At 34.1% G+C, this 72,089-nt stretch overlaps 2 protein-coding genes and 1 long non-coding RNA gene across 8 annotated transcripts; all 3 read right to left on the bottom strand.

Moving 5' to 3' along the window:
* Nucleotides 1-31,502: 31,502 nt before the first annotated feature.
* On the bottom strand, nt 31,503-39,729 carry LOC123553236 (peptidyl-prolyl cis-trans isomerase-like). Its single transcript, XM_053542064.1, has 8 exons — nt 39,654-39,729; nt 37,064-37,179; nt 36,156-36,344; nt 35,677-35,739; nt 35,083-35,233; nt 34,261-34,317; nt 33,352-33,487; nt 31,503-32,003 (listed from the first exon to the last, which is right to left on the bottom strand). The coding sequence occupies exons 1-8, from the start codon at nt 39,727-39,729 to the stop codon at nt 31,886-31,888; spliced, it is 906 nt and encodes a 301-aa protein (XP_053398039.1). The 3' UTR covers nt 31,503-31,885.
* A 3,162-nt stretch (nt 39,730-42,891) lies between these two features.
* Nucleotides 42,892-46,220, bottom strand: LOC128556730 (uncharacterized). Its single transcript, XR_008370799.1, has 2 exons — nt 46,001-46,220; nt 42,892-43,466 (listed from the first exon to the last, which is right to left on the bottom strand). It is a non-coding gene; the product is annotated as an uncharacterized LOC128556730 (long non-coding RNA).
* Nucleotides 46,221-52,113: 5,893 nt separating this feature from the next.
* LOC123551086 (inhibitor of apoptosis protein-like) lies at nt 52,114-71,373 on the bottom strand. Of its 6 annotated transcripts, none has more exons than XM_053540577.1 (6): nt 71,229-71,373; nt 61,516-61,738; nt 59,654-59,847; nt 59,376-59,493; nt 57,638-57,760; nt 52,114-53,981 (listed from the first exon to the last, which is right to left on the bottom strand). In XM_053540577.1, the coding sequence occupies exons 2-6, from the start codon at nt 61,712-61,714 to the stop codon at nt 53,755-53,757; spliced, it is 861 nt and encodes a 286-aa protein (XP_053396552.1). In that variant the 5' UTR covers nt 61,715-61,738; nt 71,229-71,373; the 3' UTR covers nt 52,114-53,754. The 6 variants fall into 6 exon arrangements, with proteins under 6 accessions (XP_053396552.1, XP_053396553.1, XP_053396554.1 ...); XM_053540578.1 differs by having other exon boundaries at nt 71,113-71,249; XM_053540579.1 differs by lacking the exon at nt 71,229-71,373 and adding an exon at nt 70,388-70,572 and having other exon boundaries at nt 59,376-59,490.
* Between the last annotated feature and the right edge of the window lie 716 nt (nt 71,374-72,089).

Here is a 72,089-nt window from a genome sequence, read left to right as displayed (position 1 = left end):
CATTTTAATTTCTTTTAAAAAGCACAGAAACTATTTCATTTTATTGGAAAATGAAAGTTGGTATGTAGAAATTCGAAATAAATCGCAGTATATGTACAATTATTTTTCTATGAAGTATGAAGAAAGTTAAAAAGACCTGGGGGGTCATTCTGTCGATTCATTGAAATTTCAACATAATACACATACATTTCTTTAAGTTCCAAAGACCTTCTGTAAATTTAGACCTGCCAATCTTCATTATTTAGTGTCTTGCAGAAGTCTATGCACTGGCTATGAAAAAAATTGCCAACTCACTTTCCCTTAGTAATGGACCTTTAAGCGGGCTGGCCATTTAAACTGAAGAGATAGGCGGCGTAGAAAGTTATATGTCAGAAATTTATTTGAAACAAGGACTGCCAAGTTGAACTTGGATGAATTAAGTAATAAGAGAATGATGCAGTGTTATCACTGATAACGTTATTGAGATTTTACAAAACGGAAAATGTTGAAGACAGTAGGAACTATACGTACGAATGCCATTCAATATATTGGTACAATCAATGCTACTAATTCTTTGCTTCTTAAATAAATTCTGAAATTACATGTATATCTATTGTTTAATCTCCGATTGCTACAGCTGCATTAGAACTTTTTTTACATTTCCTTAATGTTTTCTGTTGCCTAGCCACCAAGGAATGCATGTAAAACTTGCTGCGTGTCATTCAAGAGCTCCTATGGGGCTCAATGCAATTTTGATGAAATTGCTTTTCATATTGAAACTTCAATCCTTCTTATAAGTGAATTAAAGGTCACAGACAAAGTGATTAAATTTTCTTTGAAAGTTTATACCCTTTTATCTGAAAATATTCTTTCATTTGTAGCCAAAGCCAAAATAATGCCGAACATTGTATATCATTGAGCTATAAGAAATAATATTATTTTAAAGGATATCACGGCTGCTAAACCCTAGCTCAACCACCAAAAGGTGGTGATAAGGCTGTCGTCATTTCCTTGGTGCAGCTTTCACCGGTTTCAAATTCTAAACTAAACTTTTTGTTTCTACGGAACAGTGCTAGTAAAACTTATTTCCCGATGTATTATTTTAAATTTTATGCACGTTAAAATGTAATATGTTATAACATCCACCAGAAAAGGAAATCCTTAATACAAAGACATTATAACTCTATACTTCACTGAATGTATTATGATTATCATAGTGCACACTTAGCGATTTTCCAGCCATAGATATTGTCTTTAAAGACGAACAATTGCCTATATATAACTGAGGTTGGGTGGAAAGAGGAGAGATCGCTAACATATATAGCAGTAATTACAGGTTGTGTTTCTCTAACGAAAATATTCATAACAAATAAGCAGCAGAAATGCAATTTTCCTAGTGGGCGTAACTTATGATTATGATACTGATGTGGTGTACTTGGTTGTAAATTTTACAGGAAGCTGGCTATTACATTATAATTGTTTTCAAACACATAATAAGATGTGTAAAACCAAGGATTAAAGTCAATCAGAAATAGCTGTCTCCAAAAACATTTTTTTTCTCAGAAATAACAGTAGATAAAGAAACAAATGCCAATCTGAGCTAATAGATATACTGATGTCTATTGTCAGTTAGGGGAAGACCATTTCTGTTCTGTTTGTTTTCGTTTTGTCCAAATATTTTCAGGGAAAATATGTTTAGTTTTAGCTTGGTGGACCGCAACTGTCCCTCCCCTTCCCAGTTTGATATCGCTTCTACGCCAATAGAAGTTGCATAACCGTGATCAGTCAGATGCTACATGATTTATAAAATTTACACAATAATCCGAATCATTCCTGATAGTTTGGAAAAATAAATACCTTTCGGACGGCAGATTGAAGTCTTTGATGCATTGCAAAGTAATCTTAATGTCGGTAAACAAAACTGAGTGTACTTTATTTCCACAATGTGCCAGACAGGAATCACGTTTACCTCTAAATGAAGATTAAACAGTATGATTTATGCAAAAATGATAAAAATATGTTATCGTAGACAAATGCACGTCACCATTCCGCTGATCTTGCATACTGTTTAAAATACATTATCTTAATGATATTGTTATAAGATAGGTTATAACACTGTCTCTACTCAATCGCAGGTTAAATTAATGTTAATAAATATTGCATGATAAAAAAGTGTAGCATTTTTTTCTTATCCGAATCCTATCAGATATATATTCATGCCATTGAGCCTGATTACCATATACAAAGTACAAACATTTTTAAATACATTTTTAAATGACACATTTTTGTGAGGAATTCAGTACATTAAAAGTAGATACGATTTCAGTTGTTGAGGCTGATGTTAGCAATGGAGTCCTTTGTTCCAACAAGCAGGTAGGTATATCAGTAAAATTCTGAACGAGCTTAAACTTAAATTGTACCAAATATTAATTATACTGATGCCTTCTAGTTTATATTATTTCTACACGATGAATGATGTAGCTAAAATATCGATCTGTGTAAAGAAGGCTGACTAAAAAATGTAAAGAAGACTGGATAAAGAAATAAATTTCATTTAAACACTTACAAAATTCAGGTTGCATATAACTTATAAACAAGAATGTTTCAAACATGACACAAATTTATACCATCCTTTATCTTCTGCTCACATTTCCTTTGAATAACTTAAAAAATTCTGTTCATCTATGACAATAATTATAAATCGTTTGAATTCGCGAATAATGCCAAAAGCAAGATACAGAAATCATATTAATCATGGCATGTTTTAGATATTTTGCTTACATATTTCTTAAATAATTCCAAAATGTTACAATTTTCTGTCTAAAGGCAAAACATTATTAAGGCAAAGTAGGAGACATACGATGCACTGGACCTTGCACATCAAAAAGCATCTTACTACATTTCTGTATACTAACAAATCTGTCTGTCAACCGATTAATTTTCCCAGTATTTTGTTGAAGAAGCCCTATTTTGTTTTGATCTAGCTGTCCACACGTGGACGACTACAGGGTAATAGTTCTGTTTCGGTCAAGTTTTAAAAACGTTTATTCTAGAGCATCTTTCCACAAAGTCCGTATTGAACATTATTTTAAAGAACAAGGACATTTTTGAGACTTACCTTTACTTTAGGCAATTGTCTCACGGCAAATTTGCATTTTATGCTAGAAACTTTTTCGTAACGACTTACTAGTATATGTTCATGCCTTTTATGTGTAATATACTTTATGTCTCTATTAAGTCTTCTATAACAATTTCAATGTCTAATAGATGGGCATAGACAATGTTTTATTTCGATTTTATACATCTTGTTTCTTTCAGATTTTGTATAATTGAATGATGGAGTAGCTTTCTGTCATAAATGGCAGGAGCTTTGTACTATTTACTGCCTAAAATCTAGAATTATTATCTTGCTAGACAAAATGAATACTCCAAGCTCACTTTCAGTAGACAATCGTATGTTACAATCTAATAATACATTATTAGTGTCATCTCAGTCTCGAGTGTTCAAAGTTATAAACCAACAGATAAATATAGCTTCATCAACTTTAATATACCCCGGTGATGTTTCGAAATAAATTGCGCACCACTGTTATTTTCAAAGAGCAATAACTTAAAAACGAAATTGAATAAATTATTGAATTATTTGAAGTTGTTATTATATATTATTTTTATGCCACGGTATTATAAGCCAAATTATAAGTGTTTTGCAATTATAGATGGTTTATATTCCATATGGACCGGACTATTACCAAAAGTGTTTGAATGTATAGTCAACCACCATGCAACAATCGTAGATGTTACAATCTGTCTTCCTTCCTGAAATGTTAGTATTTCTTACGTTCGGAGCAATCTAGAATTATATAAGTTGAGTTTGTTTTGTTATGTTTTAGTTCCTTGGACACCGTTCTAAGTAAAAATATTTTTGAACGTACTCTAGTCTGTCCCACCTAATTTTGGACCTCAACTTTGGACTGATATGAATAAATGGAACGGGATCAACAGGATCAAAGAACATTAAAGATGTTTTTGTGAATTAAAAAAGGTCACCCTCGAGAATTTCAAGGATTATTGCAACAATCGTCTTGTTCTCCCGTGTGACTGAATTTCATTTTCTCTATGGAAATTCGCTGTTGTTTATTTATGGCCGCCATTGACAAATATTCTCTATTTTGGAGATTTTAGGGAAATTTAACGTGTTATTCCTCGGGGACGTTTCACACTTATTTTTGTGTACACTAAGCTATTTTTCCTCACACTTAGCTTTTTTTCCTCCCGTGAAAACAGCTTGAGTTTGAAACAGAATGTACAATTTAGTCTACGAACGAAATCTGGAAAAATGCAAAAATGAAAAATAGAAAAGAACTTACTTTGCATGAAAGAATCCTGCCACTAAGAATTCACTGCTATAAATTCCTTTAATCATAATTCCATTTATCTTTAAATCCTTCCAATCGATGTCCATTTCAATGCACAAGTTTCAAAGTCAGAAGTTTACACAAAAATCCATCGTCCGAAAAATGATCCAGTCAATCAGCGGCAGTGTTTCGAAGAATTTCAGGTAAATAACTGAACTATGCATATGTCAATTTATTTAGTATTATTATTGAAGCTAACTGAGTCCCAAATTTATAGAGGGACAATTAAATTAGCTGTCGACTGTGCCGGTCTGGCTATGTGGATAAAATTTAAGTCAAAGGCGGGGATGGTTCAGGTTGCTTTAAAATTGAGCCCACACCTAAATATGAGACAAAAAAGTTAAATTGTTACCTTTATTACATATCAATATAAATATAATGCTGATTTAAACAAAAAAAGCAAAACGGGGACTTTTCTGTCACCGACATAAACAAATAACCTTCACGTTACCGGTTACGGAAGGTGCGTTATATTGATTTATTCGAAAGCTTGACTTCTTACCTGTAATGTGTAGATGATTAATTGTTAGTTAGAATACCCGAAATTATTAAGCCTTTAAGGACTGTCAAAGATCAACAAAAGATATACGTTGGCTCACAGTTAATTCATGTTTACACTGACTCACATAATATAACTGGACAAATAAATGTCACATAGAAAGTTCAAGAATAATACAAAATATTCTGTATTAATAGTTGTATCTCACAGAAATTCCTTTTGAAAAATATAAACATTTATGACATGTACAGATCATTTCAAACCCTAAGTTTCGAAGATTTTTTAAAATTTAACCAAAAATTATTGTAGTCGCATAAAATAGCCATCATGACCTGAATTATGTCGGTGTGACGTAAAACCAAGCGAAAAAACAACAACACAAAAAACAACAAATGCTGTTAAAAGCATTTGGTCAACATATGTTATGAAGCTCCATGAGCTTCCGTATGATGTATGCAATGAAAATCCATTTGGCATGCATATACATGACCGCACTGATATTCTGTGTCTATTTTGCATTAGTAAAAATGAGTTTATTTTTTAAATGAAATGGGTAGATGTATTTAATAGGCAGTGAGGTATAATTTTTTACCTAGATCTAACGGTCACTAAAATAGTGAGCACATAGGTAACAGAAAGCACCAGCCAGTACACAAACATGTATTCATGCTGGTGTTATCATCCAAACCTTCAATACGATTGTAAACAACAGTAACCCATAACGAAAATGAGTTAAATGGATTGAGCGCATCTCTGCTGTTCCCACCTCTGTTATCTATGGCTGAAACAATTATACGCACTTGACTTGACTTGTATTTATTTTATGTCAATGCTAGCGAATAAGTACAAACACATTTTCAGGAAAAAAGCTGAAAACCTGAAACGGAAGTAACTGCTTAATTTCAAGTGAAATGTTAATTCAGGTGCCTTCCGTGCAAGTAAATCCTACACGTTTTGGACAAAGGTTGTTTTAATTTTCCATGTCTGCTATTTGACAATAAATAGATCAGACGTCGCCATCTGTGAGGAAACCCCCAATTGACGTTTGTATGGACGCCGCCATCTTGGAATGGACGTCACGTAATTTTACAACGCAAGTCTATGGGAAAAAATATAAAGTCTTGATTTTAACTTCATTTTACATTTTTCCAAAACGATGCCATTTTTAACAATTTTACTTACATATAATAATATATACGTATAAATAAACTATCGGAAGTCCGAAATTAGGTGGGACAGACTTTAGATATTAAAATGATCGGAATTAGAAGTTCCATTTACCGGCTCATTGAATAAATTGTACAGTCAGTACAATTTAGTTAAAACATGAAATAAAATAAAATGTTAAATCAAAATTTATGAACACTATATCTTACACTTGTGAAAGGTTTCGTCTGGTATTCACTCGGGGTAAGATAGTTTGATCTCAATCTCGTTCAGTAACAAGCAGCAGACAAATACAGAGAAATTAACAATAGAAGTGCTAACACCATTGACATATCTTACATACTAGCGTTTAACATGCTAACAGCAGTAAATCAGTATGCATCAATTATTATAACATTTTTTATGTATTTCACTAATCGTTCAACAGCAACCTAAAGATAAGATTTTAATATTTGTAAAAATAAGATTCGTGCATAATCGGGCATTACTAAATTACTTAGAACATTAATTCCTTGCTGATTTTAAGTGTAACTAACGGAAGAATATTTTACTAAATATACACGTAGCTTTTTCTGTCACCTATCTATATCATATTTTGCTAATTTATATATAACATAACTGAAAAACTACCCAAACCGATATTTACGTCCAGAGTGCAAAATATTCATCTGTTATCATTCACAGATAACTTTACGACTTTTTACATAACAAGGAGTACAAAAACAGATACATTTACGGTGTACACTTGAAATAGCTCTCAGAGCTGTCATTGTACAAATATGATTGATGTAATGCAGGAAACGTATAAATATACTACAACACGCACTGCCAGACTGTTTGAAGTTACCTGAATGTATGACATATATATTTTTGATAGTAAATAATATAGAGCAGTTGGATGTTTTTATTGACAACTACGTCGATTCTTAAGACAAACGTTTGCCACCACATGTGAATTGAATCCCATTCTTCATATCCAGTTTAACAGTTTGAAACTTATTCAGTGATTATCCGGAGATTCAAGAGAACGTGCAAATAAGGTAAAGTGTTGCTTGGTCATTTACTCCGATGTTACTACAAAACTTATTAGTAGAGTAATCATCCCCATAATTACACTTTAATAAATTCTTATCTCAATTTACATTCTATGATTAGGCGTAAAAATATGGTTGTTTCCGGTATCCCGACCTACCCTAAATTTTTGGCCCGACCCTAAATGTTTTTATGGCCTTGGAGAATTTGTTTTTCAACATTTTGACAAAAAGTTGCAAAACTGCACTTTTTATGCTTTAAACATGGCCAGTGATGTTAGAGAACAACTTACTAATGCTCTAAAGGCATAACCCCCTCATTTGTATTCATTTTTTGACACAAAAATAATTTCCGAAAGGTCTCCCTTATTAAAAAAGAATTCCAAAAAAAAAAAATTTCCGACCTACCTACCATAATTTTTTTGAGCATGTTACCGGAAACAAAGAATTTTTTTTAGGCCTTAATATGAGTTTCAAATAGATTGCTAATCTGTTTGAAAAACGATGACGTACGAAGTTTCAAAGTACCACTTTGTGCTCATGTGAGCTAAAATATTCTACTTTTAATTTTCCAGACCGCATAATTATATGAAAACTACTAACATCATTATTATTTCCGAATAAGAATATGAATACTGAACCCAATTCAACGACGTAGAGCAGTTATTATTTGTCTCATTATCTCAAACAACTGTCTACAGTTTGACGTACTTGTCAAGCAAATAACTCGTATTTATTTCATTGTATTCATAGTTCTGCGCAATATATTACTTTAACTAAGTTATGACTGTCTGTAAATAATACTAAAATTAATGAATGATGTCTGTGTTTCGCTTAACGATGTGTTTTATACTGTCATTGAGTATGTCTCATATAATGCTCCTAAACCGACTATGTCATATTTGAAAGCTTTATTAAGTTCAAACAGTTCAGCAAAATTATTACTCCAGACTAATGTAAGTGCATCACCATCCATCGCTTATGGTTACGAGTTAATGGTATGATTTTATCAAAATTAATGTAAGTGTAATTTTTGTGTATATTTTGAAATACTTTGCTTTATCTTATTGACTGATATCAAAATACTGTCGCATCTAAATACAAATTGAAACAAATATTTAATTCAAGTACATATAAAAACGTACTTCAAAAGTGTTTAATACATAATTTCACTTACAATTTTTCATGAATTTGAAATGTTTTCTTAAATAGGTACTTGAAGTATTTATACTATAACATAATTTAATTTAGTGAACAACTTAATGGTTAGCAGATCTCAGTCAGGTAAGGGAAATAAATATTACTGCAATGCTAAACAGAAAGTCTGATGAGTTGCAGGCATACGTTATTGTTTGCATTCACTTGACTCTTTATAATTCATTTATTAATAATTGTCATTTTTCTTTTTGTTATTGTGTAACTTTAAGCAAAGGATAGTTTTGACTTATAAACATAAATTCTACAACTAATAGGAGTTCTCTTTCTGTCGTAGCGTAGTACATAATAAATCAAAATTTCACAAGATATTTGAAATCATGTTGTTTTTTCAATAACCGTAATACACTGAATGTCAAACTGACAGGAACCAGGCAAATAACAATCATTAGTTTCAAATAAGCTTAGCCTTCTACTTAATACTTCATGCCTTAATAGTGTAACGTTTCATGTTGTAAATGTATATTTATGCACAAAAAAGGGTTTAAAGTTAACCTGACCAATTATCGAATTACATTTGTATTTTGGAGGATTCTGTTCCAGTACTTTCTTGTTAACCGCAAGTAACTGTCAACCTCTAAACATAAATCAGAGGTGGTGGACAAATGATTTCAGACACAGTGTCTTTTATCAGTCATCAGTGAGAACATACATCTTGCCCAGAGATCGAAATCACAACTCTGCGATCACAAACAATCTGTTTTAAAAATATCATATAGAAAGTTTATTAGATAACACATTTCCTTTGGATACATTGAAATTTATTTTATAATCTAAACATAAGATTTATTGCAACAGCGCATCCGAAATGCTAGCGTTCAGAAATGTCGTAATGAAGCAAAAATAGATAGTACAAAAAGCTGTAATCATTGTACACCAACTAAAAAATCGTTTATTGTATAGGTTTTATTACTTTTTGTCATCAGCTAACTGCCAAACGAAAATATTTTCAACAAGGCTTATTTGTAACATATCCATTTCCAGAAATCATAAATATCACAAGTCCACTTTACGGAATACAGTGTCACTGTGTGTGCACAGTAACAATATACGAGTCACGAAAACAGACTGCGATAAAAATAGATGAATGACATAAAATCTTTATAAGATCTACAAAGTATATAGTTTGCAAATTGCATCCCTGATATTAAGGACATTAGTTATTGAAATTTGCATCGTTTCATCAAATTTTAAAACAAAGGCAGAAAACTAATCCTTATGAACTGGCATTTATATTCCTATAGCTTCTTCTGTTGACAAGACTTATGTTCTTGTTTATTATTATTATAGTGATAACAACACCAGATAGATCTGCGATCATGAAAGAAGAATATCCACGTATTACTAACAAGAACGCAGCCTCCAAAAACAAATACTACAAGAATGTATACAATTATAAACGATTAACAGGTACACATAAAAACATAGACAATGAAATTATACCACAGACATAAAAAATGATACATATAACGGAACACCATGGAGCACCGCTTTGGAAAGTTCACCTTAGTAAGCTCATTGATAACGATAAACATTTGCTGTCATTAAATGCCAAACTCTTCACAGACAGTATATAATTTCTGAATGTTTAACGCTTGTAAAATGACATTAGTATTTCCTTATTTCCTGATACTTTCCTAAGCTGCACCCCGTCGAAAATAACGCACTTCACGATATTAAAACTACACTCATTAAAACTACGAAGAAAGATTATCATTGTTGTGACAAGAAGCAAGAGAGTAACAAATCTTAGAAGTTGACATTACTGTTACATACTTTTTATCAAGACAAGCAATATTTATGTCTGAATATAAATGGCAAAATTGTACCAATGATATCTCTGTTCAGCTTTGGTTTTTTAGTGTGTCTCTCTCTTGCAATGATCATTAACCGATATTGTCTGGTTACGTATCACTATAACAGCCAATCAAGACATCACTGTATATCGTATTCGTCTGGATTTGTTTGAGATTATAATATTGACCATAATTTGACATGACTTATGTTATATTACTAATTTTGAGACCATTTGATTTCTCATTTGCTTAGGTACTAAAATACTAATGCACCTGAATTGTATGTGATCGAAAAGAACAGCTAATCTTGTACATATACTACAAATACCTGTACACATAAATCGCGTGTTTAATGCATATGACATTATTGACAATATTTCAATACCAAATCATCGTGGAGTTTGTTTTATGAAGTACAATATACAACCGAGCAACAGCTCAGGGTATTGCTCCAAATAATTAACTATATTCGTTCACAGTTCATTGTAATGAGCGTAAGTTTGCATGATATGGGACATGCACAGTTAAATAATTCGAACAGGGGGGGGGGGGGGATTACAAAGGTAATCCATGTGTGAGTGAGGAAAGATAAAGTAAATAAAACTTATCGTATTATTACAAAAAAAAGATGGAAATAAAGTGTTATGTTTTTCCAATAAAAGCATAAGTAGTTTTAGGAAGGATCATTTAGACTCTTTAACATAAAAATGAAAATATGCGGACTCACTTTGACCGTGTTTTCATGAGAAGTAATAAAATGTGCAACATCCTTCACGCCCCCTATCGACGGCTTAAGTTTTATCATATCATACAGATACATGATCTCAATGGACTAGAACATATGAACAAACTACGTAAGTGCATCACGAACCTTAACAGCCGCCAAGCAGAACTTTGCTGTTGTAAGTGTTATTGTTATTAAACCTTATATGAAAACCCTTCAGAAGCATAGAACGCAATTAAGCGAGCTGATAGTTGACTAACTTTGACTGCCTCAATCTTTGACAGGTTATTAAATGTGCAGTAGCCTTTCCCCAAAACGTTCCCCAACATCGGCGTTGGCGGTATGCTACTATACAGCGCATTAGTTGTGCAATGAAAACAAACTTTTATCTTAGACTTGACAGTAATGCTATATGAAGCCATAAAATTGGCTTATCACGTTTTTGTATTGGAAACAATCCCATCCAACTTATCTTTCGTGACAATAATCATAAGTAATGAATATTTATCATCAATCAGATTACACCTATATTCCCTACAAGTTTGTTGTTCGTTTAAACCAATAGCTACATTTGATCAGAGGTGAAGATATCCAGATATGTAGATCTATATAACTCGTGGCTGGGGATTCTGACTTAATGGTTTACTCATCAAGAGAATTACAATATATAAGCTCCTCATATCGGACCATGAATTGTATATCAATAAAAGCAACTCGTATAAAAAGTTGCTCCTCTTCGTTCAAAATCATTTGTTTGTCAGATACAAAGAGAGAAAATACAAATTTGACAGGTAAACTTATAATTAATGTCTTCTTGTTCATTTAATATTTTTGTCATTATATATTTGAAATTTTATTAAATGCCTGTATGTATGTAAAGTTACCCGCAAGACCAAACCATCAGTGTCAGCGAATACGCTCTAGTTCCAGTTCCGAATGCTCCCTGAGCATCTAATAGCCTTCTGTACTCCTATTTAGATTTTGCGACCATTTATATTTTGATCACATTTGATGTAGTCTTCATTATAATCTATTTAAAGCATATGGCTGTGATAATTTTCTAAAAGAAGTTATCACGCAATTGTCGAACGGAAATACTTTTATTTCCGCATAATCGGTCTTAATCATTTTGATCAGCTATGTTTCAATATCGTTCACATTAAAACAGCTATATAAAGAAACACTTTATAACACTTTATGTGCAATGCTTTTGTCTGTGTTGCATACTTCTCATTTAACCAATCGCTGCACTAAGTGGATTTTCCTGTTATAGCTGACGTTAGCACTTATATGTTTCTGTAGCATCTGCCGAGAAATTTGCGCATGATGCAATACTTAAACATGAAATGACGAATTCGACTTCCTGAAAATACATTCATCACGGCTTATCTTTTCACAGATTTTATTATCTAAATCACAAGTATACTTAACGAACTTTTTAACGTTCCTTCGATATCTTTGTCAATATCTTTCATATCACAATAGCTCATTTCTTTAAATTTCTCACATATTTAGACCAGTATGTTGAAAAAGTTATGTAAAAAATTCAGAAATCGATTCATGCTGCGATATTATTTTATCTATTTTTTGGCATTAACCGAATTTTTAAAAGTCACAAACTTAAATGTCTACAGTTAACGAACGAGTGAAAGGCAAGAAAATGTTGACAAAAACTTCTTTATTCTGTCATATCATAACTTTAATGTAAAAAATCACATAACTTGAAAATATAAACGTTAAATAAACATATGAGTGCTATTAAAATAATATTTTGTTAGATTTTACCATTTATACTTTGATTCTCTATAGAACGAAGTTTTAAACTTTGGTACTGGAGCCGGCAGAACTTTCTGAGGTCGGATGACGCTCTTCGAATTGTTGTGATATATTCGTTCAGCTGCACAAAGAGACCACCTACAGCTAAAATATAAAAACTCTTCAACTTATGTTTCCTAAAACGAACAAGGCAAATTTAAAATGAACATCAAAGAACTGTGACCCACTTCTGTGACTGTTCAAATATGATAGAGTCGTTAAAGAAAATGCCAACAAAGGGACGTCTTCACCATATACTCTATGTATATCAATTTACTTGACAATGTCCAATTTAAAAAATATCTTACTCAATACACAAATGACTCTTAGGTGATCTAAATGTGTTTTTTAATAATTCCGATACATCAAGAATATGTTTACAAAACAGCGTGACCACTGTTTAATATATTTAGTGGCTTATTTAAAAATCTACTAGTCAGAAAACGGTGGTTGAATTTCAAAATGATTCCAATGAAAGTTTCTTTTGATAACCCTTTACAAAGGTGTCCAAGTCGTAAAATACTCGTGTCTGCCAGGGATGATCTAATTACTCCACAATGACTATTTGTGTAACTTGAAAACATATATGTGATAGAAACATTGAACATCTTCTTGATAGAAGCCGTTGATTGCTAGCAGAAAAATTGCACACACGATATTTCCTTGGATTACGTTTCGAAGGCCGAGAATCGAATGTGTAAGTTGAGAAATGAAATCACAATGATGAAAACATGAAATCCCGAAAAAGCAATGATGAAAACGCGAAATAATAATGCGTTTTAACCATCGTGGTTTCGACTTTTATCATCGTGTTTTCGACCTTCGACTTTCGCCTTGTGGTTTCGACTTCTCAACGCAGTATCGACATTTACCATTGTGGCGTCAACATGATTATCGTTGCTTTGGATCCCAATGTTTGTGTTTTCACCACAACAGTTTCAATTTTTGACTGCAATCTTTTCACATTCGCAGTATCATCTTTCAGCCTTCATCGTAATTTCGACTATCGTCACAATACAATATTAAAAGTCACACGATGGCGATGATGCAAACTTATATCGTGTTTCTATCATCGTGGCTTCGTAACTTTCACAATTGTAGTTTCAAATCTAAAAATCGTAATTTCGACTTTCATCATCGTGTTTTTCGACATTTGTCATCGCATCGCAGTGATTTCGATTTTGCAGTGTGGAGTTTAGGAATAAAAATCTCGACATCGTAATGACTCTGTTAGGGTTAGAAAACGACACTTATAAAGAACATAGACTTCGGTAGAAAAGTAGTTACTGCATGAAATCCTCTGCTTTTTCCTTTCTGAACACTGATTTACTGAGTTATGGATTTCAAACGACAGTTTGATGAAATAATAAGCTGTTTTTCTTACGAACGACTCTAAAGTATGGCTCTATGACGAGAAATAAACAGTACATATACCATTTTAAGGATAATACACTTCACCATTTGATATATAGCCGATGCGGAAAACGTCAAAGTAAATTAATGTATGGTCATATTTGTTATCTACGTATTAATAATTCTTTCGTTTTTACTTTGTGCGAATTTAAGTGCTAAATACGAGTTAACGGAATGTAATTTAAGTTTGTTTGTTTTGGGTTTAACGCCGTTTTTCAACAGTATTTCAGTTACGTAATGGCGGGCAGTTAACCTAACCATTGTTTCTGGATTTTTACCAATACAAACCTGTTCCGGTTCTCCGCAAGTAACTGCCAACTTCCCCACATGAATCAGAGGCGAAGGACGAGTGATTTCAATGTATTTTATCATATCGCGGTGTAGAACATTCGCCCCGCCCGGGGATCGAACTTACGACCCGGTGATCCGTAGATCTACACTCTCCGTGTTAAATTAAGCGGATAGGCCATTTTAGCTGAAAAGATAGGCGGCGTAGAAAGTTATAATTATGACAGAAGCTTATTTGAAATAAGGACTGCCAACTTGGATGAATTAACTAATAAGTGAATGATGCAGTGTATGCACTCCGTTTACGACAACACATTTAACGTTACAGCAAGTAAGTTTCATTAGGCTTATCACTGATAACGTAATGCGATTTTATCAAACGGAAGGACCGCCTCGGTAGCCTAGAGGTAGAGCGTCCGCATTGAGTGCGGGAGGTCGTGGGTTCGATCCCCGGCCGCGTCATACCAAAGACGTAAAAAATGGTACTAGTAGCTTCCTCGCTTGGCGCTCAGCATTAAGAGGATAGTGCTAGGACTGGTCAGCCCGGTGTCAGTATAATGTGACTGGGTAGGGTATCATGCCACGTGTCTACGGCATGATATTCTAGTGAGGCAGCACTATAAAGTTGGGCATTGTGCTCACTGCTACAAGTAGACACCGTCGTTTATATGACTGAAATTTTGTTTGAAAAAGACGTTAAACCCGAACAGACACACACACACACACACACACACCAAACGGAAGACGTTGAAGACAGTAGGAACTTTACCGTAAACGTGCGAATGCCATTCAATATATTGGTCAAATCAGCGCTACTAATTCTTTGCTTCTTAAATAAATTCGGAAATTATATGTATATCCATTTTGCTTCAGCTGCAGTAGGACTTTTATAACGTTTCCTTAAAGGTTTCTGTTGCCTAGCAATCAAGGAATGCTTGTAAAACATGCTGCGTGTTATTCCAGAGCTCTTACGGGGCCCAATGCAATTTTGATGAAATTGCTTTTCATATTGAGACGTCAAACCTTCTTACAAGTGAATTACAGGTCACAGACAAAATGATTAAATATGCTTTGAAAATTTATACCCTTTTATCTGAAAATATTCTTTCTTTTATAGCCAAAATAATGCCGAACAGTGTATATTATTGAGCTATTAGAAATAATAAACCCTAGCTCCACCACCAAAAGGTGGTGATAAGTCTGTCGGGTTTTCCGTGGTGCAGCTTTCACCAGTTTCAAATTCTAAACGAAACTTGTTGTTTCTACGGAACAGTGCTAGTAAAACTTTATTCCCGATGTATTATTTTAAATTTTAAGCCTGTTAAAATGTAATTTGTTATAACATCAACCAGAAAAGGAAATCCTTAATACAAACACACTATAACTCTATACTGTATAATTTCTTCACTTTATGTATTATCGTAGTGCACATTTAGCGAATTTCCAGTCATAGGTATTGTCTTTAAAGACAAACAATTGCCTATATATACATGTAGCTGAGGTTGGGTGGAAAGAGAAGTGATCGCTAACATATTTAGCAGTAATAACAGATTGTGCTTCTCTAACGATAATATTCATAACAAATTAGCAGCAGAAATGCAATTTTTCTAGTGGGCGTAATTTATGATTATGATACTGATGTGGGGTACTTGGTCATAAATTTTACAGAAAGCTGGCTATTACATTATAATTGTTTGTTTTCTTTTTGTCCAGGAAAATATGGTTAGGTTTAGCTTGGCGGAGTGCCATTGCCCCTCCCCCCTCCAACTTTGATATCGCTTCTACTCCAATGGATAGCCATAAGTTGCATAGCCGTGATCAGTCAGATGCTACAAGCTTTATAAAATTTACACAATTATCCGAATCATTCCTGATAGTTTGGAACAATAAAATGCTTTTCGGGCGACAGATTGAAGTCTTTGATGCATTGCAAAGTAATCTTAATATAGTTAAACAAAACTGAGTGTACTTTATTTCCACAATGTGCCAGACAGGAATCACATTTACCTCTAAATGAAGATTAAACAGTACGATTTATGTCCAAATGATATTAGGGGAAAGCAGGAGTCAAACGATGCATTAGACCTTGCACATAAGCATCTCCACTACATTTTTCCGCATGCATCTCCGTTACAATTTTCAGCATAACAAACCTTCCGTCAACCGTTACGTTTTCCAGTGTCCTGTTGAAGAAGGCCTATTTTGTTTTAGCTGGTTGTCCACATGTGGACGACTTCAGGATAATAAATCTGTTTCGAACTTCCATAAAAATGTCCATTCTAGAGCAACGTTACACAAAGTCCGTACTGAATATTATTTTAAGGAACAAGGACATTTTTGAGACCTACATTTACTTTAGGCATTTGTCTTACGGCAAATTCGCATCTAATGCTAGAAACTATCATGTGCTACATTTTTCGTGACGACTTGCTGGTTATATTTACATAGGCGTAGGAGCAGGGGGGGGGGGGCCAGCGGGGGCCAGGCCCCCCCCCAAAGCTAGGAGAGGGGGGGCCAAAGTATAGTTTGGCCCCCCGAATATTTTGAAAAAGAGATATAAATTGCAGTCTAATATAACATTTACTTAGCATCATATAATTCTTTTCAACCTGATTTCTGATTTGCATTTGGCCTTCCCTTGTATTCTGACTAAAAATATCTATTTCCGTAGTGTGAGTACTGAAATCTGTACGCGCCACGCCAAGAATTGTTTACATTTTATAAAAATAATATATCATTGAGCGCAATCAACTACAGTTCCGGTTTGAGCATCTGCAAAATTAATGTAGGCCTAACTATTAAGCCTGTTTACACATGTAAACGTTATGTATTTTTTTGTTTTTCATTGTCCATTCAAGGGAAATGATATTTCCACAACTTTATACCACAATTAGACAAATGCAGTGCTAATTGATTGTATGTCCAGGGCTTCAACAGAAGAAAGTAAGAAAAAATGGCACACTTAATTAGAACAATACATAATATGATTGATTAAGACCGTTCAGTGCCTAGTCGTATGTGTATCATCAGAATAACTCAATGATTGCTAAAACATAAAGGTTTGAGGGGTCTATGGCCCAATTAATCCCTGTACAAGGCTTTGAGTCTTTGTCACGAATAATGTACCGAGGATACATTGCCGCTAACACCCCCCCCCCCCCCCTCCTCAAACCGCCGGTCGAAAAGGTTTGGCCCCCCCAAAGTTAAACTCGCTCCTACGCCCATGATTTAGGCCTTTTATGTGTAATATACGTTATGTCTCTATTTAGTCTTATTTAACTATTTCAATGTCTAATAGATGGGTATAGACAATGATTTATTTCGATTTTATACACCTTGTTTCTTTCAGAGTCTGTATAATTGAATGATGGAGTAGCTTTCTGTCATAAATGGCTGGTGCTTTGTTCTATTTACTGCCGAAAATCTCGAGTTATTATCTTGCTAGACGAAATGACTACTCCAAGCTCACTTTCAATAGACAATCGTATGTGACAACTTAATAATACATGATTAGTGTCAACTTAGTCTCGAGTGTTCAAAGTTATAAACCAACAAAAAATAGCTGCATCAATTTTAATATACCCTGGTGACTTTTCGAAATAAATTGCATACCACTGCTATTTTCAAAGAGCAATAACTTCAAAACGAAATTGAATAAATTATTAAATTATTTAAAATGGTTATTACAAGAAGAGTGGTTCATTACTAAACTGATATTATTGTGGTATGACATTGAGACCTATCAAACTCATTTTAATCAACTGGAATAAAACGAATATTGAATTTTATGCCAGTGATAGTATAAATGTTCGACAATAGATGGTCTATATTCCATGATGGCCGGACTATTGAAACACCAAAAGTGTTTGAATGTATAGTCAGTCATCATGCAACAATGGTAGATTTTATAATGTGTCTTCCTTCCTGAAATATTAGTATTTCTTACGTTCGGAGCAATCTGGAATTATATACTTGTAAGCTGATTTTGTTTGTTATGTTTTAGTTCATTTGACTCGTTCTAAATTGAAAGACTTTTGGACGTCCTAAATATTAAAATGATAGGAATTAGATGTTCCATTAACCACGTCATTGAATAAATTGTACAAAGTCTGTATAATTTAGTTAAAACATGAAATAAAATAAAATGATACATCAAAATATATTGAATTTATTAACACTATAGCTTACAGTTGCGTCTGGTATTCACCCGGGGTAAGATATTTTGATCTCAATCTCGTTCAGTTAGAGGCAACAAACAGATACAGATAAGTTTACAAGTCTGGAAATTTAAAAGTCGAATATTTTATCTAACATTTCCAGACCGCACAATTATATGACAAGTACTAATATCATATTCTTTCGGAATAAAGATATAAAGACTGAACTCATTTCAACGACGTAGAACATTTATTATTCTTCTCATTATCTCAAACAACTGCCTGCAGTTTGACGTACTTGTGAAGCAAATAACTCGTATTTATTTCATTGTATTCATAGTTGTGTGCAATATACTACTTTAACTAAGTTATGAATGTCTGATAATGATACTAAAATTAATGAATGATGTCTGTGTTCCGTTTTATGATGTGTTTTATACTGTCATTGAGTATGTCTCATATAATGCTCATAAACAGACTATGTCAGATTTGAAGCTTCATTAATTTCAAGCATTCTAGTAAAATGATTACTCCAGACTTTCATAAACGCATCATCATCTGCAACCGTTCATGGTAACGAGTTAATGGTATGATATTTTAAATGTAATTTTTGTTTAGCTTTTTTATGTACTTCGCTTTATCCTTTAGATTTATATCAAACTACTTTCGCATCTAAATACAAATTGAAACAAATATTTAATTCAAGTACATACAAAAACGTATTTCAAAAGTGTTTAATATATACTTTCACTTATAATTTTTCAGGAATTTAAATGATTGTGTTTTCTTTAATAGGTACTTTATGTATTTATACTATAACAAAATTTAATTTAGTGAACAATTGAAAGTCATTCAGGATTTTTAGATTTCCATACCATGCATATCAGTACAATTGCAAAGAAATTGTTATGGAATATTTACATTTATATTAATATAACTATATGAACTCTGTCAAAACTGCGGCTTGTATTTTACAAGTAATTACGAACAGGCAGTAAACAATACGTATTAGACCTTTTGTATTGCATATTTAAGGACTACTTTCATTAATGGTCCATAGTTCGATGACATATGTCAATTTGCACTAACATTATATTAAATGATAAAAAAGCATTTAAACAAATCCATCTGAGGCAAACCAATTGAAGTTCCTTTCTGCCAGGAGCGTATACACCGATACTAAAAGAAAGGCAAAAAGAGAATTTTATTTCATTCAGAAAAGCAAGCTTTCAGATTTAAGTAACTGAAACCTACGCAGATTTTTGAAATATATTGAAGCGTAAAGAATAAAGGCATGCCAGATTCTGCTAATATTAGCCTAAATGAGTTTGTCTGAACATTTTAAAATGTTACCTAATCCTCCCTAAGATAATGAGAATATTGGTCGTGCGAAGAACTTACGCATATATGTACTCGGTTGTCCATTTCCTCTGAAGAGGTACCCAAAGTATGTCGCTTCATTGAGATCTACAATGTCTCATGATGTCATAATATATCTATGATACATTTATTAGGAAAACATGATCAATTATACCAACGAAGAATGCACCGACAGTATACGGGATGAAAATTATAGTCCTGCTGTGTTCTTAATTGCATACTTGTAATTCAGGTATTAGTTGTAAGGTCAATACCGATATTTATTTCTCTCTTTTTTTAGATCATGATAACTTTATGTTGTAAATTTCATAAAATAAAGGGGCTTTCTTGGCAGAAAAGTTAAGGTTGCTGACTTTGAATCACTTGCCCCTTTCCCCCCCCCCCCCCCCCCCCCCCCCCCCGAAACCCTCCTCCCAACGATAAGGGTTCAAAATCTCATTTGAGGTGTAGAATCCTTTATGTGAAAAACCCATCTAGCCGACTTAAGGACGGTCAATCCAGGTGCCTGTCAATGAATCAATTCCTGGAGAAGAAGAGCCTGGGGAGGGAGTGTCTTTCTCTACTATCAATTGCTGGAAAAGATGCAATTTGACCTAAATTGTGTCGGTACGACTTTAAACCGTTTAAATGAATAGATAAATATTAATCTAACATGTAATTATGTTTTCTTTAATAAATGTCTTCGATTTCATAATTACAAGTAAATATTAAAGGCTCATAATGCCTGTGTTTATAATGTGGCTGCTGGATGTTTGTTATGGACATAACATTTATCAATTTCTTCTTAAATCCTATTTTTGATTACTGTCTTCTGTTATACTTGTCAAAGTTCTATTGATTTTGTTTTAATTACCTCCCTTTATGACTTAAACAGAATAACTTGATACGCAGATTTTCTAACCGTGTAATTATGCACAACGTCTATTTATCTGGACAGCTAATTTACCTGTTTTAGGAAAAAGAAGCTCATGGAACTTTAAGCGATATACAAGTTATAACGAATCACTTCAAATATGTATTTAATTTCGTTTGGAAACTTCATGTACTTATTACCACTATTAATGGTGGACCATATTGTAAATTGGCTTAGCCAAATATGTTATCAACTATAAATAAAGTCGTTATTATTATAATTATTAAAGATTATGGGATATAACAGTATCTCTGCAACAATATTTCAACATATTAATTTACGAGCACAAACAAACACAGAAAAAAGTGTAGGTTATGAGAAGAGCAGAAGAATCAACAGCTATATACTGTACCAATGTGAACCAGAAATAATGTAAAAGAATATTTGAGAGATTGCAAAAAGTTATAACAATCTATTTTATTTTGATAGTTTATGTTTCTTGTTATGTTCATAGTATGCTATAAAAATGTATTTTGTCATAAAATATGTTTTATGTTTCTTAAATGCATTATCTGGTATATTGTTCCCGTCGTTTATTATACAACGATAATCTGTCAGACGAATCGAAGTTTATCTGATGTATTGCCATGATGAATTTCTGCCAAATTTATTTGATCCGCCATATTGAAAATCTAGCATCGCCTCTTGGCGGTAATATGCTTTGACGGACAAGGATTGCGTTTGTCTCTCAATGAAGTTTTCATCGCAATTATGTCACATTATCAATATTCGTGAGGGACTTATTTTCGTGGATTTCGTGGTTGAGCCAATCCCAACGAACATATAAATTTCCCATTCATTTTATACTCAAAAAGATTTAAATTCTAAAATGCATATGTCCCCCACTAAAAAAGCCCTTTTTGGCCAATTAACCAGGAAGTTTCGTACCCATAAAATTTAAAGATTCCACAGCATTGTGAAAATGGGCCAGACAAAGAAAGTTTTAAAGTTTCCATAGTATACAGATATAGAAAATTGACATGCTACATACATGTATGATGATATAATTTCGACAAACGTGAAACATTTGATAAATCTTGGTTGAGGATCATCCAGATTTGAGCTTAATGACCGTTCCCGTTTTGACTGACTTTTGATGTTTAATAAGATCCGAACGTCTCTTATGAGCTATAAGAAATCTGATTCAAGCATTACACATAAAAATACTCATTCTCGGGATTCCGTAGTTCCATAATCACTTTAAATAACAAGTTGAATAGTTATGCCTAATAAAATGCATCTATTCGTTTTCTTTAGAAAACAGACCCATAAGAAACTACTCCTTGCAACTTACTAGTTGCAAAAAAAAATTAGAGTACATGTTGTTAGGCGGGAATGTATTATCTTAACTATACAATTTCACATTGGACATATGGAGTATTTTAAGGTAACTTGTATTGGTGTTCCAACATGCTGAATATTACAGTATAACCGGAAAACAACAAACAGTACATGTATATAAAGATCAATAAGGTGGGAATTCCATATCTTACTGGGCCTAACAGGATTCAGCTTCAGAGATGTTTATGCACTATTTAGGAGTATTGAAAGGAAGCTGACCGCATATTGTAACCTAACAAGGAATCGTGCCAGAAATCCTTCACACTATCGTGCCAAACTTTAAAGGTCGCAACCGTACAAAAGCGTGAACCAAAACTACTCCGTGGCATACAGTAAACCTGATGTCGGCCTACATAATGTTTTACTGTACACACATTTATGTTGAGATACAAACTATGGTTCTGAAGGTCTTTTATCTAGGTATTATTCGTTTTAACACATAAAATATCAGAGCAAATCCAAAACACGTTTTCGGCTGTCTGGTTGAAGTAGTCTTTGCTTGCGATATAAGTCTTAACATGGTCGATGCATGACATTTGTTATCGTTTAATACGCCATTGGAAGGCCAGTTTTAGCGCAAATAATCTAGTTGTACGGAAAACAAAAAAAAAAGGTAAGTATAATGGCTGCTTGCTACTATAAATTATCTTATAATTGTACGAGTTATAATTGACATCATGTCAATTAATAAACGTTTGAATTTTTGGAAACGAGCTCTCAAAGTATTGCTATTTGACATAAAATATTATTGCCATTGTCTTAAAATACAATATTTCAACAATATTAAAACAGCTAAATTACGTTCAAACGTAATGTCCACACATATTTTCCACACAAGATAGTCAAACACGATAATTAGTCTCGTTGAACTTTTAAGTCTGAATAACGAGTCTAAACATATCTAGATTATTTTGGTTTTAATATCATTTACATCAACACAATAATGCAAAAAAAGCAAAATTGGATGCTCATTTTTGTCTGTTTTAGTCTTAAAGTGTAAGGCATACTGCTCGTTAACCGATTTGTGCCTGTTAATTCCACTAGCAATGCCGTAGCGTTAAGTGACTTCTTCTGTTAAAGCTGTTGTAAGCACTTTTATTTGTATACGTTTCTGTAGCATCTATTGAGAGATAAGCAAATTTTATATAATACGATCATAAATCAATGACGAATTTGGCTCATTGCAAATGTAGTCTTAGCGGTTCGATTATCATTGCAGATCGTCCATTTCATTTGTCTCTGAGTTCATTACAGAATATCTTCATACTCAGTTTGAAATCAGTGGTAACCATATACAATAATTTAATCATTCAATCGAAACGTCTGTTTCTTCTTCCGTAATTATATCATGCAACAATCATTCCGGTGTTTCTTTCAGCAACTGATTTTCTTCTGAATATTATACAAACAAATAAATGCAGCTGATTCTGTAGACTACACAACAGGAATTGCATGACAGTACACTACCATCTGCTAATTCATTTTCTATGTATTATTTTTTCTACATTACAACCTATAAGCAATTAACATTTGCTATTTATTTACATCAAAGAAAACGGCATCTGTGTTACTTCACATTTTATTAGAGATTCATTCAAAGATAATGAAATCATTTCAGCATAGTTTACGACAACAATAACAAACACCATTGTTATAAGCCTATTTGGGCGACCAAAATAGGATCAGTTATTTCTACTACAATGACAATGTCTATGCATATCTTATGAAATGCAAATAATTATGTTTAATTTAATGAATGGTTGAGAATGCATATTTAAAGGAAAACGGTCGACAATAAAGATGTCAAGATTATATGATATGCACACATTAATCATCATTATAAATCCCTTCAAATAAAAAGCAAATAAAATACTAATATATTTTCTTGTTTGGAAATAACATGTAAACTAATTACTATTATTTAAGTACATCGGATTTAATTGTTTTTGTGTGATATGAAATGGATTTAATTTGTTTGTATATTTTAGTGCATTGCTTCAACAATATAGATTATTACTCTCCTGTTATTACATAAAATTACCCCTTGCGCGTCCCAGACCCTAAGTATTTAGTATAGTATATTTCTGCGTTAAACCTAAATACAAATAGGTCGATTGACATAACCTATATATCTACACAATCGAACCAACAGGGAGACTGTTTATTTAATTGATTAACCATTTCCATATCTCCGACCTGAATTAGACTTTTGTGAAAGAATATGTTATATAAGTGGAACAAGGAAATGCGGCGAGTCTTCTTCCATTCAGTTTCTTATATACATATGAGCCATGCCATGGGAAAACCAACATAGTGGGTATGCGACCAGCATGGATCCAGACCAGCCTGCGCATCCGCGCAGTCTGGTCAGGATCCATGCTGTTCGCTAACAGTTTCTTTAATTCCAATAGGCTTTAAAAGCGAACAGCATGGATCCTGACCAGACTGCGCGGATGCGCAGGCTGGTCTGGATCCATGCTGGTCGCAAACCCACTATGTTGGTTTTCTCATGGCACGGCTCATATATACGATAATGCATGCAAGAAAACATGCGTTCTTAAAGTATTATACACTGACCAAAGACACTGTTTTTAATCTGTAAGATGTCATGGCCAAAAACTCCGGCAATCTATCCAATCTAGTTTGCTTCTAAATGCCGGTTTGAATGAAAATTGCTTAGTTACAATTGACTACATTTACAATGAAAAATCTATCCTATCAAAATATGTTTGATGATAATTTCAAAACTTATAATTTAAAAAAGTTCATATAGCCACCCTTTGGGTTCTTTAGAATAATGTATTATATGACGTGTATTGTCTTACATTAAAAAAAATCAAGGAAAAGCCTTGTTATGAAAAAGATGAATCAAGCAATACAAAAAGTGAATTGTGCAAGATGTATAAAATTAACTTCTAATACGCTCGTTTGTGTTATAACACGCTTACGCTAAATTGACGTCACGTTAACTTGCGATGACGTCAATGTTTTTATTGCGGACAAGAAAGAGCGCTACTATATTTCATCCACTGTTTTAGATTAAGGGCATATTAGAATCGAAATAATGTATAGCAAAATCGTGTTTTACCTAAATCAATACACTCAAAATCGGTTATACGTCGCCAGAATAATTCTCTTTGGCTACGCCCTTGTGACGTATAATCTCTTTCCGTGCAATAATAACCTTAAAACCCGTTTTTTTCTATACATTATTTCTTTAATGTTAGTCAGTGTAAGGGAAAGCACTGTCTGCCAAGGTTTTTTTTCTGTAACAGATTCGATTCATTAAAACATGCCCCTATAAATAGTTTTGTTTTAATCACTATTACGCGTTGCCTTTCGGGACCAGTTCTTTTCATTTCGTCACCTTTGAAATATTAATGAATTTGCGGTGATCTTTACCAAAAATAAACTGTTAAAGTACGTCACCATTGGGAATGCCGGTTAAATCATTTTAAGGGAATTATCCTCTGGCTATATGAAAACTTGATTGGAACTTTATTTAAGGAAAGATTGTCGCAAGTTAGATTTTTTATGTTAATTTAACGAAAAGTGCGTTTGAGTAAACAAGAAGAACGAATAATATGGTAGAATCTAAGTAGCCTATATAAAAATATATCAAACTTTAACAAAAGCAAACAAAATAGAATGTAAAAACAAATGAAACTTCCAAAATAATGAAACTAGAATATAAAAAGACTATACTTTTTCGAACTTAGGCTACCTTTTTTTTTAATATACTACTTTGCTTCTCCTGTTGTAGTCTACTGGATGGTCATAGACTATGTTTCATTTTGTTGTATGCTTCATTCAGTTGAGAATATAAGCCGGTTGTCTGTTAAAAAATTCTGCAAATCAATGCTTGTTTATGTAAGAAATAATCATTTTGTGATTTGTCGTTGAATAAAATCAGATGCGAAGGAATTAGATAGCAGCGTATTAGAATTAGTTTTAATATACTTTAATTCAAACTTAATTATAAGTACATTTTCCGCGATGTGGTCACCTTTTACCTGTTAAAAATCAAAGCTCTGATGTGAAGTAAGAATATATTTGACTGATGGAAATATCACTCACAATAGCTTTCTGCATTTTTCCATTTACTTAACCTGTAGGGACGAGTTCTATCATGCCAGACAATAACTGAAGTAATAATGAATTTACACTTGAATTAAAAACTGATTATTTGATATTAACTCTGACTTTTTCCAAGAAAATAATTTTGTTTTATTAATAAAGGGATTTCACCTTTAGGAGGTTAGTTACAAGCGTTTAACTGGACCGAGGCTTGGTTGTTGTTTCTCCGATTATGTTCGTGTTTTATCTGACACTTTCCGTGTTATAGGAAACGAAAATGGAATATATAATTGAGCCGTGCCATGGGAAAACCAACATAGTGGGTGTGCGACCAGCATGGATCCAGACCAGCCTGCGCATCCGCGCAGTCTGGTCAGGATCCATGCTGTTCGCTAACAGTTTCTCCAATTCCAATAGGCTTTAAAAGCGAACAGCATGGAGCCTGACCAGACTGCGCGGATGCGCAGGCTGGTCTGGATCCATGCTGGTCGCACACCCACTATGTTGGTTTTCCCATGGCACGGCTCATATATGAACAAAAATAATGAAGAACAGAGGAGATGGCAAAGATAAACGTAAATAATAATTGTGCCAATTCTCTTGGATTGATATGAAATATAAGTTTCATTTGGTTTATGTAGCGTCAATTATCTTTCATTTGATCCGCCTAATCCAAAACAAGTTCTTGTGAACTCGTGAATTGTGGCTTTATTTAGCAAGGTCCACACACAAACTACACATCGTTCTACGGTCTTCTTTGGTGGCAGTAGTATCGTTTTGAATATTTAAAATGTCTTTAATAATGTTATTTTTATGGCTAAACAGTCAAAATCACTTTTTGAAAATTCTGTTCCTAAAGTTTTACTCCTTCTTAGATGGAAATATTGCTCCAATGCTTACTATCTTAGATATTAATTATCCGTTCACAAACTTAAAATTGATTTTTTTTTAAATGGCGTTAAAATGGCTAAAACTTAAAATGAAGAATACCAAAGAAAAATCGTTTTTGACGATAGGTTCAAAACCAGTCATATCCTGATGTAAAATATAAATGTTTATAGTTATAGAGAAATCCGGGAAAAAGCTTATTACTGAAAATATGGATCACACAGTCAGGGTATCGCCATGTTTCCGTCGCAATTTAAAAACAACTTCTAAACGGGTTTGCCAAAGCTGCAGTATCATGGTAATGACTATACATAACAGATTCAGATTCATGTTAAATGTTTACATAATTACATATGGCTTCAACATCACCAAAGAGCAAATAACTCCTTAAAAAAGTAGACATTTAGACTTGTGTAAATTTTCGTACAATCCACGATCCTGCTGTATAGGCATTTCTTTCTGTACACACAGTTTAAGATTTGTTGGACCGTATAACGCTCCCTCCGAATAACGCTCACTGATAAGCTTCAGTTGTTTCACCACATGAAGCTCCCATCTGAATAATGTTAGCCGGAAGCTAGTTACGGAGGGGCAGTATACTCATAAAGCTCCCAGCTTGAATCAGAACAAGATATAAATGATGATGATGGTGATGAAGATGATGATAATATTTTTAAGACCAAGCTAATATCCCAGCTTTCAAGAAAAAGAAAAACACGTACTTATAATTAATATTTAAAAAAAACAACATTTTATCACTGTCTTCCATTACTACTTCGTCGTTTTCTATACCTACACGTCAATGTAGTATATAAGTGTATCCCGGTCATAGGGGCTAGAACCACGTCAAAAACATAATAATGCAAGTTCTGACCAGCCAGCCTCGAATCTGTGTATGTGTCAATTTAATGCCTTTTAAGCTTATGTGAGATCATATAATTGAATTAAATCCGTACAAGTTAATGTTAAATTTGAGTGGTATGTAATTGAATAAAAAAGTCGACGGTACGACACGACGCGCAAAGGCACAATAAAGCGCATTGTATCGTACAAACTAGCGTCACTTCATACTGTCGGGCACTTGGGTGGCAAACATAATCTAACTGGGTTCTGTCGAGATTCTTGTTTTCGGGGTCAGAAATGCAAGATATGGTGTCGACGACATTTTGATCCATTGAAAAATGACCCCACATGCAATTTAATTAAGAACGTTGAAAAAAAGATATAAATTCAAATCAAAATAGATATATAGATATGACTCGAGTAAATTTCAAACTTGAAAAATTATCCCAGGAGGGACCATAGTGATTATTATTACGACGACGAAGCATGGTGATGCAATTTATCATGGGTTTATTAAAATGATGTTGACTGCGATTGAGTTAGGGTGCTTTTACCGTAGCGCAAAATGATATGTGCATGTCCTCATATGACGCTACCAGTGAGCTTCATGCGGATGTTAGGTACACACGATGTGAGCGTTATCAATCAGGAGCATTGTACAATCTAAAAAAAAAAACACTCTCTGTGAAAACATAATTTGAAAACTTAAGGGGTCCTCGTTGCCGAGTGGTTAAGGTAGCTGACTTCGAACGACTTGTCCCTCGCCGATGTGGCTTCTCGAGCCTCACTTGAGGCGTTGCATTTTTCACGTGAGGAAGCCATCCGGCTGGTTTACGGAAGGTCGGTGTTCCACCAAGGTGCCCGCTCATGATGAAATAATGCACGGTGGGGCACCTTGGGTCTTTCTCAACCATAAGAAGCTGGAATGTCGCCATATGACCTATAATTGTGTTGGTGTGGCGTAAATCCCAACATTAATACAAATAAAATTTAAGTATGGTTCTGAAAGTCTTTTATTTAGAAATAACTTAATAGTCATAAGAAAGCAATATTTCTTTTTCCATATTTATAGGCACCATCTGGTTGATGTTTAGCCCAGCATAATTATATCTTTTCTGTTTTATGTATTTAGTATAGAAGTATTAACGTACTCTTCGAACAGTACTTCAAATTTTGAACAAAATCAAAGGAAAAGCATCATAAAAATCTATTCCGGCATTTTACGACTTAGACACATTTTTGAAAAGTAACAAGAACACTAGGATTAAAGTGTCTAGAATTTACAAGTTAGCGATAAACTTTATGAGGGAGGAAAATGACAGCAAAAACAAAAAATGTCGTTTTCATATCCTGTCAAAAACGATAGTTGCACGATATGTATACATTTTCTGTTATAAATCAAAATCTTCTCCTCTGTATTCATATTAATGGTATTCAGTCGTTTTCTAAAGCACAATATTCTGTGTATTTTTGTGACTTTGTAGTAGTTAAACGAATAAAATTATATCTTCGATGCTTTTGCAGTTATGTTATAAACAACGTGTTGATCTGAATGTGTTTGATATCAAGAAAGTACATTCAGTATTTTTTAGGATATTGGCAAGAGCAAATGGCGGGATATCTGTTTTGTTCCCTGCATGACAACATTTGATTAACTAAATATGTTTGTGAAAGGTCATCAACGGGCGTGACTTCTCGTAACATTTATAATACGTATTACCTAATTTGTGGAGAGTGCCATGGCAGCTTGCTGGTATTTCTCATTTCCGTGCGGGTATTTCAGTTGGACCTTTTACAAATATACTTAATGAAAGTTAAGACATTTTCTAATATGAACACTTGCCATATATACATTTCTGCAATAATTGATGTTTCTGTTAAAGTGCTCGTAGCGCTAGTGCTTGAAAGATTTACTATTTAACCTCCTGTGAGTACTGGGATTTTTCTTTTAGCCAAACAATTAAGTTTGCCCATCATTTTCTTTGAGAAATTGACGGCCAGATTTATTTTCAAAGTGAAACAAATTCATTTTCAGTTATGAAATTCTAAAATAGTTGTTTGTTTTATTTTTGTTCTTCAAAACCCTTCAAGCACTCCAAAGATGTGTATTCTGTACCGAGCAGCCAGTCAAAAATTGATTTCTATAGTCTATAATTTGACCAAGTCACCTTGATTATACGCCTAAGTGAAGTTTACAAATGACACGGACTTCCTACACACCAACATTCTGATCAAGCTTTTTTTCTACGATTCAACACAGTGACATAGTTTTTGAAAAAATTCAAACTTGATCTTGATATTCTGTCGAAGTGTCATCTGGACAAGGTAGAAAATGTGGCCACTGAAGGACTCACAAAGTCTTCTAGGGTTTGTCCCAATCACTTAGTTTTTAATCCCAGATGAATGTGGGAATGCAACTTTGCTGAAAATGCATAGAAGAAGAGCTGAACAATATCTTAATACAGTTAAATATTGATATCACTTGTTTAAACTCGCGGTACTTTTTGGATTATATGAACATAATCATACCTAATAAACACTGTCATTTTTGAAACGAAGTGGGCTATTTGGAAATACCGAAATAATTGCAAATCCAATGATAAGATTCAATTAAGAACAAGTTTTTATAGAAAACGTTTTGCTAATATCCGTGATCAAATTCATTTCAACTTTTCTGATGAAGAGGACAACATCGTTCCACGATTTTTAAAACTTTTTCAGATGGTGTAAGGGAAGTAATTCAACTCGTTGCTTTTTTCTCTCACTCGTCTTATCTACCTTGTCATTTTCGCTTTCGGACAAGCATGATTTTAAAGGCGACTATTGATACTGTTTGTAGAAATGATGCTTTTTACATAACATCTAGTCTAAACTAACTATTTACAGTTTGAGTAGCTGATACGCTTATAACATTTATTTCGATCAGTACTACTTAAGCATTTCTCTTGGAGATATGAAATTACATACGTGTTTCATTTTATTTATGATGTAATACTTTATTGCTTGCATTACTACGTATGATATTGATTTATTTATTGTAAGGCGGTTAACATTATTATAATACACGAAAAGAGGTTATACGTCTGCGGAATAATTCACGAGGGCGTAGCCCGAGTGAATAATTCTACCGACGTGTGACCGCTTTTGAGTATATTAATTTAAGTAAAACACGATATTTCGATTCTAATATGCCCTTTATCTAAAACAGTAGTAAAAATATAGAAGCGCTCTTTCCTGGTCGCAACAAAGACATTGCCGTCATGGCACGTTAACGTGAAGGCATTTAAGTGTAAGCGTGTTTTAACAGAAACAAGCATATTACTGAGAATTTCTGATCCAAGATGACACAGTTTCGAACTCAGCCTTGACAATATAAAGGAAAACATTCGAACCAGACTTAAACCTTTGGTTCAGGTGAGCTGAAAAAACTTACATCAGCTTACTGTAATGTTTTATAATTAATACTTCTTAGCAGTTCGATCGATCAGTAACAACTTTTAAAAGTTCCCACATTTACCTAAACAAGGGTATAGACCAAAACAAGCATAAAACATGACAAAGTTATATAAACATTCTTTTATTTTTATAAAATATTATATCAGCCATTTCTGACCTTACATAACAAAATGTTAATCTTTGATGATCATAATATATACCTTTATAGTAAGAACATCAAAATGTTTTAGATTATTTTTATGTTCTTCACATTTCAGTTTGTTTTCCTTTTTAACCAATTATGTTCATTAACTCAAAAAGACTGAAAAGTATATTTGGTCCAATCTAATGTTTGAAAATTTCCATTTGCCATTATTTCTGAAAGGCAACAGTCAGAAAGACTTAACAATCAAATGTCTTTCCTGCAACTGTCAAAAGATTAACACACATCCTTTTGGATGTAGAAAGAGTTCTGCAGCTGTTCAAATTAAAGTGTCGCAAAACTTTGATTAGAATTCATAAGTGCACACTCCACAGTCTGTGATCCTTATCTCAGCATTTGGTCTCTCATTCATTGTTTCAATTTCTTCCATCTTCTTTAAAGTTTCTGTTCCCTCAATCACTTGTCTGGAAAAAAAGGTTTCTCAAAACTTAAAGAGTTTTCAATAAGAGTAACAAATTATCACAATATACGCCATTCATAGCAAATTACTTTTGACTTTCAATTCTCTTCTTACTAGCAGAAGAGGTGTCAATTTCTAAATTTAGACAAATGCAAAAGGCCTGACTACAGACCTTCAAAGTTTGTACATATGTCCATAAACAGTCTGGCTAACTTTGGTGAACACTGGATAAAAACTGCTTAGGTCATTAAGCGGACACTGTCAATTTTCGAAATTTTAAATAATTCTAGGGCTGTATCTCATGTGTGGCTGACTATATTCAGCTAGTTATCAACCTTATAATACCCATAAACATTGTGACAAAAATTGATGAGCACTGGATAAAAACTTCTAACGATAGAGAGCATAAACTGTTAATTTTCTCAAATTTTAGATATTCAAGGGGCACAACTTCAGAGCCTCTGGTACAATCTGGCTAGTTAAAGAAGATGACAGAGATATTATGCTCATAAACATTGTGACCTGATTTGGTGAACATTGGAAAAGAACTGCTCAAGTATGAGTATGTACACTGTCAGTATTTGCAATTCTCGGTAATTCAAGGGCAATAACTCCACACAGACTCAGTACAATTCAAGGGCAATAACTCCACACAGACTCAGACAGTTTGGTGAACATTGCACAAGAACTACTCAAGTAAGAGAGTGGACAGCTTTCATGGGGTTGGACTGCCAGTGGCACATCGCAGGTGATCACATAGGACGTCCTCTTTCACTGGGGCGTATAAATATTAATGAGTTTCATTTAACTTGAGAGAAGATGTAGAGTAGTATTCATCAATTTTCCATATCTGAACTCGCAATTTTTCAAATTCATTTCTAGCATCTCTCACTTCTGGTTTAAGACAATGAAGTCATATGAGCAATACTGGTTAAAACTCTCAAGTGTGAGGCAACACTGACCTTTAAACTATTGACCCTACAAAAACAGGGCTCATCTACTGACCATAGATGAGCACATTTTGAGAGTTTCATGGCCAAAAGTCTACCTTTACATCATAGAAACACATCAAAACCATAGGCAACATCTAACGACCATAGACAGTTATGCAAGAATAACCATAAGCAATAGACTAAAGCATTCTCAAGCCATTGGTATTAAACCATTTTAAGCCTTAATATCACCGTGAACATGACATTTTACCTACTAATATGTTTTGTCTCGTTTTTACCCATCTGCAAAAAAGAAAATTCATGTTCTTCAATTTTATAAAACTATCACAATTTCCAGTATAACTTCTACAACAAAAATAAGTGCCAATAAAATGCAAGTACAATGCAATAAAGTCTTACCCAAATGCAACATATTTTGTGTTCATCCAGGCAGCAGGAGTTAATGTGATATAGAACTGTGAACCATTCGTGTGTCTACCTTTGTTGGCCATACCAATAATACCACGCCGTGAATGAGGAACGGCAAAGTTCTCATCTGAAATTTCACAAAATGTCTTACTTCAAGGTTTTATGCATATTACTGGTAACAATAATTTTAATACAAATTGATATGAGTGCCGCTGTCCAACACCAAAGTTCAAGGGCTTTGTGACCAGCAATGATCCAGGTCAGTGCATATCCATACTGTTCCTTTATCTGTGTATTTCAGCTCTTGTATACAAATGATAAGCAAACTTGTATACAACTGGTAAGCAAACAGAATGGATCCAGATCATGCATGGATGTGCAGGCTGATCTGGATCCATATTGGTGGCAAAACCTGGATGCTGGTTTTCATACAGTGGCTATTATATCTATATTTAAAATAGCTACATCTGAAGTCCTACATGACAATAATAATGCTTGTTTATGTCACATCCTCATTCACATGTACACTTTTACTTCTTAAAAAAACACATAAGAACAAATTTACATCACATTTTACAGTAGTTTAAATTAACTGTTTTATGTGCAAACTATTGGAACTTCTTTTAAAAGTTGGAGATTTTTGTCCAAATACTGATTAACTTTGCCTGCCCTACAGACATATGATATGAAACCTTCTAAGCAGGTTTCATTGTCCACTGACTTTACTTGTTTGTCTAAAATAGATGTATTTTTGTGTGTGTCCTTGTAATACAGGATATCTGTGATATTATGCAAACAGCAATACTGTATAAGTATGGGTACCGAACATGACAAATACTAAAGTTGAAGAATTTGTGGAATTAAATTGGGATTTGTACATTATATATACATAACAATTACCTTCAAAAACAGGGCCATAAATAGATTCTCCACCATTTCCTCTTCCATGGTAAATATCTTAAATAAACAAGTTCATTAAGAATAATTAAAATATTAATTAAAAAGCAATTATTTCTTTATAACTTGAAAATACTTTAAAATTTAATATCAAGTTTAATGAAGACTTTACACCAAGCTCGTAAAGAGATCAGATTTAAATCTGTGACAAAGGCTCAAAATCTGTGACAAAGGCTCAAAATAACTCTTAAGAGGATAGAATGTGTTTCAAATTAACATAAACATGAAACTATTATTGTCACTCTCAAGTGCATTTCCTTTGAAAGATAATTATTGTATTATACTATTGAATGAGCATGCATACGGTCCAAAACACAACATGTATGAATCTTTGCAGTGTAACATACTTGCATGTAATCATATATATTTATGACATGCTTTTCAGTGAATTGCCGAAATGTTAGAGTGAAATATATCTAGTATTTTCACAGTGAAAAATATCAAATATATTTTTCACTGGCCAGAAACTATAAAATGAATAGATTTAGTCAAAATATGAGATAAAAAGAAAATTTGTTTGCTTTACATCATCAAAGTTTCTTTCACTTATGATAACTGTATCTAACATTTTCATTCGTGATAAAACATTGCATCTGGTGTTCACTGGAGAAAGATATTTCAATCTTGCACTGAAACATACAAATATCCTATATATTTTCCATTATGATTGTAAACATAAATCTGATGGTAGCTAGCAATGCATCTGCTGAGTAGGACCATGCTTAACTTAGCAAGCTAGCAATATTAAGAATATCATTTCCTTACCTCCACCCTGAATCCAACCATTGCGTACAATTCTGTGGAAGAGGGAGTTTTTGTAACACAGATTGTAATCTGACATCTCTGATTTGCCTTTTTCTCCTGTTATCAGTGCTTTGAAGTTCTCACATGTTTTTGGAACAACGTCTGTGAACAGCTATATTATAACAACAATAGTTAAATCTCCTATTTCACTGGTATATGATCAGGTCTGTGATGCCATAAACATAAATTCCTATGCATTATCTATCCTGAAATATATTCCTTCAAAACGTTCAGGTTTTCACTTCAATAAAATGCTCTCTGTCTAACTATTACTAGATGATAACTGATACTAGTACTGCAGTTTTGCAATTTAATTTTGATGCTTTTTTATTTACTTTTTCCTATGAAATTTAATTAAAAAATCATGCTAAATATTATGTCTAAATAAATCATGCCTAGAATTTTAAAAGGTTCTTGTGTAACCTAAGATTTTAATATTTATTACCATTCTGTGAGCATTTATATAATTTCAATGCTTATATGGTTCATGAAAGTTTTTTACACAGCAAGACTTAAGTTATTAACTTATGAAAACAATCATTTTAAAGTGTGTACCTCAAGTACTAATCTTCCAGCTGGCTTTGCTCCTATTGCAATATCCAGATATACAAACTCATGCTACAAAGTAAGATAATATGTTTAGTTAGCTTTCATGTAAAGGTTTCAAAAATATAACAAACTGCATCCGGGAACACTTCATTACTCAGATATGACATTATGTATACTAACATTATATATTACTGACACTTATCTTAAAAATGTTCAGTTAACGGAGTTATTTTTACAAAGTCTGAAAGATCTCAACTTTAATCAAGAAATCAGTGGTATATTGCAATTTTGAAACTCTCATATTTTTAATTCACTTACAAATTTAATAAATCATTCTCACACTTTTATTCAACTTCCTAATTAATAAAAAAAAAGTCAGTGAAGAAATTTCTCAGGAAGATTGTCATCCATATAATTTTTTTTCTTGTAACATTGCATTCTAACAAAACAAAAAGAAAACTTTCTCTTTCTGAAGAAACACTCACTTTTTTACAATTGAGACAATCTTTGTATGCCTCTTCTGTGAGAATCTGTAATAATGGATCTGGGCGGTACTCTTCATAGTTGTAATTTTCTTTTGCCCAGCTGATAAAATCTTCTGGTCCACCTATCTTCTTTCCATTTTGAAATGTTATAGCTTTCTCTTGAAATGTCCAGGTCTCTCCTCTCAACTCCTGTAGAAGCATTTAAGAGAAACATTGAGCTTTTCTTTACAATTCTGATACAAATAACCATGGCATGTATATGTAAAGAAAAACTTAATTATCAACTTTATCAATAAGACAAGTTGGTTACCATATGTTTAATAATTTCCTAAGCATGAGCTATCAACTTCCCTTAATGTCTCAAAACTCCAGAACCTATATATTATAAGCAAATATTTACAGTATTCACGGACTTTATAGTCTCCAAAAATCAGTTTTACCAACTTGAACCAAAGACCAGCTAGAAGTTTGTTACAATGAAGTAGGTTTCCTGATGATAATTATCATATTTAACCTACATGGCCTAGAAAATATCCCCAAGGAATCTATATAAATGAAGCAAGCAGAATTTTCTAACAGCTTACAATCTTAATACTTTGTTTCAGTTTACATGACATAATTAAAGAGTGATACTCATAATGAAAGGTCTATTTGAGCCGTGCCATGGGAAAACCAACATAGTGGGTTTGCGACCAGCATGGATCCAGACCAGCCTGCGCATCTGCGCAGTCTGGTCAGGATCCATGCTGTTTGCTAATGGTTTCTCTAATTGCAGTAGGCTTTAAAAGCCAACAGCATGGATCCTGACCAGACTGCGCGGATGCGCAGGCTGGTCTGGATCCATGCTGATCGCAAACCCACTATGTTGGTTTTCCCATGGCACGGCTCATTTACTTTCTCGATCTTACCTTCTTCTTAGCATCAATGTACAAATCCCACTCAAATTCCACAAATCCTTCAACTTTAGTATTTTTGAATGTGTCTGGATTTTTATTTGTTAGATCCTGAAATGAATATAATATTTCTATAAGTATGACTCATTATTAATGTATTATACTGAGTTAAGTTGATGTCTAAAGTTTGTTACATTAGAACTCAAAATAAAAGGTGATATGAGTTATAAAGCCACTGGTGTCAAATACCTAGAGGCATAAATTGTATGAACTGTCTCTCACAATGTCTTGACCAGTACCTCCTAGTTTCCATCCAATTCAAATGAAACTTGGTGGGTATGCATCATAACATAAAGTGGACATTTATGTGCATTTTGCATGTCAAAATATTATATTAATGCACCTCTTCAAGGAAGTATGCCCCCCACCCCCAACCCCCTATTAGAGAAGTCAGAGGTATATTATTTTCCTAGTTGTCAATCTTGGTTAGTAATAATTTGGTCAATTCAATAACAGTTATTTTTCAAAACTTTAAGTATTTGTGGCCGTTAAACAGCTGTAGGTTAAAAGATAAACAATGTATGTAAGTCTTTATGATACTGAATTGCGATGCTCATTTTGTTGAAAAATATAGACCTGCTCTGTTCAAGAGACATTTATTTGAGCCACGCCATGAGAAAACCAACATAGTGCATTTGCGACCAGCATAGATCCAGACCAGCCTGCGCATCCGCGCAGTCTGGTCAGGATCCATGCTGTTCGCTTTCAAAGCCTATTACAATTAGAGAAACTGTTAGCGAACAGCATGGATCCTGACCAGACTGCGCGAATCGCAGGCTGGTCTGGATCCATGCTGGTCACAAAGCCACTATGTTGGTTTTCTCATGGCGTGGCTCATTCTACTGTCCAATGATGTACATAAATGAATAATACTGTAGGGAAATGAAATATTTTATACCAGTTTAGACTCCTTTACCGCTTTTATTCATCAGTGCTTTCCAATTCAACTGAAAATTTCTTGAACTGATGTAAATATAGTTTATCTTGAGATTTTACATGTTATGTACACTAAATAATGGTTTGTTTGAAATTACAAAAATAAAAAAGATTTTAAAGTTATAGCATCTTTTATGACCTTTTTTTTTTTTATTTAAACTTTTCATTTTATGTGACTTAATATTGAATGATCAAAAAGGTAACAGATATTTCGAAGCATATTTCACTAAATTGATTGAAATGTCAATAACAGAAGTATACAATGATTAGCAATACCGGGAAATCATCAAATAACTTGAAATATCAGCATTCGTGGGAGGAAAGACCAGGAGGTCTGGAAACTTTAAATATTATAATTAATATAATAATAAATGAATTTGATAATTCAATTTAGATTTTAATAGAAAAATCTTGTTTGAGTCCCCATCCTAGATTGAAATAACGAATGACATGTGACTTTAACTACCAAAAAAAAAATGATTAAATTTTACGAAATTTTGATATTAAATGTCTACTAATTAAGTTGAAATTCTATAAAAAAAGAAATTAATACTCAATAGTTAACTTAATTAATATTGTTAATTGATTCCTGTCACAAAATGGCAAGTAGATGAATCACCCAACTATATACAGCACCCTAGCTGACATGAGATATATGGAATACAGCCTACGTCAGAACTTTTTCCACTTAGTTACTGTGATAGAAGTACCTATCATCCTATGTAAAAGAAGCACCTATGTAATTATCGTTGGTCATAACTGTGACTATAAGCAACTGAACCAAATGAAACGTGTTCAGCAATGTCCGTAATTGAAGAGACCATTGAATACTTTTGTAACAAATAAGGCTAAGTTTGGATATTACCTGTGCATGATCAAATGAAATCAAGTGTAATAAAACAACTAAAAGTCAGAAACAATGAAATGTAACTTTGTGACATATACATTAAAATAGATAAAAAGCACATCAATGTTCTGAAATATTATAAGGACAACTGCACAAACAAGAAATGTAAATTTGAACATGTTGAAGGTCTATATCAAATATATAAAAATGCAATTGTACATGTTAAAGAGCTGTCCTCATTTGGATTTTCTGAAAATAGTTTGAAATACCCAAGTAGACTATACAATTATAATAAGGTCTTCACTAAGAATGTGGATGTAAATAAAACATGACCTACTTAGAAAATGGGCCATTATGAATAATCTAGGGTCTGCTCGAGAACCGAATTTTACAGAACACAAGTATACTTTCACACACTTAGTGGGGGATTTTAAAACTTTTGCCAGAAGCTAATAAGGCACCCCTGGTGGAAATGAAGCAGTTCTCTCTGCAGTAAATACAGAACATCATTTAACTGCTGAAAATTATTTTATCACTCAAACACCTTGCTATAAGGGTTTCCAGTTAGTTGAAAAATGATTATTGTCTTTTAAAAGATACATTGAAAAGAAACTGGAAAATATTGTCGATCATTAATATTCCTAAAGCTAGTACGAGAACATGGCAAATATGAAATGACGTCCCCATGACACCGACTTCGAGGAAAATTTGCGAAGTATGATATTCTCTGTAACAGTTTGATGCCCCATGCTCCAAACTTACTGCGCATCTGCATTGTATTTAACTTCCGGGGACTGCAGCATTCTGCTGAAGTGCAGTCTATAGCTGTCGCCCCCATATTGTGTCTGTGGACAAACATCTGACATTTGTAGGTCAAGATCGCAAGTTGTTCAGCTTATAAACCCCGTCTATTTAAAAAGCATAGAGTATTAAAGGGCTCCAGATAAGATGTGTATAAGCATAAATTAAGCTTTGAAATAATGAATGAATAAAAGGCCTGTCTGATAATTTTTAAGCATATAAAAATGTATATGAATTTTTAAATTACAGAAACACACGCAATTACTTTTTACTACAACAATCTGAATCGTCTGGATGCTTTATGTAACAGAGCACAGTAGGCATTAATTCTGCCACACTGAACATACACACGCACTGAATGGTACTCTATAAACCTAGGTAAAACTATATTATACACTCAGTGCGTGCGTAAATCAAATACAGTAGAATTCCGCTATTAAGACCACCCAAGGTTCTTTGTAAAACTGGTCTTATTAGTTGTCTGGTCTGATTAGTGGACAAGGCTATATGGGGAAGGTCTTGACTTCGATCATTACTATAGTTAATTAGTTCCACTTTTTCTTCCAAACTTAATTTCTTTCCGTTTTTCCATGGCTATGTTAGTATCAGATATGAAAGAAGACTGATAAAGATAACCATTTCATTAGCCTTAAATACTTGATCACTGTGTTAATCAAAGAATTACGGATCAAACTGTGCATTAATTAAGGACGCACTTAACTGATAATGATTTGAATTTTGTTCAATTAAAGACAATTACAACAATATCAAACAGTTTCAAACTTCATTCTCCGCTGAAATCCCAAACGTATTTACATTAATAATAACAAACAAACACCGTTTAGATCTAATTAAATCCATTTTAATCCAGTCAATTCGATCAGCGGGCATTCATCTAATTACAAACAAATTAATTATTTCAACAATTTTTTTATGTTAAAATAGCCATGTAAAACACCAAACATCTTTAAATAACAATTTCAGACAATCAAACAGTTTGATACGTTGTTTTGATAACGTTTAAAAGACTTGTTAGCAATTAACGGATAAATACACAATGTACACGTTTAACGTGTTAACACGATGTCGCATGTGTTAATTCCCGCGGCGATTCGCGGTAACATACGGAAAAATTTGAGTGGTCGTAATTGCGATGATTAATTAACTGTGAAAAAATCAAACAGTTCTGTAATTGGTGGTCGCATTAGTGGATTAGCGGTCTGGTCGCATTTTCGGACAAACTGTACACATCCAATTAGATATATACATTTGTTCCTTTTTCAGGACTGGTTTAGATTTAAGGCTGTTGACTTTAAGAATTTCAATATATATACCAGTATTCTAAGAAATTTATATTCATCGTAAAAAGAAGGGCAGTTACCATAACATAAGGTCGATAAAATGAAGCATGGATTAGTGCCCTTGTAGGCTATATGAAGAGTAAATAGAAAGTGATTACGAATTATCGAGATAGCCAAAGGGAAGCAACCTGTGGATTTTAAAATTGTAACTTTTAGAAGTTATAAAAATGATAACTGCTATAAGTTACACCCCTGACTGTTTGAGATCGCTTCTGCATACTGTGATGTGGTTGTCTGAGAAGATATAGAAGAAGTAGCTCTAGTTGATTCTGGACCTGGATTTTTGTGAACATCTCTAGCATTAAGTAAGAGGCATGCAAGCCATAATGAGAATGTGACAACAAATAAAGAACTCAAAAGACGCAAAATGAACAGGCGATTATCACACAGTCGATCTATATTCTGCTGGATGATTCTCCGAGGATATTTTATTTTATTACAGATAAGAGTATTCTCTAACAAAGAGTTGTGCAGTGACAAGACGTAGTCCGGACAACTATAAATACTTAAGAATAGAAGAAAGTGTGATAAAATTGGTAGGAACCCGTGATATCGATACGTGTACAGGACGGCGTGTTTTTGCAATGATTTCGTGGTCATGTGATTGAAAGGGTGGATAGTATGAATTCAAGAAAAGCCGTCATTGAAATGTGGTTAAAATCAGGATAACTTCTATAGTTTACAACCCCGAATGAGACATAAGAAGTAAGAAAACATGGGACAGGAGTTATATACATAAGACAAATAAGACAATGTATACAGAAAAATAGAAGAGGAAGAAGCATATTTAGGAGGAAGGTGTTATCGTTGAGGGAAAACTCTAGTATTAAAAGCGGGCCATCGTTATTAGTCTATTGAGTAAAAGGTAAGGACAATTTTGTTCACATACTTAATTATTTAGTGACAATGCTATTGTTAAAAAAAAAAAAAAAAAAAAAAGAAATAAGATGCTGTGAATCTGACTGCACTTCGCTTAGTATGAAGAGAATTCTACATGGACTTGTCACTTAACAAATTATAAATAACATACATGACACACAAATATAGTTCCACACAAAGTATATGAGCATTTTACATCCACATACACAGTCTAAAAATCCCTTCATGGATGACAGAGTTATGGACCGGACACGAAATTGCGGACAGACGGACGGACGGAATGACGGAAAAGTGCATTCCTATAGTCCCCGAAACTGGTTTTCAACCAGTAGGGGACTAATAAAGAAGAGCTGGATTTAGTGGTGTTCAGCCTGTAACGATGATGAAACTAATAAATAAACTACGCATTGGCCATATCTACATTATAGGATAAATCCCGTCCTCCGATATTTCGTAAATAGGGTCAGCGGGGCTGGCGAGATTAACCGATATAAAGACCATGTACAAAATTAGCGAATATTTATGCCAGAAGATAAGGATTTAGGGAAAATCCTACTTTCTCAAAATGGAAATGCTGTTCTACGACATCGGCAGCAAAATGTTTGCAAAAATAATTTGTTTACCTGGAAAAATGCGAATAATTTCACACCTTCGGTATAGAGCCACGGAAGCGGCAGTTTAGATAAAATTTCAAAAATAAAGTAAACTTTGAGAATATTTTTGCTACATCTTAATTACAACTGTTTACAATGTTTTATGATAATCTGCATTACTTTTTTAATTCATTCTCTTTGTTTAAAACTTGAAACAAATGATAATCTAAACACAACCGCCATGTAGCGTAATGGTTGATACCCCATACCGTAAAACCGGGAACGGGCATTTATTGGTGGTTAATACCGGAAAACGGGATTTATCCTATAATGTCGATCTCTTAGATAAGAAATACTGAAGAAGTGTGACTGGTACACAATAGAAGATAATTTTACACTTGTTCAATACCCATAGTACACATCTATCGAACTGCACGTTTTAACTGAGAAATGTGCGATTGAAAACCTTAACGAATTGGTAATATTTAGAAATGCCTCCAATCTATGCCCAGGAAGACTTCTTAGGTGATGATGTTGAAAATATGTATAGAAATAGTAGACAGCCACAATTCATGTCCTACAACAGATGTGCTAGAAGCAATGATAACTTTTGATGTTGCACAACTGAATATTCAAATATATTTTGTAAAGTCTCGTAGTTGAAACGCTGGAAAGTCATGAGTGCAATAAAGAATCTACGTCTTAGTTTTAATACCTGTGTACACTAATCCTGCTTCTACCAGATCTAGCTTGTCTACTGGTAAATATTTTGGCCATTCTCTGAAAGATTTAAAACGTTCGGCAAACACGGCATATTGAGGGAATTTTGGCTTTTCCACGTTGATTCCTAGTGCTATTGGCGGTGGGCGTGCTGCATGCTGTTGCGAGATAACAAGATCACTGCTGCATTCAGACATCATCATTAAATCCTAAACCACTGTCTGAAAGCAAGAAACATTCTATCGTTTATAATATAGGTTTAATACATTCCGCATGTCACCAAATATAAACCTGATACATAATTATATCTAGCGTCATCTTGGAGGAGTTTCCGTGGACGACTGGATAAGATAGCTGTTTGGTTTGAAGTCTCCCTAGAACGTCGCTATATGATCACTTACTGTTTTGATTTGTCATTAAACCAAACAAAATCAAAGCGCTCAAAGCGCTGATGGTGGCTGTCAATCAATGTGTAAAATATTACAAAGAAAGTGACATTTGAGGAATTCTTAATATAAACCAGAAGAACATTTTTTTTGGTGGTGGGGGGGGGGGAAGGAGGGTGCAATATATTCAAATGAATGATAATGGTGTTTATCCTGAAATAGAAACTCAGAAAAAAAATAGAATAAAGAAGAAACAACAACAGCACTAACCTGCGGCACGCAAAATTCGACAATTCAGTCATCAATGCTTACCACTGAGCTACCGGGACTGACAGTCGTGCAGCAATAAAATATGCCCAATATAATTGTTTATGTAAGCTGCTTTACCTATGTTGTTAGTTTCATAAGTGCAGAAAACATAAACAAACTTGCCGTCACTGTGAAGTTATCAGACTTTGGCTGTACTTGTATTCTGCCGTATTGTCCCATACGATGGATGCTTTAAATATTCTAAAAAAAGTTTGTCCCCCTTTGAAAATGTATGTTATTGGCAAAGAAATAAAAATAAACAATTGCTGAAAATGTGTTCAACCTAGTTATATGAAATTTCAACACTAGTACGCAATTGCAAATGTACGGTGGCTGATTTCTTCCATTATGCGTTTGGCCCCTCAACCCCGTCGAGCGAAAACAGGAGAATTAACAAGTTGATTTAGCGTGAACACGGAGCAAAACTTTCCTCACAAAAATGTTTGTAAAAAAACTAAGAAGAGCTGTCGCTTTTTGTGACAAGTGCCCCCGAGTTAGGCCCAAGAATGCCACAGTTTTATGCGCAAAAATAATCACATACCATTTCGTGACATTGAACTTGATCTAAGAGGTTTCGGTCATAAACATGACACATCTCAATATGGTTAATATTTGTGTTAAATTATTTTCAAATCCCTGAATAAATGGAAGAGTTATGCACCGGACAAGAAACATATTTGACTTCTAAGTGTAACCTTGACCTTGAAGCTAGGAGTCTGGCTCTTGCGCATGACACCTCATCTCATTAAAGAGATTTCAAGTAATTTCAAAAACCCCTCATCAATGACAGAGTTACGGACCGGACAAAAAACAGATCATGTTAATCTTTGACACCTAGAGTGCGACCATGACCTTTGAGCTAGGGGTCTAGTCTTGCTCATGGTCGTCTAATTATGGTAACCATTTATGCCAAGTTATTTCAAAATCACTGAATGAATGGCAGAGTAATGGACCGGACCCAAAACAGACCATGTTAACCTCTGACCTCTAAGTGTGACCTTGACCTTCGAGCTAAGGGTCTGGGTCTAGCACATGACACGTCGTCTCACTATGATGAACATTAATGCAAAATCATTTCAAAATCCCTTTATGGATGGAATACTTAAAGCTCGGACAAAAATGTACCGGACGCACACATGAACGCACAGACGGATGGACGGACGGTGCGATTTTAATATGCCCAACTTTGGGGTCATAAAAATAATGATTTATATTTCTTTGTATTGTTTGTATTTTATACCTCTTTGGTACACATAATAACATATTGACTTGGCATTATATTGTCGTGTCATCATTACGATGCTCTAACTCCATTTTATGAAAACTGAGTACGATATACCGTTGGATTCGGAATTTCAAGTCCTATCTCCAGCTCTATTCCATTCATTGATTTGAAAATTCAACTTGACATAATAGCATGGAATTCCTACTTTGTTTTCTATAACTGAAGTTGAACTTAGTATTACAATGTCTTATGTCCATTATTACATGGTCATAGACCAATGTAATTCTAAGAAATGTTTAATTATAATGGAGAGCATTGTTATAATAAGAAATATTGTGTTTCAGCGGAGATCACGTGACAATCTTTTGCAAGTTTCTTGAAAAATACTGTAACATTATTCTACCTTATATAGTGCTAAGTCCTATTGCATCATAATACTGAACAAACATAGCTATCGTTTGTTATCTTAAGATGTCCTATATTCAAAACCAATGTAATACTGAACGTTTGAAATGCTGGAAATTGGAAAAAGTTCTATCTCCAAATGAAAACTTTAACTTTCCAAAAAATCGAGATACCGGTAGATATCATGAAAATGGGGCACCTGAAGTTGTTACCAAAGCAATGTCTAGCCAAAAAATCTAGACAATTTTTCCATTTTTATCACAGAAAATAAGAGACAATATTTTCAAAGTCAGTTTCCCACAAATATCCAAAATGGAGTTAGAGCATCATAATAATGACACGACGATATGTGTACAAAACAAAAACAAAACAAAAAATCAAAAACAAAAAAAAAAAAACACTAAATTTCATATAAATATCAATTACTTACATACTTTAAATGCGTTCTATATACAGAGAAACTCGTCTTACAATTCTCTTGTTTTTCTAAGTTAAACTCACAAAATATTTTCTTCAGTAGCTATTTCCATGTATGAACTCACGTATTTACAAACGCTACTTAGGTAGGTCCAAACTCTAACATACTGAAATAAACGTCCTTGATCCGGCAATATATATTTCTCATTCTCTTAACAATAAACATTGTTTTATTTTAGATTCAATGTAAGAAACCGAAGTCCACTCTGTGGTTGCATAAACCAAAAAAAGAAAAAGAAAAAAAAGAAAGAAAAAAAAGAAAAGAAAAAACATTGAAATTACTGTTTTCCAAAAAATCACAAAACGGAGACGTTACTTTCCTCATTGGGAAGCTCATGTTATAGATCTATACTGAATTATTTATTTGTTTTTCAGTGAGCACTTAGGTTAAGCAAATAACAAAAAAAAAACTGAGTGGTAAAAGGGGTGATAATTATCACTGAACACAAATTCAATGAGATATACATATCTGTTTCCCGATTGGGAGGTTACACTTCCGGTTCGGGAAGCTTTGAAAAAAATATATATAAGTTAGATATCAAAGTTTGTTATGACATTAAAATATGGTACGATAGGAATTTAGAAAAAAAATATCTAACTTAAATTGGCATATCTCAGTAAATGACGCCATGTATACTCTTATACTAATTTCCCACATACTGGTTATAATTGATTATAAAATGATAGGCTTTGTATTCCATTGTTCGAGGAGTTGTCTCGCCACCACGGGGTTATAACATACAAAACGCCTTTAAACACTTTTAGTTTAAACATACTTTTATGCCAGAAAAGCATGAAATATTTACAATACAACATTCCAGGCATTGTACAGAAAGCTATATTAGCTTACAGCTGTTTTCATCATTTATAGTAACTATAAAATCATATTAAATACACGTCTTCTGTTGTGAATAAATGACAGAGGTGGTGCTAATGACCACATATAAAATTTAAATAGTTACGTGATTAAAACAAGAGAAAAAGAGATATTAAATGTAGAAACTTCGATTTGTAAATTTGTTGTAAGCGCAAAAGCAACGCAACAGAATACAGTCAGAAACGGTGAAGCCCATGAACCAAATATAGCAAGATTGCATTTTCGATAGATTAACAACTGTAAAAAGTGCACAATTTTTCTCATTATGCACTGCTTATAGACGTCATACAAGTTTGTAAAATGCATTATGTAACAACATAAGAAACACTGACATTTGTCTTAAAACTGTCAAATGTTCAGTGCAATAATAGCTTTGACCAAAATGAACACAATGCATAAATACCATCAAATTGAATATTAAAACACTTGCACATAGACAGTTAAGCTCACTTAACTGCATATCACACGTTTAAAGGAATAGTTTTAAAGGACTCCGGTGCCGCTGCTATTTTGTTTGGATTCAGTTGCATGTTGTTGTAACTCTTCAAAAGATACCACGGATCGTTTATTGTTACAAGTTAAGTATGTAAACCTGGAAGAAGGTATTAGCACCAATTAGCTTGACAGAAACGTGACATGTATCGAAACAATGTGGAAAAATCTGCATGTTCACGGCCACTCCAGCTTACACCTGTAAATTGTTTTGCACTATTTTATGAAATTATTAAATTGTTAAAATTTCATTTTTAGTCATGTATTCATAAGAAATGTAAATAGGAAGTTTCTTGAATGCACACTACCGAACATTTATTGTGAAAAAAAATAGCAAACTTTTATTTTCTACGTCTGTGGTTCTTGACAACTCTCGTGTTTTTCGTGGCGAGACTCCGGTGCCTACGCTTAGAGGTACTGGGCACGGTAAATTACGCTATGAGGTTTTATCAAGTTATTGAATGTCAGAATCTCAGAAATTTTAAAGTTACATTTTAATTTATTATCTCACATTAACTAAATGAAATAAATGTAAAGCAATGTACAGAGTTCAACATACGAGGGGCGTTCAATATGTAATGTTACTCCGTATGTAATTCCGTAACCGCTGGTTATTTTTATATGCGGGTTTCGGCACATTGTAAAGCAATTTATTGGGAACCCAATGATATATAAATTATAAAAATCGGCAGGTTCATAGTAAAAATATAATCATTTTAGTGAGGTGTACACAGGTATACAAGAGCATTACTATAATTTAGGTTTGTCCTGGGCATCTAGAGTCTCAGAAAAGTAGAATAACTTTTTAAATCATAGAATTCTATCATTTTTCTACAAGGTACAGCAATTTGTGATGCGTTTGCTTTTTTTTTTAAACTATTTATTGCATTTTTAATTTTACAACACTACCAAAAAGTCTAAACTCGATGTTGATTCCATCTGGGATGGGTGTTGAGAGCGATTAATCGAAGTTGTAAGAACTAGTTTCGCAATCGAGAATTAAGATACTAGTATCAACTTAAAATACAAGAATTTTCTAAACGATGATTATCGCGCCTAACAAAATTGCAGAGGCTTATTGTACTCACCTTACCATTTTTCGAGAAAAATATACACACTCAATTTAAAACAATTATAAACTTTTTTATATTAGTTTTCATATGTTTCTGTGAAGATCGTGATTTGTTTTATCTGTTTAACTGAATATTTAACTATAATTCTAGTTGTTGAATGGTATAATCAAGGAATTACATATTACAATCTCAATATTTTGGACATAAAATTGTCTAGTATACCCGAGTACACCTCACTCAAATGATTATATTTTTATTTTGAATCTTCCAATTTTTATAATTTATATATCACTGTGTTGCCAATAAATTGCTCTATAATATGCCGAAAACCGCATCTAAACATAGCAAGTGGTTACGGAACTATATACGGAGTAACATTGCATATTGAACGCCCCTCGTATGAAGTTTTGCCTTGAAAATGCTTTTACAGTAAGTAGTGCTAAAGTATGTATGACAATATTTTTCTAAAGATCATTGCAACTGAGGAATACCAGTTTACCTACATTTCCAGTATCAGTAATATATGTTGTATATTTTTCTTCCCTGTTTTTTTTCTGCATTTTGTCCAATTTTGTACAGTGCCCTTGAAAAAAATATGTATTGTAAGCACTTTGCATTTATTTAGCTTATAATGCTCAGGTGACTTGTTGTGATCGCTCGAAGTCCGGCGTCTGTCATCTGCCTGTCTGTCTGTCATCTGTCAACATTTAGCTTGTGTATAGAAAAGAGATTAATTTTGAATATGGATTATCTAGGATCAAAAAGTAGGTCAACAGGTCAAACCAAAGAATAAATTTTGTAAGTAAGTACCAGTTTATTCATCTGTCAGCTTGCCTGCTGGTCTGGTCCAGTCAATTCTGTTCCATGGTTTCGTCAGGTATCTTGGTCAAATATTTAGACATACCATTTGCGAACGCGAGAGAATGTATAGAATTCATTTCTCTTTCAATTAGGGCCAACTATATTTAAATCGGACAAGGTAAAACCACATTCCATAATGAAGTGTGACACAAAATACATGTATATGCAATTCATTCAAAATGATATTTTTATTTGCTGTTATTGGGTAATTATTACCTTGCAAGGGCCAATGGCCATTATCTTTTCGTTAATTAGCCTATACAAAATTCAATTTATATTACTTATTTTGATCAGTAAATAATCACACCTCTTGATCTTACACAATACAGTAGTTTTGTCCTACTACAAAGTAAGGAAAGATAACACTTGCTTTACTCCTTCATACAATTTGTTATTGTTTCCTTTGCTATCTTATTTTCTTATGATATATGATTTTTTTCTCAACCCTTACCATGTTATCTGTTTTATTCTTATTAAACCGTCTGAGTACGCCCTTCTCTCCTATTTATAATCTAAACCCACAAATTAGAATGCTTGCCTTATTTAAGTCTGGGACAATGTCGATAACCGATCATCTGAGGTAAAAAAGAAACAAACTTGAGTGGATTGTCTATGTCGAGGAGAACTCGTTGTAATTATTATGTCTTGTAATGTAATATGTAAATCTTTAGAAATGAAGAGCGGCAGCAGTGCTTCGGTAGAAAACTGACGTCAAGAATTCGAGTTACCGTCATGTTATAATCACAAAATTCGGAAAATGCACATGTGTTTTACATCTGGTACGCTTACAGAAACAGGGTCACTTCTGCCATTGGAGCGTTTATTGTATCTTGCACTGTTCTAAAAAATTTAAAAAGATATACTAGTACCAGTCTTCTGGATGAGTCGCCCATGTCGGTATAAAGAATGTTTTAATACTTCAAACAAACGCAAAACATTGTGCAAAAATATCTTCATGTTAACTCACTAAATGAAAACATTATCAAAGGACGTAGCATCATTGAATATTGAGGACAGGGATTTCGTGAAAAGAAATGGCGTCATATGAAAACCTTGTCTCGTTTTTTTCAAAATTGCTTGATGCCGATCAAACAGGTTCTATAAAATGAAGCAACAACCAGATTGAGTTAAGATTTCGGAAGATCTCGAGTTTAAATTGTGTAGAACGAACAAAATCCCTTTACATACGATTTATTTAGAAGGGGTCTTGGTTCATACAGGTCTGACAAAGATATAGTTTCGAATTGGATGGTGATCAGCTGTACATACATGGAATTCTTTCGGAAAAATTCACATGAAATAGAAAAAATGGAAACTCCACAGGTCGTTCAACACGACAAAAACGAAAATGTTGCAGGCTCGGTTTGATTGAGCCTGTTCATAGACGGTAGTGAAAATACATGCTACCGTTCACGCCCTCTAGCCACGGGTTGAGCAGAACGCAACATTTACACATGCTAAAAGTACAAAAAGCAATTTAGAGACATCCGTAGACGTATTCATACGGCGGTTGTGACGTGTAATTCCGTGGAAAGCGGCGTATGGTCCCCAGATAGAATGATTGGTTTGCCCCCAAAAAGAAAAATTATGGGCAGAACTAAACAAACTGGAATTCAGACGGGAGATCTGAGGTTATGGAGCCTGTATATCACGGGAACTGTCAAAAGACAAAATTAAAAAGCAAGCACCATATCCAAGGTCACGTAATCAAGATTGTCCAGTAGCACCATTATAGTTCATTTCAAAATCGAATGAGCTATTTATTTTATTTGGTTTAACGTCGCACCGATAAAATTATATAAGTCATGTGGTGAATTTCCAGCTTTGATGATGGAGATAGACCCAAGATGCCCCTCCGTGCATTATTTCATCACGAGCGGGCACTTTGGTAGAACCATCGACCTTCCTTAAGCCAGCTGGATGGCTTCCTCACATGAAGAGTTCACCGCCCCGAGTGAGGTTCGAACCTACATCGATGAGTGGCAAGTAACCTGAAGTCAGTGAACTACTCGGCCCCTTCAGATGCAACAGTAATATTTTAACACATAATGTAGAAATCAAATATACAATTCCTTTGTAGGAACAATTTAAATGGCTTTCGTGCCCGAGTGGTTAAAGTCGCTGATTTTTTTAACAATATCTGTCAGTTGTTTACAAATCATATATAAATATCCGTCCAGAGGGCACCTGCGAATTTGGCGGTAACGAGTTTTGCCGAGATGGCCGAGGGACGGATTCATAAACATATGACTTGTATTTTTTCTAGCATATCGTACACTTATAAGCTCATTATTCTGACAGATTATTTTTCTTGCATACCTTTTTTACAAATAACAGTATATAAAGCAAATAGAAATATTTTCTTTGTGACATCCTTTTGTAAACAAATCGTGGGAAATGTACGTCCGTTTGCAGCAGTGACGTTATGGTATTTCAGTGAGTTCCACTTCAATTTCATCATTTGTAGCGTAACGGCAGTAGCTGGCATACGGAAGGTCGGTGGTTCTATTCAAGTTCTATCATGATGAAATAATGCAAATAGGGTCATTTGGGGTCTTCCTACATCATCTAAACTGAAAACACGTCATATGACCTATAATTGTGCCGTTGCGGCGTTATACCCAACAAAAAATATGTGAGAACATTTTTTTTTACTTAATATCCAAAAGAATGAATGATGAAATAACTACAGAAATACTGCTCTTTTTAGCAGCTTATAAAAAAATACCCCCAAAATACAAGTGATATTAAATGAAACACAAATTATGAATAGACATTTTATTCAATAAGCGTATACATGTAACGGTACACAAAATTATATGACAAGAGAATAAATTTAAAAAGAATAACTGCATTCTTGCGCTGAAAAAATTTTTTTTTTTAAATTGCAAAATCTTTTCGAAATCGAACAAGAGGAATTCCTGCAAAATACTGTGACGGGTGAGAACATAATATATCTTACAAAGTATTTTGTGGAAGGAAAAACAAAACCAATTTAGTTTAAAAGTGAAAATGGACCAATATTAATCATGTGTAACATACGCGATATATTTAGCCTAAATGCAAAATGATTTGAAATATGTATTCAGATCAACAAACATAGAACAAAGTATACAAAATTAAAATCATGTAACGAAATGCCTCAGACATCTTTTCTTTTGGTTCAAGAAAAATAAAGTAGCAGTAAATTTAGAAAGATGCAGCAATGGACATAGGAAATATAAAAATTCTAAAATCATGATATGAAATATCGGGCATGCAATTATCTATTGAAGCCTTTAAGTGGATATACCATAAAGACGTATCCGAGAGTTGCCAATGCGCATCTTTTTGCGCATTCACTTTAATGTTACAAAGAAGGAAAATTTTAATCGGCGGAGAGAATTTTCTTCGCATGATTGTAGAGCATCATATCAGAAACAAAGTTATGGAACAATGGGGGTTCCCATACTACATATTGAGTTATCTGCCCCTGAATGAGTTTTGTTTTGCTCTTTTAGATCATTTTCAAGGGCAGACAACTCAAAATCTAGCGTACGGATAGCTTATTTCATTTCACTTTATTTTTTGGTTATTACATTTCCGGTCATTACGCAAAGATTTTAACCATTCTGTCAAACAGAATGTTTGCTTGATTTCCATGAGTCATGAGTAAGTATACTGAATTTTTCTTGGAAAAAAGGGCATAATTTGAAAGAAAAAAATCTATTTGTTTGCGTAGGCGGCTATAGAATAAGATTCATCACATAGAATTTCACCAAATTTTGTACAGTTTAGGGAAATAAATAACAAACACTAACTAGAAATCAAATAAAGTGTAACTAGCTATTTCCTTGAGTTATCTGCCCTTGAAAATGATCTGGAGCAAAAGAAAAAGAAAACTCGCATACAGGGGCAGATAACTCAAAAAGTAGCATTGGGACCCCCAATCTTTTTCATACTGTTTCTACTATGATGCTCTATGACCATGCAAAGTTTAAAACAAATCTCTCCTCTAGTTAAAATTTTCTTTCTTTACCTATACAACAACTCCAAGATACGTGTATTTTATCAATAAAACTAATATGGGATGTCTTCCAGTAAGATTTCTTTATATCCTGAAATGTTTTTAATCCAGAATTCCGAGAAAAGCAATTTTTAAAAACACATTTTGCTGATAGATGGCTAGTTTATTTAGACAAATTTAAAAATTATTTCGCGAAAATCAAAAATTGGAAATTTAGGCAGTATTTAACAGAAAAAACGTGAAGCATAAATGAAAACAATACACTTGTAAAATTGGACAGTATGTATTCAAAATTCACCCTTCCATAACCAAACCGCTTCAGCAGAGGAAGGCACCATAACACGCATGTGCTTAATTTTGGTCTTTCACGTAGTTTGACACTTAATAAATTCATTCCGTCAATTCTTTTGACTACTCATACTGGTGGTTGCAAAGAAAGCTTTGATGTGTCCGTTTACAGTTTGCCTGCACACTGGACATTTTATGAGAGCTGGAGCACATTGTGGACAGCTAATCATGTGACCGCACGGAAGGAAAATCACATCTGCACGGCTGTCCATACATATTTTGCACAACTGGTTCTCCTTTAACTTGTGGTTTTCTTCTAGAAGCGTCTCCAGTGGCTCTGTAATAGATACACAACACAAATGTTTCTGACAGACATGTGGGAATTTAAACAGAGCATATTGAAACGGACTATTTAAATCACCGAAATATATGTACACAGGAACATCGTTTTCATTTGCGCATTATCCCCACAGTCGCATCTACTGTGAAATCATTATTATTCGTGGGGGATTAATTCTCGTGGATTTCGTGGTTGGGCTCAACCACGAATTTAAGTCCCAACGAACAAATTGTGCCCACGATAATTTAAATAGTAGGCCTACGCAAACCACAGGCCCCATCTAACGGTATCCTTATGGTATAGCATTTATATAGTAAAAAAAGAAAAGGTAGGACACTTCCGAAACACCAAATCTGGTTTGAAGCTTATATATAAGTTAACGGACGGTTCAAACGATACACTTATTTAATTGATATTATTGTAATAAACCTACGGCATAAGTTTGACCTTTATCACTACAGTATTTTTAAAGAAATCAGCGATTTCCCACGAACTTCAGATTTCTACATCTTCCCTGCTTATATACATCCGGTTTGCAACGGAATGAATTTGTAGTCCTTATTGCGAAAATAAACCTTCAATATCGAAGGTATAAAATTTCGTGAAAATAAATTGAAAAATTTATATTCTGTACCGGCTTGGCCCGATATAATAATGTTGTGGCCACGCTTAGCAGCGCTCCTTAGTTCGTCTAACTGAATTGACATTTTTGTTTATTATTGTTTGCCGCTACTTTTTCATTCAGTTCTATTCAAGTAATGATGATGAAGGTATATAGCCGAGGTATATCGATTTTTCCCGGTATCTGTCAAACTACACCTATTACCCAATGAAATCGCAGAGGATATTCGCACCGTAGATCCGGAAACAGCGGAGCAAAGCAAATGTTGGACTCGATTCAAAATGTAAAACATCGATTTTATAGCTAAAATAGGACTTATTTGAACATTTTTTGTGGTATATTTGTTAAAATTAATATTTCCAGCTAACGTTTAAATTTTATTCTATTGAAATCGATCTCAAAAATTTGTGTTTTGATTTCTGAACGCCTAGTTTTTGGCGACTTCCGGTTGGGCGTACAGAGAGTCTATACACTGTGGATCTTATATTAATGAATAAGAGAATATGGGTATTCGGAAGTGTCCTACCTTTTCTTTTCTTACTATATAATGCTATACCATAAGGATACCGTTAGATGGGGCCTATGCGCAAACTCGCAAAACAAGACACCATAGCCGTTCGATCTGATCCGTAGTTGTATGCATGTGGCAGTACTAACCTGCAGCTTTCGTGTAGTTTATGGAGGCTCCATCAACGATAAACATAGGTATGCGTGGAAACAAAACGGACTATTTGATTTAGAAATGTACCCATGGTTTGTTTATGACATCCTTGTCAAAGTAAAAGTAGATACTAAAAATAGAAGTTTGACGTAGCGTCACGCGCCAACCGCACTATAATACGGCTGTTATTTGATTTTTTTCGGCCCCGCTATGCAGTTTGTTTATACACTAGCCTTTATATTTACTGACATTTAGAAAAAATACTACGACTTTGGAACTATTAAATATTATAAATTAATTGCTAGATTTCATGGGCGTAGGAGCGAGTTTAACTTTGGGGGAGGGGAGGGGGGGGGGGGGGGGGGGCCAACCCTTTTCGACCAGCGGTTTGTGGCGGGGGGTGGTTAGCGGCAAGGTATCCTCGGTGCATTATTCGTGACAAAGACTCAAAGCCTTGTACAGGGATTAATTGGGCCAAAGGCCCCTCAAACCTTTATGTTTTAGCAATCATTGAGTTATTCTGATGATACAGGCACTGAACTGTCTTAATCAGTCATATTATGTATTGTTCTAATTAAGTGTGCCATTTTTTACATTCTTCTGTTGAAGCCCTGGACATACAATCAATTAGCATTGCATTTGTCTAATTGTGGTATAAAGATGTGGAAATATCATTTCCCTTGATTGGACAATGAAAAACAAAAAAAATACATAACGTTTACATGCGTAAACAGGCTTAATAGTTAGGCCTACATTGATTTTGCAGACGCTCAAACCGGAACTGTAGTGATTGCGCTCAATGATATATTATTTTTATAAAATGTAAACAATTCTTCAGGTTGAAAAGAATTAGATCTATATGATGCTAAGTAAATGTTATATTAGACTGCAATTTATATCTCTTTTTCAAAATATTCGGGGGGCCAAACTATACTTTGGCCCCCCTCTCCTAGCTTTGGTGTGGGGGGGCTGGTCCCCGCTGGCCTCCCCCCCCCCCCCCCCCCCCCCCCTCTGCTCCTACGCCTATGGATTTGCGTCCGATGCATTAATACTTAATTCACATTACACGTTTCTCGGCAGGAAATAACATATGCACAATTTCAACAGCATGTAATTTTAGATGCAGACGCGCCATTCATTTTGGAAAAAAATTGGACCAGTTTATAATAATTTATGAAGGATTACTATGGTTATACTAGTACTACGGATTAAAAACAACATTATTTAAATCTATTATACAACATTATCTAAATCTATTATAGTTTGTTTTAATTTGCAGTATAATAACTAGTTTTTGTTTAAAATACGATCAAATGATCAATGATCAACTTTATATTTGTTTCGATTACGAATGCTAATTGTGCAAGCTGTTACGGTTTTGGCACTTTTTAAATGGCACCGACTTTTCTTATCGAATATTTCACGGTTTTATTAAAATGTTTTGCAAATTAGGGGTCATATAATTATAGATAACGCGGTCGTTAACTGGCACATGATCACTCGCTAATCTCCTGCGGCGTTGATTGCAAATTCGGTAACCATGGTAGCGCTGTTTGACACGTGTAGGTTTCACATGTAAGGAACCCAAGTACCTGTAGCTCTATATGATTTTTTTTTTTACAAAAAATGAAAATCCACGAATTTACGTCCCCACGAAACAGCCGTTCTGGCCGAAACCACGAAATTTCGTGCCGACGAAAATAAATGATTTCACAGTATAACTCGATCGCTAAAGTAACAGAGGTTGTAGGTGTGTTACACATTTCAGTACCTCTCGTGAAAAGACTGAATCAATCCAAATTGCTTTCAATGATCTTATATACTTGTTAAATCTTGTTTACCATAGATGCAGTCATTCTGACAATAAAACGAAAGTCTCTTTTGGTCAAAATGTTTTAGTTCATGGACTCATGCCACATGATTATATCTATGTCAGCTTGAATCCATTACAACAGATGATATGCTTTCAGCAAAATCTGGTAAAATTTCAAAGGAGGTCACCTAATAGAAAACCGTATTTAGATATTAATTATGACCCACAGCTGTAAAAGATATTATACAATATTAAATCCCTAACCACAAGAAGATGATACCAGCCATTTTTTCTGAAGAGGCCGACTACTTACATCCATGAGGCCACGTCACCTAGTTCAATCGGAAGTATGTTAAGCTGGGGTTCACCATTCGTACAATGTCGATACCCTACCACTCAATGCTTCTTCCATCAATATTTTGGTAAAGGAAATTTTGATGTATGTACGAACACGAACTGGTAGACGACGGACACAGCAATAGGAAACAAATACCTCGTACAGGTGGGACAAAATAAATGAAATCTACGATATCTTTGACAAGAAAGAATTCTATTACCAATTTTTTCGCAGTCATCTGGGGTACATTCATCTAATTGCTCTTCGAAATATGCCTCATCTTGACCTTCTTCAAGATCAAAAAGAATTTTGCAGAGGTCTTCACCTTTGAAGTTATTACTGCCTGTATTCAAAACATGAAGGTATATAGACAGAACTGGGTGAATAAAGGAGAGAGTATTTTCTGGGGGTATACTTTATTACAGAGCTCAAAAACGGCTTACAATGCCATAATAGATTTAAATGCATTATGGAATCAACTTTTAAAGGAGTTCATCACAATATTTTGTGCGCAGCTCAATCGCGCAGCAAGCGATATCCACTGTAAAGTTCAGAATTCGCCGCCGAAAGTGCATAATTGTCGGATATGAGGGCACTCGCGCAAAATATATCGTATGTACTGACAATATAGGTCGTGCATCCATATTTTACCTTTAAAATTGATGGTGTTTTATTGGAGGAGTAGTTGTAGGAAGTGCTCGAATCGAATACATTGTGGACAGCCAATTTGAAAGTAAACTATTTCGTCCAGTAATGATGCAGCCGACTCCAAGTCAAATAAAATTCCAGAAAATCTTAAAGTAGATATATCTCCTTCAAGTTCAAATGTGACTTCCTAAAAATGTTGTTATACTTTTTGTGCCCCATCCCGAATTTCACGTAGTAAGACCAGAGTTATGGCACCTGATAGTCAAATTGTACATAAAGGGTCTAAACATTTCTGTCGCATGTACCTCAAAATTATATGCGCCAAGAGTCATGAAACCACACAAGAATTAAATTCTGAATGCGAAATTGTGCACCAGTGCTTTTATTTGAGGTTTCACTCAATAAAAACAGATTTATGTCCCTTGACGTGGTCAAATATATACGTAAATGGGATGTGAAAGCTTGTGTAGCACGTATCTCAAAAAGTATTTGATCTAGAGGCTTGCAACCTTAAAGGAGCATTATTCCGCATGTGAGTAAGAATACTGGTTAAGGAACTGGTAATAACATTGTGCAATTTGTTTTGTAAGAAAAAAAAATGTTCATAATTTTTAGGTGGGTGGGGTAATGAAAAAATACTTTTGTGGGTGGAGTGAATATTTTTTAATTTTTCTTGAAAACAAGCACGGGTTGATATTATTTTTTTGGTTTAGATTTTTTTGTCTTAGTTCTAGCTTACATAATATAAAATTTGGAAAAAATCTGTCCGCTAGATTTTTCATATCATTAAGAAATACTTCGTGTTTTTCTCAGTTTCAGATACTTTCGACATCTGTCAAGAGTAATTTTTCTGAGTAAATATATCTATATGTTGACATTTTATGCATAGTTATAGTGGTGTTATTAATTCGGATGCATAAAAAGTAACATCAGAATGAAACTTCGAATAAATAATTGTTTGCAGTAGTTTTATTATAACATGTATGTACTGTTTCTTCAGACAAAAATACCGATTTGGTGTTCTTAATAAACTTTGAATATTGAAAAAAAAAGCACGGGTACCTATTAGTTTTATTTTTTATTTTAACTTGTCATACATCAATCTATAAATATGCAAAGTTACAAAAAATTCTGTCCGCTAGAAATAATTGTGAAAAACACCTTTAAATGACTTCTAATTCAGTTTTACTATCTTTCTACTGTAAAAATAACCATTTTCTACCGATTTTTATTCTTCAAGAGCACCCTAAAATATCAGTACACTAATATACCATTTAACATTTGACACCAAACGGGGAAGCCAATCTTACCGTGATTTTCAATAAAGATCTTAATTGCTTTCTTCACCATTACTTCCGAGAAACCCATGTCAATACAACTCAGAACAGCTGCAGTTTTGAGGTGATGTTTGTCATCTATCGACGCCTGCTGTAATGTATATGCAGTAATCATTCATTTGATACAATTCAATTAATTTTAGAAACAGTATTAGTTCTCCATCAAATAATGGAAATAAAATATATCAGTAAACCGAAATTAATTCCTCCCAGTTTTGAAAAGAATGGACGAATAATAAATTGCTACTTACTTTATTATTATCAACTTCTTCCACATCAGGTTTTTCACCACGACCTAGCTTCTCAACATACGCCTGCCCCTTTACAAGAAGTATATGAGGACACTTCGGATACCATTTGGCGTGCTCTTCTATAGGGACGTCGCCACGTTCCCAGTTTTTTAAACCTCCACCACAGAAATAACACCTCACACTGTCACCAACACCTAGAGTAGAAGCAGCAACAAGGACCGATTTTAAAAACAATACTAGTGTGTGTGTGTGTGTGTTTTTAGTACATGTTTTTTTAATATTCAGTCTTTATGTGTCTTATGGCGGCTGTAAAATGCCACCGCGTACTTGAATTCAGTGTTGTTATAAGATCTGGTCCTTTAGGATCATGGAGTCTATTCAACAGATATGTAATAGAGTTTCGCTTAGGCCGGTGCTATGGGGCGTGAGAAGTGTTGCACATTTTATCACCTCACAGTTTTTCTTTTATTTTTGTTGTTGCATTCCATGCCTCCAAGGGATCATTTTTAACGGATTTTATTATTCATCTGTAACAGTTATCCAGAAAAGCATCCTTTTTAATATAAGAAATAAGTGCATCAATTTTCAAAAGTTTAAACAAAGTTATCAATCTTAAAAGTGTATGTATTCCTTCTTTCTTAAAGAGTAGTGCATGTTCTAGGTAAAGACCTTTTTGTTTGGAGGTGGGTGTACCTGCTACCATGACAGTATACTCTATATAACTAATGACAAAGAAAGTTGTTCATACACTACAAAAATAGTTCCATTCAGGATCATCGTGGATAATTTATAACTGGCATTCAATGATCACATTACTGAAAATTCAGCTGACAATTTAGATAATGTTAATTCGTGTTTCACGAGAGGTCGCACATCGATCATTTCATATTTGAGGTACATGTGTATATGTTTCCTTTCTCGGAAGTATACCTTGTTAGTACTTTGATATTCTGGCATTTGATTTGTTACAAATATATCAGAAGTATATCCTTAATAGCACAATTTATAAGTGCGATATTTATTGAATTAAGGTAATGTGACGCTATGAATTTCTATTTTGCATACATCACCTGACACGCTTTAAAAGAAAAACAAATGTAAATGTAAATTCGCGTATTCTCTGCTTCACCCAATCTGTTAATATTTGGTGTTAAGAAACTGGGTCATCGTCATGAAACAGAAAACATATCTACCAAAATCTGCCCCCGCCAACGTCTCAATGCTTTGATTTCTCACGCTAGCGTACTATAGCAGATTTTGAAAATAAATATTTATGTTTGTTTGAAAGGCTGAACGAAATATAATCATAAACAAAACTAGACGAATTAATACTAAAGGTAAAGGTCAAGGTCTTGTTTATTATAGTGTCACCCCTATTGAAAGGGCCAACCAATTTGGCTTATGAGACACCTTTATTGTGCGTATCAATTACCTCCCAACTCCTACCACTATGCCAGGCGCCAGGCGGATAGAAGTCGGTAACCATTCATTTAACTAGCTCGCGGCTCACGAACCGGCCTTTTCAGAACGAGTCCCATGGCAAACATCCCCCGAACGAACGCTCCCCGTGAGGTTCGAACCTTCGACATCCCGATCCCGAGGCGGACGCCTTAACCACTGGGCCATGGTGACCGGTTTACTATTATATATTTAATACTATTTAAAAATGATTCCAATGAAAACATCTATCATAATGCCCATTAACACTTTCTTAGGTGATGTTGTTGCAAATATGTATAGAAAATAGTACAACTGCCACAAATGTGCTAGAAGCAATCATAACTTTTCATGTTGCACAACAGAATATACATATCTTTTAAAGTCAGACGTGCAATATAGAGTCAACGTTTTAATATTTATACCTGTGTACACTAATCCTGCTTCTACCAGATCTGCCTTGTCTATTGGAATATATTCTGGCCATTCTTTGTATGATTCAAGACGTTTAGGAACGAAGGCATACTGAGGAAACTTTGGTTTTTCCACGTTGATTCCAAGTGCAATTGGTGGTGGTCGAGAGGCATTCTGCTGTGAGATTTTAACATCGCTGCATTCTGACATTATGATCAGATCCTAAATCATTGGCTGAAAGCAAAAAAAAAAATCTCGATAATATTGTTTATTAAATAGATTAAATACATTACATATGCTGCTAAATTTACCTGTCACACACGTATGCAACAATATCTTCGTAACTTGGAATCACTTACCTCTCGTTGCTGTTGGTTCAAAACCTCGCTTGGTGAGAAGAGGGACACACTTTTATCATTCCTAACTGATACGAGGTAAGTTATTGAAACGGTCTACTAATTATGATACAACTTCTAATTTTAGATCCAGAAATATTTTACAAAGGGGCGCCAGTCTAAAACAAAGATGTCACCACCAAGGCACACGGCGAGCGCTGAGAGTGGGTAGGTAAAGCAGGGGTGCCTTTGCCTATGTTAGGGGGATCTCCCCCTCGGACCAAGCCTCGATCCAGGCCAGGGTTGCAAGGCATATACATAGTCATACAATGAATTGAATATAGAAACATATTTCATTCAAATTTGCGCTGTTGATGCCTGTAATTTTAAATGTCATACTTGGTGCCAAGAGATAGAAAGGGTTTCTTGGACGAAAGGTTAAATCATTACGTATATCTTCTAGTTAAGAAATAGCTCTAATAAACATTAGTCCTAAATAAAATTTGCTCTCGAGGAGTTCGGAACTTCGGATGCATGTTAATTATATCACAAGTGCGTAGCATGAATGATTTGATTAGTCGCATCCGAACGCCTGACTGATAAAATTATTGGAACATTTTTATCATTTCGATTCTAACCACGGAAATTCTTCGCATTTTACAGCACTACATTTTTACGGTGTTCCGTTTGGACAATCGTGACTTTTTTTAAATACTAAACAGCGATGCATGATGGTACGATAACGAAAAAGCGATGGCACGATAATGAAACAACGACGGTACGATGGTGAAAACGCGATGGCACAATGTTGAATCGCGAAGCTGCGGTGGTACGATGGTGAAATGTCGATGTAATATCGCGTTTTCATCATCGTACCATCGCGTTTTTACCATCGCACCATCGTGCCATCGTGTTTTCATCATCGTACCGTCGTGTCATCGCGTTTTCACCATCGTATTATCGTCCTTTATACCATCGTGCCATCGTGTTATCACCATCGTACCATCGTGGTTTCACCATCGTACCATTGCGTTTTCACCATCGTACCATCGCCTTCCGGTTAGAAATGCACTTGTATTTTTGTCAACAATAGGTGAATGTATCTCAATGTATTTTGTGAGAAGAAATTTACCATTTAGATTCTGCTGTTTTGCAAAATGTTTTACAAAATGTTCAGTGCTCAGTTCATTAAAACTGTAACATCTTCAAGGCCACTTCCTTTGTATTTTATGTATGCATGAAAGGAAAACGGAAAACGGTGGATGTAAAAGTCAACTCAGCTTGTTCTTGTTAGGATGTAGAAGGTACATAGTACGGTGTTCCGTTTGGACATTCGTGACTTTTTATTTAATACTAAACCGCGATGCACGATGGTACGATGATGAAAACGCGATGGCGCGATGGCACGATGATGAAACAACGATGGTAAGATGGTGAAAACGCTATGGTACGTTGATGAATTCGCGATGGTACGATGGTGGAATGTCGATGTAATATCGCATTTTCATCATCGTACCATCGCGTGTTCACTATCGCACCATCGTGCCATCGCGTTTTCATCATCTTACCATCATGCAATCGCGTTTTTTGCCATCGTGCCATCGCGTTATCATCATCGTAGCATCGTGGTTTCACCATCATACCTTCGCGTTTTTACCATCTCACTATCGCGTGAAAATGCGATGGTACGATGATGAAAACACGATTGCACGATGGTGCGATGATGAAAACGCGATGGTACGATGTAGAAAACGCGACATTCACTCAGATATTACATCGACATTTCACAGTTCTGTAGTACATGTTAATGCAAATTAATTGCATCATTTGTACTCTTAAATCTATACATTGCCACTAGTCATAAATGTGTTTGTTTATATAAGTACACACGTACTTGTACCTTTTACATATTTCAACTCTTTTTTTTTCTTTCCTTTTTTGTAGCTGTAATATTGTAAATTTATTATTTACCACATATGATCTTTATTAGTTGTCATTGTTGTAAATTAAAATATTTGCATTAGTGAAGACCCGTGACTAATGTTGCGAGAACTTGTGGGTCGACCCTTTTGCCTAGTACATGTACAATTGACGTAGTTATCTGTTTATATATGTATATATTAGCAATAAAATATGTTTAAACTGACATTTTACCATCGTACCATCGCACCATCGCGATTTTATCGTGCCATCGCGTTTTCACCATCGTACCATCGTCATTTCATCATAGTGCCATCGCGTTTTCGTCATCGTACCATCGTGCATCACGGTTTAGTATTAAATAAAAAGTCACGATTGTCCAAACGGAACACCGTAACATAGTGCGATGTAAAAATGAGATTGTATCAAGCCTGTATTTCACTGACACATATACTGTACCATTGCGCATGACCACCGGAAGGCGATGGTATGATGGTGAAAATGCGATGGTACGATGGTGGAAACGCGAAGGTACGATGGTGATAACGCGATGACACGAATTTGAAAACGTGATAGTACGATCATGGTGAAAACACGATGGTACGATGGGGAAAACGCGATGGTAACGATTGTGAAAACGCGATGACACGATGATGAAAAGGCGATGGCGCGATGGTACGATGGTGAAAACGCGATGGTTCGATGATGAAAACGCGACATCACATAGATATTTCACCATCATACCATCGCACCATCGCAATTTCATCATCGTGCCATCGCATTTTCACCATCGTACCATCGTTGTTTCATCATCATGCCAGCGCGCCACTGCGTTTTCGTCATCATACCATCGTGCATCGCGGTTTACCATTAAAAAAGTCACGATTGTCCAAACGGAACACCGTACATTTTAGCTCAATACGTCATTTGGCGGGACATATGCTGTTATAAATACCTCCTCACGATTGGAAAGTGTTGCAGAACGGAATTTTCTGATATTCAGTAAAATTTGATCAAGGTATTAAGCAGTGACTGCTGTGAAAATGTTAGCTAGCTATGTTATGAATAAAGCAAAAAAGAACTTTTTTAGATCTTCTGTTGAAAATAATCAAAATGACTCTAAGTCTCTTTGGAAGTGCCTAAAAAAACTTAGCCTTACCAAATAAACATTCTCAGTGCTCAAGTAACATAGGGTTGCACAGGGATGGTAGCATTTGTTTTGATAAAAAATCAATACTTTTACTACTTCTGTGCCTGACAAGCTAGTAAGTAAATTACCAAATATTGTTAACAATTTTGGTAGGAGCTTTGTTTTAATATTTTTCTTCTTCAAAAGGTATTCTGCCGAATAGTTTTTCATTTTCTATAGTATCTGAAAGCAAAGTTTTTAAGCATCTAAACAATCTGTGTCCAAACAAAGCTACAGGATCGGATGGGATCCCCTCTCGTTTTTAAAGGACTCAGCCTCAATTATTGCTGATCCTCTCTCACATACTGTTAACCTGTCTATTGTACAGGGTGTGGTTCCCGATGACCTTAAGTCTGTCCAAGTAGTCCCGAGTAGTCCCCTTATACAAGAAGAATGACAAGACGGATGGTGGAAATTACCGTCCAGTCTCCATACTAAGTGTTGTGTTTAAAGCCATAGAGAGGGTCATTTATGATCAATTAGAGGAATACCTAATTCAAAATAGGCTCTTGTATGAGTTTCAATCAGGTTTCCGGCATGGGTTTTCCACCGATACTTGTCTTGTTCATCTCACTGATTATATCCGTTTTCAAATGGATAAAGGTTATCGTGTTGGCGTGGTTCTTTTGGATCTCCAAAAAGCATTTGATACAGCTAATCATTCGATTCTCTTAATGAAAATGAATGCTATAGGTCTCTCTGAAACTTCCCTGCAATATCTATCTATCTATCTATCTATCTATCTATCTACCTGTTATAAAAGTCAGATGTAAATAGATCTAATTTATACTCTATGCAGCTCTAGTTTCTATAAACAGTACACATCCCTCATTATGAACTATACGAACAAGAACATTGTTAAACTACGTAAACACTGGAGTCTAGAATATTGGAACATGGATTATAAATAAGTTATTTAAGTATTCTAATATGCTTGTCTCTGCTAAAACACTCTTACGCTAGAATGACGTCACGTTCATGTGCGATGACGTTTAAGTTGTTGTTGCGAACAAGAAAAAGAGCTTCTGTGTTTTGTCTAATGTTTGAGATTAAGGGCATATTAGAATCGAAATAATTTATAGCACTTATGCTTTAACATTATTTATGCACGATGGATGGTTATACGGCGGGCGTAATAATTTCACAAGGGCGAAGCCCGAGTGAAATTATTTGAACGACGTATCACCACCCGAGTACATGAAAAGTGTTAAAAGATGCTTGTGCTATAAATTATTTAGATTCTAATATCCCCTCAATCTAAAACAGTAGATAAAATATAGAAGCGCTCTGTCTTGGTCGCAACAAAAACTTTGACGTCGAGGCCTGTTAATGTGACGTCATCATATGGGAAAATTAGACCCATCGTGAAAATCACCACAGAAGTCGATAATAAGTTTGGCAAAGTAAATCTGCTGTCGATATTGTTCAGTAGTTTTGGCCTAGTCCGTATTTTAGGCCGATGTCGATTCCATTCTTCGCGAATATACAGTTACATTAATACTTTTGATCATATGGATTTAAGGTAATTTACAGTGATTGCAAAGATAAATTAGAAAATACGAAGTCTAATTGGTATTTGGTAGATTAATCAGAATACCATTTAGATCTGTAATTGTTTTCTCAACAAACACATTATTATAAAAGCGAGCAATCACTTTGCAAAAATAATTTCTACTATCTTAAAACAGTTTATAATAATAATAGACCTACTTAGTTTGATGATAAGGTTTTAAATAGATTTTTGTGTAAGCAAATAACTGCACATTTATTATTATGTCGTGAGCGGTGTCCAACTAGCTGAGAATCTCATGCCTGCTCGAAGACAGAAATTCAACTTCTAAACTTCTCGAAGTTTGATCCAAAGCTACACCTGAAGATCGAGGAACGTCAAATTTCAAAATAGCTTTTAATTTTGGGCCAGCTCAATGATCAAAATTCGTAATATTCCAAAAGCCAAATTTCGAGCTTGTACTGAATGAACAGTATGTTTAAAGATTGATATTGAACTAACAAAAAGTCAAATATCGAACAAGCAATAAGTGTCAAGCCATCTCGAAAATCGTACTTCAATTTTTGAAAGCTGAATTTCAATAATAATACTGAAACTGCGATCTGCTCAAGATCATAATTCAAAGGTTAAAAGATCGGACATATCGAAATTCAAGTTTTTTTTTTTTTTTTTTTTTTTTTTTTTTTTTTAATCTAAATAGATTATTCCCGGTATTATATTTTCAAGCCTTCTCGAATTTTGAAATTGAATGAGAAACTAACAATTGATACAGCTGGATTTCGATCTTGCATTAATTTTATTTTATCTTCTTCTTCTAACTTGCCCAAAATATGCCGCCTCAAATTTCAACGTTTTGAAAGTTTTACGGCTTTTTTTCTTCTTACACCGCACTGGTCATAGTTTTCGCAGAAGCGGTAGTTCCAACAACGCGGCGGTGGAGGATTCGTCGCAGAAGCGGTGGAGAAATATGGCCGACTGCCTACATTTACGCTAACATCGGTAAGTTTTCTAATGAGTTTTTCACGTTTGACTGAAAACGACCGGTGAGACAGGAGCCCACATGGGTAACACTTGCTCAGAGCAATTCTTTGTCATTAATGTAAAAGCTTCTGTACAGTTTGACGAGTGACTGCCATTTTGAAGAATTCCCATCAAAAATGGTAAAATTGACCCCTGAGAACGTTTGCACCAAATTGTAAGTATGGCACTTAACTGTCAAGCAACAACTATTTCTTCATAATCGGTGAATTTTCAGTACATGCATATGAAATAATCGGCCAAAAATTATTCCAACGCAGTGTGCGGTGGGTACAATTGCAACACATTACGGTGTATCTTGTTTCTTTAATGTTCGTTATGGACTTTTAACTTAACAAAACAGCATTTTCCCAGGAATTTGATCAGGGTAGGTACAAAAAATCACTTTGACATTAGACAGCAATAGACACTGAATGTTAAGTAATAATATACTACTGATTCGCGCTTCCGTTCTGTTGATTACACAAAAAGCTTTATTTTGAACCATAATTATGTTTTTTAATCTACTGCCAAATAATAACGTTATGTTCTTTCGTACCAAATACACCTTAATTATGATTATTCATATGAATAAATGGTAGTTTTCTGCATCTTCTTTTTCCCTTATTTTATACAAAATATCAACTGACAATATCGATTGTTTGATTAAGGTATTAGGCTCCTAATAGTAATGTTTAAAAAACGGCATTTGTTTGGTATATTCTTACAGTTGACCGTGCTTCGCACTTTGTTGCAAAATTTTAAAAAACTTTTACCGTGCCGTTTTTTTTTTTTTTTTTGTTTTTTTTTTTAATTTTGTGTAATTTATGGTATATCCTCATATTAAAATAAAACTGTCAATATCATTTTTTCTAGGGTGCCTCAAGAAAAAGGAATTTAATGAGACAGAATTTTTACTCCCAACATTAAAAAATTAAGGTCGAATCCTGCGGGCCTGTTTTGAATTTTGCTCACTTCATTCAAAAATAACCTTGGGGTGGAAGTAAAACTTATCAACATTCCTTCCAGAATATGTAATCTAAAGAATGAAGGCAAAACAGAGAACTTTTACCGCATGTAACTCGGTATTTTTAAAGATGTCTAACTCTACCCCTTCAGTTCCAGAGTTAATTTACTTTCAACAGCAAGAAATTGCTTAAGAAATGATTTTCTTTCCATTTTTGTACAATATATCAATAACAAGCCTTGAAAGAACTAAAACCTTATTAGAAAAAAGGAAAATAAGGAAAAACAATTGGTCCTAGTGGTCCTAGTGGGGCTTGACCCTACGCCCCCATCCCCCCATCCCTGAAAATTGCAGTGAAAGTAATTTTATGGTAGGAATTGAATACTCTTCAAAAAGGAGGTACTCTTTAATGGACCCAATACCTTAAATGTTGACCACATGCGACTTTTACATCATATAACAGACAAACTTATCTAATGTACAAATTGACAGGGTTTCCACTGGCCCTAATTTGTTTTGCCGCAAAATATCGAAGTAGGTGACGCAGTGGGATGAAAGCTGGAAGGGGGAGGGGTATTCTCCAATACACTGTACATGCTGCAACCATTTGCCATTTTTAAAGTATTATTTCATTTTTTAACATATTTATGGATGTTCCCATTTCTCTTCAGTTGTTATAATAAAAGTAATTGAAATGAGTTGTTTCTTTGTCGTCCTCTTGGTACTAGAACAAGGAGTTAAAGGTATCTTATGTTTGACTGGCGTTGTGACAGTTTTCAAAGCAGAATGAAGTTTTTGTCTTTTATTTGTTGTATCATTTCTTTCTGCCTGTCTGTTGTTAGTTGTTTGTACTCTGTTTCTCCGTTTATTTTTCTATGTTAAAATTACCCTTGGAATTATCAAGATAAACATTACCGAAAATAAGGCCATAATTGTGGCCTCAAGGGAGTTAACAAGCTTTCCCGTTGATTTGACCTATTGCAAAATGTGGTCTGTATCGTGTTCATTAGAAACTGTGGACGGACGAAGGACGGACAGACGACGGACGAAGGGCGATGACATAATCTCATCTCGTCACTACGTAAAAAATCTAAACTTTTTCCTTGACACTTTGAGGTCCTGTGGTAAACGTCTGAAAATAAAAGGATATTGTAGAAGAAGAGGTAACTGAGCCTACTTGTAAAAAGTCTTAACTCTTATAACGAAGCTGCTCAATGGCATTTTGTAATAATATGCTACGTATTAGTCATTATATTGTATCTTAGTCGAGTTGGTATATCATACGAAGCAGAGTCGCATGTGGTCAGCACTTCAAACAAACAATCAATATTGTCACTTGATATCTTGTATTTAAGGATGTGCAAATCAATATTATATTTATCCTAAACTTTCAGTTTCTGTTGCTGTCTAATGTCAAAGTGATTTCACAGCCCTAACCCAATCAAAATCCCGGGAAAAGTGCTATATAGTTAGGTTAAAATCCTTAACGAACATTAAAGAAACAAGATACACCGTAATGCGTTGCAGCTGTACCCACCGCACACTGCGTTGGCATCAGTTTTGGTTAATTATTTTGTATGCCTTCAATGAAAACTCACCGATTACGGAGAAATAGTTTTTACTTGACAGTGCCATACTTACATTTAGATGCAAACGTGCTCAGGGGTCGTCTTGTACAAGATTTTACCATTTTTGATGGAAATTCTACAAAAACGGCAGTCACTCGTCAAACTACAGAAGTGATACCATTAATGACAAAGAATTGCACTGAACAAGATAATTCTAACTGACAACATCGTAATTGCATGAATGTGACAGTCTTCACTTTACTGTGAATCTTAAAGTCATCATTAACCAGCCTCTTAAATTAGTCCAAGTAACAAATTTACTTTTCATGCAAAATATATACAAATAACAGAATCGCTAATAACGATAGATATACTACCTTTTTTAGCTTGTGAATTCTATGTTAAATCCGAGTATACAGTTAACATGCACTTATGAATTATGAAACTTATTTTTTATTCCTTCTTTTCAATCCTTGGTCTATTTTAAATCACAAATTCCATTATGTATTTGTTTATTATTGGTCATATTTCACACACACACGAGGAAGTTGAAACTTGACATAAGCGAACAAGTGCAATCGTATTATATCTATTTATTCGAAACAAGAAAATAATTGTTTTGGCCATCTGCCAAGGCATGTCGTGTCTTAATTGTAACTATATATACTATTTCCAAAAAATATTAAAATTTTATTTGTACTGCAAAAAGTACAAGACAACACATTCAACTTAAAAAACAACAACAACATGTACTAAGTATTATTCATACATAAAATTTAGTTTACGCACAATATTTTAATTTACTTTTATAATCTAAACTTATTTTGATAATTTTGAAGGCACTGACCTCAAGATTTGGCTAAACTAATTTTTTTTTTCAAACTGAAATTTGGTCATATCATGTACATTAGAATATGAGTTTTTTGTTTCTAAAATATCTTTAAAATTCCAAATCAAGAAAAAAAGATGACCCTGTCGGGAATCGAACCCCGAACCAACGCGGCAATAAGGACAATTTTCCGTTGTCGTAAACAATAGAGCTGTAGCGGAAATACTGAATTGTGATCACAAAATATAAATATTTATAATCGTGACAGTTTACCTGGAGTAATGCGATTTTTGTCGTAAAAGGAAGTAAAACAGCAAATTCTCATGTATTTCCGTAACATACAGTCAGTAATTAAGTTTTAAAGCCTTCTTAATAAATATGACACTTACTTCCAGATAGCTAATGTTTTCTTATCGAATAATCTGGTGGCCAGTCCCTTTAAAATCTGATGTCATTCCTTTTGAAAAAATTTAAATAAAGACACGTAATGTTTCCTTTCGATAAGTCAGCGGATATCAAATAACAGTAACAATGGTAGTTCAATGTTTAAGATGCTATAGTTGATATTATATAAATATTGCATTCCCGAGAGGGTGATATGAAAAATGTTCACCGCGAGATATATTCATATTTCGAGGGGTGAACATTTTTCATATCACCCTCTCAGGAATGCAATATTTATTTTATTATACCGAAAACGTATAAGGGTCAAAGCTTTTACTGGAAAATCATCATAATAATGTATTTAACATTAAAAAGTAATCACTAACCAAATAACGAAGACAGAATTAAAGAGTCCTTACTTGTTAGCACTCATAATTTGTGGCGACTTTGCTGTGTAATAAGACGTTTTTGATAGATTTAGTTTAGACGTTTACATATCGCTGACCCCTATATTTATTCTAATATTTCAACATTGCGTCAATCAGTAACATTCGAAAAACGGTGATAACTTTCTTTTTTCTAAATGAAACATATAAGTGTGAGCACTCATTTTCTTAGTTAGATCATTTCCAAACTTATTGTGGTAGTTTCGATTCAATATTTGATGAAAAATTGTTTTCGAAATATTTTGCACGTAGCATAAAAAGAAAATTCGGCCGTGTTCGCACATGCAAGAGCACCAGAAAAGGGTAATTTAATCCTAACGTATAATTATATAAGCGCCTCGTCTGAAAATTTATCGACTCAGTCTTTTAATCAATGCGAAAGTATCAATCTCTCAACGGGTGATATGAAAAAAATAATAT

Source organism: Mercenaria mercenaria, chromosome 4, assembly GCF_021730395.1.
Source record: "Mercenaria mercenaria strain notata chromosome 4, MADL_Memer_1, whole genome shotgun sequence".
In the NCBI taxonomy this organism is placed as follows: Eukaryota; Metazoa; Mollusca; class Bivalvia; order Venerida; family Veneridae; genus Mercenaria; species Mercenaria mercenaria.
The sequence above is the reverse complement of the archived record's forward strand: the minus strand, read 5'-3'. Positions and strand labels throughout refer to the sequence as shown.

Excerpts from the sequence above, each read along its gene's own strand:
- LOC123553236 (XM_053542064.1), bottom strand. The coding sequence starts at position 39,729 with ATGGGGGCGACAGCTATAGACTGCACTTCAGCAGAATGCTGCAGTCCC. Across the intron at positions 36,345-37,063 it reads ACATTGATGCTAAGAAGAAG|GAGTTGAGAGGAGAGACCTG; the intron begins GTAAGATCGAGA and ends ATGCTTCTACAG. Across the intron at positions 33,488-34,260 it reads TTATGGCCCTGTTTTTGAAG|ATGAGAACTTTGCCGTTCCT; the intron begins GTAATTGTTATG and ends GTGAAATTTCAG.
- LOC123551086 (XM_053540577.1), bottom strand. The coding sequence starts at position 61,714 with ATGTCAGAATGCAGCGATGTTAAAATCTCACAGCAGAATGCCTCTCGA. Across the intron at positions 59,848-61,515 it reads AGCAGGATTAGTGTACACAG|GTGTTGGTGACAGTGTGAGG; the intron begins GTATAAATATTA and ends CTTCTACTCTAG. Across the intron at positions 53,982-57,637 it reads AGATGACTGCGAAAAAATTG|AGCCACTGGAGACGCTTCTA; the intron begins GTAATAGAATTC and ends TATCTATTACAG.